Raw genomic sequence first — 70,568 nt, 5'->3', positions numbered from 1 at the left:
TGCAGACATTTTGGGTTGTCACATCTCGGGGTGTGTGTGTGTGTGTGTGTGTGTTTGCTGCTGACATCTAGTGGGCAGGGGCCAGGGATGCTGCTGAATATTCTACAAAGTTCAGGACAGCCCCGACAGCTAGGAATGATCAGGTGCAAAGTGTCAGTAGTGCCTTGGCTGAGAAATCCTGCTCCACTGTGAATTGCTGGTAAGATGTTTTTTCAAAAAAAAAATCAATTTAGAGATGCTCTTCACCTATGATAGACATTAGCCCTTTATCTCTCATCTGCGTTGCAAATATTTCCCTTTATTCTGCCCTCTTTTAGTTTCGTTTATGGTATCTTTTACCACACATATAAAACTCAATGTAATCAAGTGCATCTTCTACTAATGTAACAGCCTCTAAGTTTCCTGTCATGATTGAGGTTTGAGGTTCCCCCCCACCCTTGTTTAATGCATGTGGGTTTCCTATTTCCACTTTTTTTTAAGATTTTATTTTTAAATAATCTCTATGCCCAAACATGGGGTTCAAACTCACAACCCGGAGATCAAGAGTTGCATGCTCTTCCGAGTGAGCCAGCCAGACACCCCCCTATTTCCACTTCATTTTTCTAAAGGTTTTATTTATTTATTTGACACAGAGAGAGACAGAGAAAAAGCGAGAGTGTGAGCGAGTACAAGCAAGGGAGGCAGCAGAGGGAGAGGGAGAAGCAGACTCCCCGCTGAGCAGGGAGCCCGAGGGGCTTGATCCCAGGATCCTGGGATCATGACCTGAGCCGGAGGCAGATGCTTAACTGACTGAGCCACCCAGGCGCCCTTCCCCGCCCCCCCCCGACTTCTTTTGAGGTTTCTATTGTTTTATTCATTAAGCCTTAATCACATCTGGAACTGATCTTTGTAAATGGTGACAGGTGAAGGTCCAGATATATTTTTTTCCCAGGTGGAGAGCCAGTTGTGGTTTTAGCATAGCTTAAATTCACAGCCCTTTCCCACTGAATTAAAACCCCACTTCTATCATGTATTAAATTTACACACACACACACACATACACTTCCGGGCTCCATCTTTTCCCCTGATACTTGTCAGTCTCAGTAATGGTGTCAGATCTCCATCACATGGCTTTGTGGTATGTAGTACCACAAAGCCCAGTTGTTACCTCTGTTCTTTTCTTCCCCCTTAAATGATTTTTCAGCCAGTTTCAGAAATTTCTTCTTCTTTATTGTTCATTCTTAAGTCCCCAAATAAAGTTAAGGGGATCCTCTCCTTCCTCCTAAGCTGGGCTGTGTTGCCCTGCTTTCTGACTTTGTAGCTCAAGGCCCTTTCCCTCTGTGTGGTGAGCAGGATTGTCATTAGATAGTCATTGGTTACCTCCCTCCTGCCAGCCTAACTCTGTCTGTGTCCCCAGCAGGGGCACAGTGCCTGGCACATGGCCCGTGATCACGGTATTGGTTGAATCGATGAACAAGTGGATGATGCACTTTTTCTTTTTTTTTTTTTGTAAACATGAAAATGAGTTTTATCTCTTGTGCTGATTTGGGACCAAGGCAGTCACAGGGTGGTTTAGTCTTTGTCACTGCCAAGGTATGGCCTTGGACAGGTATCTCCCCTGCCTCTGTTTTGCTACCTGTCACACCAGCCCCGATGAGCCCTGAGCTCCTCCCACTGTCACATGGCCAGGATCCTGATAGGGCTGAAACACTCTTGGGAGGAGAAGCACCATACAAAGCAAAGCAGCAGGCTACCATCATGGCGGGCCAGTGCTGGGGGCCCCAATAGTTTTAGGGGCCCACAAAAATGTTCTGATTTCTTTTAAAAATCAAGAGAGAAAAATGAACTTTTAGGCAGAAGAAAACATTTTAATGTATAACAATATACTTGTCTTTCTACCAATGCAGTCATAAAATAAAATTTTAAATACATTTTAGGGGAGGAAGGGGCCTAGGAAAGCAAGAGTACCAGAGCCCACAAAAGTCATAAAGTGGCCCTGTTAAACACAACCCAGATGAGGGGGGTAAATAATTGGCATTAGGAGCATAATAGGCCCAGGCAGAGTAGACATGTGAGGAAGAGGAATAAAAGAAAGCAACTTCTTGTCTGGGTATTGCCAGAGACAAGAACACACAAGCTGGAAACGGGTGTAGGAGACTTCTTTGTCCCCTGGGCTGTTCCCTGAGCAAACCCAGACCTGAGCTGGCACAACAGAGTGGAAGAGTGTGGCAGCCAGACAGACCTGGATTCTGGGCCTGGCTGTACCTCGTGCTACCTGTGTGACCCCGGGCTAGTCACTTAGCATCTGGGAGCCTCAGCTTCCTCATTGGGAAAACAGTAACAATAGCATGTCTTCTTCACAGGACACCATCACTCAACACAGGTCTTTGGAACGCCTCCGCTGGTTCAGGCGCTGTCCTCGGTGCTGAATACATACACTGATGTGTCCTAGCACAACCAGCCCAGTGCCAGGCACATAATAGTTCCTCAGTAAATATCTGTTGAATTAAGAACTGGGAAACAGACTGGGGTGAGGGGGTACCAAAAATAAAATAAGTGAACACATACATAATGCATAGATAATGATAAACATAAACATATAACTATATGAAGTGCAATGACAAGGAAAGTGAGGTGCCAGGAAGGAAAAGAACAGGACATGGTGAAAAACGGGGAGACAGGACAGGAGAGCACCTGCTCAGATGTAGCATTCTGGGTGGGCTTCTCGGAGGAGGTGACATTCCAGAGAGGGCCTGAAGTGGACGAGTGATTGTTGAGGGGAGAGCTCCTGCCCCTGCCCTGTGCTCTCTCCCAGTCCCTGTCCCTGTGGTTGCAGGCATCCAGCCGGCACTCTGGAGCAGGGAGGACGTGTTGCACTGGCTGCACTGGGCTGAGCAGGAGTACTCTCTGCAGCGCACTGGGGAGCATGGGTTTGAGATGAACGGCCGAGCCCTCTGCATTCTCACCAAGGATGACTTCCGGCTTCGTGCACCTGGTTCAGGTCAGGGGACTCACTGGATTCCCTCTAAAACGTTCTGATGGAAACCCAGGTAGGCCCAGGGAGGGAGATGGAGGGAGATGGATGCATTGGTTGGAGGAGCATGCTCACCTCTCACCAAGGCAGACGTCCCCTTTCCCATAAATGTTTGCCTGGTGGTTCCTCACAAGAGCAGGCCTGCAGCAAAGGAATCTGTTTGGCTCTTGTTTGCAGAGCCCTGAGCTCTGTCCTGCTGTCACTTGGCCCTCCCCTTCCCTGTGGCTCTTGTCTCCCCTACCCATTTCCACTCTGCCGCCTCTCATCTCATCAGCATGAAGCTTGTGATTGACCCCAGCCCTCACCCCAGAGGCAGGCAACTGACCCGCTCCCTTCCTCCACCCCTAGGTGACGTCCTGTATGAGCTGCTTCAGTACATCAAGACCCAGAGGCAAGCCCTAGTGTGTGGACCCTTTTCTGGAGGGGCCTTCAGGCAGAAGATGCCCACTCAGCACTGCCTCTGCCTCCTGGAAGGTGAGGAGGCTCTTCTCAGAGCTCTGGGACCCTCTCCCAAGTTGGCCTCTTTGGGAGGGCAGGGCTTCCTCCAGGCAACCTAAGAGAAGAGGCAGCTGTGTGGGCTGAGCTCCCAGCTCCCCTCTGCCCTGCCTCCTCAGCCCTTGTGACTCTCCTGGCAGCCCTCTGCCTTCCATCTCCTCATTTCTCTGCTCTCCTCTCCAGCAAAGAATTTCCTCTCCTCCTGGTCTCCCTGTGGAACTGTTCTTGTCAGGGACTCTAGAAGCCTGAACGTGGGCATGTCCACATCCACTGTCAGTCCTTATTCACTGTCATCTCTCATGGCCTACAACCTAGTGGATCATTCCCCCTCCCCTCAAACTCTTCCCTTGGCTTCCAGAACACTCCACGGTCACTCCTTCTCAGTTTCCTGGCTTCTCTTTTTCTCCCTTACTTTTCAGTGTTGGGATACCCCATGGCCCAGGGGGCCTCTTCTCTATCTGCACTCAGACCTAGGGTGCTAAATACCATCTAGTACTGATGATCCCTACATATGCCCAGACCTCTGTGAATTCTAGACTTTCACACCCCACACTGCCTACCCTACACCTTCCCTGGGATGTCTAATGGGCATCTCAACCCTAAAAGCTCCTAAAGCAAACACCTGATTCCTGCCCCACCTTCCTCCCCACAACCCTGCTCCTCTTCCAGGCATCCTCATCTCAGCAAACTGCAATTTCATCCTCTCAGTTGCTCTGGCCAAAATGTTGGATGTCACCTTTGATTGCTTTCTTTCTCTCCCACTCAAATCCCAACCGTCAACAAGTCCTGTTGGCTCTACCCTCAAAATCTATCCAGAACCTATCCACCTCACACACCTCCACTGCTGCCCATGGCCCAGCCCCCATCACCTCTAGAGAATCTCCTCATTGGTGTCCTTGTTTTCACTCTTGACCTCCTATGATCTATTCGCAATAGAGTAGCCAGAGAGCTTCATAAGTCAGATCATGTCACTTCTCTGCTCAGAATCTTCCAATGGCTCCCACTGCACTCAGAGTCAAAGCCACAGTCCTTGTGATGACCTCCTGCCATCTGCTGAACTCTCCCACCCCTTTCCTCCTTACTTATGCTGCTTTAGCCACACTGGCCTCCATGTTCATTGAACAAGCCAGAGACACTCCTGCCTCAGGGTTTCTGCTCGTGCTGTTCCCTCTGCCTGGCATTCCCTCCTCTAGATACCCACATAGCTCACTCCTCTACTTCTTCAGATGTCTGTTAGATGTTAACACTTCAGTGAGACCTTCTCTTACCATCACGTACCCCTGTCTTTCCCAGGATTCCCTCTCTGCCTTGTAGTGCTTTATTCCATCCCCCCTCATATTGTGTACTGTTTCTATTTCCTTTTTTATTTTTTTTAAAGATTTTTTTTAAAAGATTTTATTTATTTATTCATGAGAGACAGAGAGAGAGGCAGAGGGAGAAGCAGGCTCCCAAGGAGCAGAGAGCCCGATGCGGGACTCGATCCCAGGACCCTGAGATCATGACCTGAGCTGAAGGCAGACGCTTAACCATCTGAGCCACCCAGGCGCCCTAAAGATTTTTTAATTTACTTATTTGACAGAGAGAGAGATAGCGAGAGCAGGAGCACAAGCAGGGGGAGTGGGAGAGGGAGAAGCAGGCTTCCCGCTGAGCAGGGAGCCCGACGTGGGGCTCGAGCCCAGGACCCTGGGATCATGACCTGAGCCGAAGGCAGACGCTCAACGACTGAGCCACCCAGGCGCCCCTATTTCCTTTTTTATTTTAATCATCTCTCTCCCTTTCCAACCCCCTGACTTCTTCCACCACTACAATATAAGGTCCATGAGGGCAGGGGCTGTTTTTTAGTTAGTGATATGTCCCCAAGATTTTTAGAACAATGCTTGGCTCACGAAGGTTCTCAACAATTATTTATTGGGTGGATGGAGAGGGCATAGGACTGAAATACAAGGCACCTGGATTCTGGTCCTGGTTCTGTCACCCCTTGGCTTTGCAAACAATTTTACAGATGAAGGAATGGGTTTAGGAGATTGAGTTACTGTCTGGGAGCTGGTGTTAGCACCTGGGCTGTTTGGCCCTCACCCATGCCCTCTGTGCCTCCCTGACCTTCCAGCTGGGGACTGGATGGAGGAAGAGCATTATGAGTGCTGCCCCATGGGGCTCCCAGGCATGCCATTGAGTGGTCTGGGCTGAGGGAGGCTCTGAGTCCACAGAATCAGTGGTGCTTATCTGCTTGCAGAGGGGACTGGGCCCCCTCAGTTGGCCCCCCGAAGGGATCTCCTGCAGCAACCATCACACCTGGGGCTTGCCAGCTCCTTGAGTCCCTTGGCCAAGGGGCCCCTTGGCAGGGAGGTGTCCCTCAACGTTTCTCACTGTGCGGAGCTGGGCTGCAGGGCTGAGGGATCCTGCTCCTTCCCCACCATACCGCAGGCCCCCATTGATGGCAGGATCGCTGGTGAGTAGGAGGCTGTGTGCCCCTGGCCCAGAGGGAGGTGTGCTGAGGCCAAGTCCCAGAGGGTGGCGGGTGGCAGGGAGGAGGGTTGTTTTGAGCTGGGGAATGAGAGAGTCTGTGCTGGGCTGTCGGGGGGGATAGGGTGACTGTCCCGTGTGCCAGCCACAATCTGGCTGCAGCAGGCAGGGCTGCCCAGGGTCGCCAAGCCTGCCCTGTCTCCAAGGCAGGGACAGTGAAGCCGGTCATAGTCAGACAGTGAGATTGGCATGGCGTATTCCTCTCCTTTAAATTTTTATTTATTTATTTTTAAATGGTTGGGTACTTACTATGTGCCAGGCGTGATTCTGAGAACTTTATTTAATCCCATACCAGCTTTTGGAGGTCAGTATTAGTCCCATTCTATAAGAAGGAAAACGAGGCACAGAGACGTTAAGTGACTCCCCCAGGATCAATCACATAGCAGTAAGTGGCAGAGCTGGGGTGTGAACCCAGGCTGCCCGGCTCCAGAGCCTGAGCTCTTACCAGCCAACACACTTCCACTCCACATTCATAAACTGCCTGCCTTTCCAAGGGGTGTTTTTGTTTTTGTTTTTGTTTTTTTAGCCGTGCCAGTGCCTACATTTGTTCTGAGATACCATAGAAGGGGCAGAAGCCTGGTTTTTGGGTCGGAAATGCCTGGGAAGCACTAAAACACAAGTATCGGGTCTTTTTTAATGATAATGCTTACTATTCTTTGAGCACTTACTCTGTACCAGGCACTGTGCCAAGGGCTCTTGGGTCTATTATGTTACTTAATCCTCATATCACCATCTATAAGGAAACTGTGGCTCAGAAAAGGTTAGGTAATCTGCCTGAAATGACCCTGCTGGGTGGCCCAGGGAGGGGACCTAAAGCTCTTGCTCCCAGGCCCCCTCTGTCACTTGCCATCCATGATGGCACATTTGATTTTCTCATGCCTCTCACGAGGGGGCTTGACAGGATGGATTTAACAATCCCAATTCAACAGAGAACCGGGCAAAGGGCAGAGAGGGATCTGGAGGCAGGTTCAGCCCACTGGCCACCCTCCAGCACCCCTACCGCCTGCCCTTGCCACCTGCCCCCATGTGAAGGGCGTTGACTTTGACATCTGCCGAGATGGGTTAGACTCCTCAGTCTGCGTGTCACTTCAGAGCGTGGTGCCTGGGACCTGTCCATACCTCTCTGAGCCCATTTCTTCATCTCTTTGTGTGGATAAAGGTAACCACTTCCCAAAGTTGGGGTGAATAAATGAGACCTTGAGCTCCCACATGTGGCTGTTCCTGTTGATCTGTCGTCTTGATCATCCCACTGCATGCCTGGGCCCCAGCCTAGAGAGCCCCAGAGCTCCTTCCTAATGTCTGTCCTCACGGACCCAGGAAAGCCCCCTGTCTGGACCCCTTGTGTTCAATTGCAGACTGCCGGCTACTGTGGGATTACGTGTATCAGCTGCTCTCGGACGCCAGGTACGAGCCCTACATCAGGTGGGAAGACAAGAATGCCAAGATCTTCAGAGTTGTGGATCCAAACGGGCTTGCCAGACTCTGGGGAAACCATAAGGTAAACCGCAGCCCGCAGGCGGGATGGCCTCCACACATCCAGAAGAGGACAGAGCAGGGGTTCAGAGTGGACCCGTCAGCACTAGGGGATGGTCCTCAACTGACGGGGGGTGGGGTGGGGGTTCACCAGCAGCTCCAGAAGTGTTGGGATCATTTTATTCTGGGAGATCCTGAGGGCTCTCCGGTTACTTCTTGAGGATGGGGACTGTCCCTGAAACTCAGGAGTCTTGCCTTCTACGCGCTCAAACCCACCTTTGCTTAGCACTTGAGACTCTCAAAGTATTTTCACTTGAATTGCACCGCATATGCTGTGGGGTGGTTAGGCCAGATGAGGAGACTGGTTTCTGGGGGGACCTGGGGTAGAAACCCAGGTCTCAGGCCCTGCGGGAGCATCTCGTGTCAGCATTCCCCATGTGAGGAATGCTCATACCTAAAGGGACGTTTGCCAGAGGATTTTAGGTGGTTTACTCCAAATTCTACTAATTAAGTATTTATTTTAGTAAGAATTAGGATTAAAAGTTTTAACTACAATGTCAATCTCTTGATTTCCAGTGGTGATATTAAGCAAATGTCCTTGTCTATAAATAAATTCATTTAACTAAAAAAGGAGTCTTTTTAAAAAAAAAAAAAGGAGTCTTAAAAAAAAACAACTATTAGCAATCATGGTAATCTGTAATAGCATTTCCTAACATGGCATGGCATTTGATCAGCAGGCACCGCTCTGAGGGCTTTCCCTGTATTAACTCATTTAATCCTCAGGCTGCTTGGTGAAGTAGACACCTGGTGAAGTAGACACCAGAGGGGAAACAGAAGCCCGTAGTGGTTTCTCCAAGAGTCTGCAGCCAGTAGATGGCAGAGCACGGACTCGAACACAGAGTGTGTGGCTCAGGGCTCCCCTCTATTTCAAAGATTGATTGATTGATTTGCTGGCGGGGGGCTGGGCAGAGGGAGAAGAAGAGAGGCATACTCCCTGCTGAGCAAGGAGCCCCACGTGGGGCTCGATCTCATGACGCTGAGATCACGACCCAGGCGGAAACCAGGAGTTGGGCGCTCAACCCCACTGCGCCACCCAGATGCCCCGCGATGCTCCACTCTTGTTGCCTCTCCGTGGTGCTGGTGGCTGGAAGGATACAAATGACTCGAGGCTGGGTGTGTTTACCTGGTCCAATCCCCATATAGTACAGGGAGGGAAACCGAGGCCCAGAGAGCAGCAATTCCGTTTAATGAGCATATGCTACATGCCAAGCACTGTGCAAAGTGCTCCCATGGAATAACTAGTTTAGTCCTCCCGACATACCTGCGAGAGGGACGTTCTTATCCTCATTTGGTAGCCGGGGAAACAGCTGCAGAGGCAAACAAACTTATTTGAGTTCCCGCAGCTGCCAAATGGTGGAGCCGGGGCTTAAGGTGACACTAAAGCCCAGCCTCTTTGCCCTTACTCTTTACTGCCCACCCCTCAGAGAGAGGAAAAAATAAAACGACTTGGCTAAAGTCACGCAGCTCATGGTGAGCTCCTACCACTGTGTTCCCCTTACCATGCTGTCTCTCTGACTGTGTTTCCAACGAAATATATATGTATTTGTTACTACTTGTGACATTTGCTATTTAAAAGCAACGCATGAAGGGCGCCTGGGTGGCTCAGTCGATTAAGCGTCTGCCTTCGGCTCAGGTCATGACCTCGAGGTCCTGGGATCGAGTCCCGTGTCAGGTTCCCTGCTCAGCGTGGAGTATGCTTGTCCCTCTGCCCCTCCCTTCCGCTTGTGCTCACTCTCTCTCAAATAAATAAATAAGGTCTTTAAAAAAAATAAAAATAAATAAAAGCCACAGGTGATTTACTCTTGTCCTGTGGTTCTCAGCCCAGTAGGTAGTGCTCATTATTTCTCCTCCAACCTTCCCCTGGCTTTCTCCTTCCAAACTCAAGAGAGCTCTCATAAATGCCCACAGAACTCTGGGCTGAGGGGCTTAAGAAACAAGCCAGTTAAACCTGCTCCTTTTTTTTTTTTTTTTTTAAGGAAATGGGGAGGTGGAGGATGGGAGGCAAGGAGACAGAGACAGATACTTTTTTTTGAGAGAGAGTGAGAGAGAGCAGGGGGAGGGGCAGAGGGACAGGGGGAGAGAGAGAAGCTCAAGCAGACTCCCCACTGAGTGCAGAGCCTGACGTGGGGCTCGATCTCCCAGCCCTGAGATCATGACCTGAGCTAAAATCAGGAGTCGATGCTTAACTGACTGAGCCACCCAGGTGCCCCCAAACTGCTCCTTTCCAGGTATGGAAACTGAGGCCTGGAAGGAGCAGGGTGGGAGAGGAGGGTGCTGTGGGACCGCTTTACCTTCTAGAACCGGGTGAACATGACCTATGAGAAGATGTCTCGTGCCTTGCGTCACTACTATAAGCTGAACATCATTAAGAAGGAACCCGGGCAGAAACTCCTGTTCAGGTGAGTAGCTTAGGGGCCAAGGGGAAAAGGGGAAGCAGAGGGGTTGGGTGGGCTGGAAGCGGCTGGGGCAGGGGCTGATTTGCACCTGGGGCCTGAATTCCAGATTTCTGAAGACACCTGGGAAGGTGAGCCAGGACGAGGACAGCCGCCTGGAGCAGCCAGAGAGCCAGGAGCAGGACAGGATGGATTTCAAGGAGGAGATGCTGGAAGTCTCTCCATGAGGGGCAGGAGGATTCGGGGCACCAAGCACTGATGGGACAGAAACTGTCTCCCTTGAAGGCAGCTAGCTGCCTGGTGGTCTCCACCTTCCTCACGGAGCAGTAGGGATCCCCAGCGGGTTTTGCACTCATGGGATCATAACCATTGTCTCAGACCTCAAAGCTGCCTGGGCACCTGGGAGGCTGAGAACGGGGAAGCCTCACATTCTGGACACTGTGGGGGGCATCGTTCTTGGGTAGGGTAGCACTGGGGCTCAGTGGGGCACGGGGAGTGAACCCTCTCTCTGCCCTACCCCTTGCTACCTGCGCAGCTTGGGAGCGGTAGCGGGGGGCTGAGAGAGCAACCAGCCCAGCTCCTTCAACTTACAGAAGAAGGTAGCCGAGGCCCCTCACTGAGCCTTAGCTCTTTCCTAAAAGGGACATCCTCCTGAAAACCCCCGCTCTGGGGGCTGATGCTGGCATATGGGAGAAAGGTCGGTCTTAGTAATAATATCACAATGTTAACTGACATTTAAGTGCTCACTGTGTAGGACCCTTAGCTCACTTGTGCTAAGGGTCCTACACATATTTTATCTCATTCCATTCACACGCCAAACCCCCGAGGTTTAAAGATGGGGAAACAGAGGCAAGGCTTGCAGAGCTGGGATGTCTCTCCAGAACGCAGTGCTGTTCCTTGGCTGGTTGGTTGGTTTTAGTGACTCTGCATGGATGGGACACTCCTCAAGCCAAGGCCATGGCCCTGCCTCTCTGCCCTCGGCATCTCTGCTGAATGGTTCACCTCACTTGGCCCAAGCTTCTTTCCTGTTTTCAGTCCTTTGTTGATGTTGTGACTATGACCCAGTGGGGATCGCCACTGCCCCCTGCACGTGGCCTCCTGTACTCCAGGACCTGCACCTGCTACGTGACCTTGGGCGGGTTGTTGTCCCTTCTCAGGAGCCTCAGGCTTCTCGCCCGTAAAATGCAGATGCTATTCCTGACCTGACCTCACAGGATTGCCAGAAATCTCCGTAAGACAACATTGGTGACATGCTTAGCGTGTGCCTGCTCTGTAGGAAGCACTTAGTCCGTGTTCAGAAGAACACTCTGCAAACCCAACTGCCCAAAAGCGTGAAAGTGCCCCTGGGCTATTGGTTCAGTTTCTCTTCTCCCTGATGCCCCAGGAGTGGCTGGGGCCTCGCGAAGGGGTCAGAACCTCTGCCCTGTGACCCTTCCAGTAAGGTTTGGGGGAGAAAGGGAAGGGGGTGTTTTCACTTCATTGAAAACAGAACTTCTTGGATTCACATCTTCTTTCTGGGCAGGAAGAAACCTCTGCCGCTCGCCCGCGGGAAGATCAGGAAATTCCCCCGTCTGGCGGAGCCTGAGCTGGCTCTGAGTCACTGTGCAGAAGCTGATAAGGATTCCTGGACTTGGGCACTCAGAGCTGTGACCACTCCTAAGCAGTGCTTCTGTCCTGGCTGAGTCCCGCCCCGGGCCCTGGACACTTCCATGCCAGAGCGGCCGGGCAGGTGACCTTGGCATAAAGGCTCAGTACGAAAATCCTTGGTCCCTTTCCTCTTCCTCGAAACTGTTCCATCTCCTTTGACTTTGGTCCAGGATGAACCCGTGCTCCCTAGCTTTTCTCAGCATCTCTAACCCAGAACTCCACAACTGGACTGGGAAAGACTGTCAAAATCCACTCATCCAGTCTCTTCTCTTATTGATAAGGCCACTGAGGCCAGAGACTGGCTCAAGACAAACAGCCCAGCTCAGCCTGGTGGACTCTTCATGCTGCCTCATAAGTCACTTCTTCCAGGTACGACATTGGCATTGGCCTGGCATTCGTTACTGGTTGTCAATAACTGTGTATCCCAGGGAATATGTCTTCACCCGGGGTGATGAATGTCACCCAGCGCTGGGGCCACTGGGACCTGGGCTTGGGCAGAGTCTACCACCCCAGAGCCCGGATGCCCGGCCTCCCCACTCAGCCCCGGGGGGAGTCCACCCTTTCTCATCTCCCCAGGCACGTTAGGCTTGGGTCTGGGATGTACACCTGGGTGCCAGGAATAAAAGGATTCATCCAGCCCTTCCCTCTACCAGTATTAATGGTCCACTTGCTGTCTACGTGGCACAAGGTGAAGCTCTGGGTTTACAACCATTTTTGACACAGATTCCTGAAAAGTGGTGGGTCACTGAAAACATGTCAAAATGGGCTTCCTCACAGATCATTTTAAAAAAGCAGGATGTATATATTCTCATGATTTGCAAAAGTAGCCAGCCATGTCTGTCTCTTATTTATTTATTTTATTTTTTGCCAGAAGTCAACAGTAAATAAATAATTTATTTAAAAAACTGAGTGTGTTAACAAGTTCATTAATGAAATAAATGACACAAGTCAGGTCTCCATCCAATCGAGCCACTTACAGCATTCACCCGGGAGCACGGGCTCCATGATCCTCTGTCCCTGCCGGGGTTGTGGATTCTTGCCAACAGTCTTTTTCCGTCGCAGGAAAGTTCCACTTCTCCCTGGCTTTACCGCGATTGATTGACATACAACACCGTGTAACTCTGAGGTGACAACATCTAACACTTCCTTCAATTCTGGTGGCCCTGCCACTTCTCCGGCTCTTACGGGAAGCCTGGGCTGATGCTGGTGACCTATTGTCTCTCTCGTGGAGGAGCCTAGTGGTGACCACCGTTCTTGGCTTCTTCCCCTGGTCCCTCCCCATGATGTCAACCCGCATTTTCTACTCAAGTGTTTGCTCCGAAGTTTTATAGAGATGCACAGAAAACACACAGTTACAGAGCAAGGGCTTGATACCTCCAGACTATCCAGCATCAGGCAGTACATGCAGAGGCACTCCTGGCTCAGAAGGAGTCTGGGGAATGGCCTGTCCCTCCTCTGCCGGCTTGGCCACTCGGTGGGACTTCTGAACTAAGCTGCCGCCGGGTCCGGCTCTAAGATGTGGGTGGGGAGTTTAAAGGATGTGGTTCTGAAATCAGAATGTGCCTATGTAAAAAAGATTTTAATCATGAACTTGCTTTTTGAAAAATTCCCAAATCCTTGTAAGTGAATTGCTGGTGTGGGGAGGGGTGGGGGTGGCATCCGAAGGAGGGTGCGGCGCTGCCTTTGGGCAGTCCTCAGGGAGGGGTGCGATGAGAGGCCTGCCCGCTGGAGACCGTGGGGGACAGGGTGGCGCTGGGGAATTCTGCTTGGGAGGTTCCAGAGAGAGTGCCCCTAGGAAGGGTCATAGAGGCTTCTGCTCTGTTTTCCCCTTTTTTGGGGGGGCCTGGAGGGGTGGCGGGGCTGTGGGCTTCCGGCTCACGGTGAGTTGAGGGTAGGTCGCGGGCTGACTGCGGAGACCCGTCCCTGGGGGAGGGCGAAGGGGTCCCTGAGTTACGTGCTTGGGTCAGCCTTGCTCCCAAGGCGGGAAAACAGAGCAGGACTGGGGCTGACACCCTCGTGAGGGTGAGGAGAGAGCTTTTGGGAACAGGGGGGGGCCGTCCTGTGTCTGACCCATGATGACCTACGGGAGGAAACTCCCAACAGCACCAACCGCACATACCCCACTTCATGGGGCAGCTGAAGCTGGGAGGGAAGCACATTATTTAGAGCCAGTCCACAGGGAGCCCTCGAGGGTTCACGCCGCACACGACCACACCGCGCCCCCTGCCGGGGTTTCCTGCTCCACTTCCCAGGGGCCTGGCTGGCCGCTGACGCCCAGGACTAGGCCTGGGGTAAACTGCTCATTAAAACCGCGCCCTTTCCGGGGCGCCTGGGTGGCTCAGTCGTTAAGCGTCTGCCTTCGGCTCAGGTCATGATCTCAGGGTCCTGGGATCGAGCCCCGCATTAGGCTCCCTGCTCGGCGGAGAGCCTGCTTCTCCCTCTCCCACTCCCTCTGCTTCTCCCTCTCCCACTCCCTCTGCTTGTGTTCCCTCTCTCGCTGTGTCCCTCTCTGCCAAATAAATAAAAATCTTAAAAAAAAAAAAAAAAAAAAAAGAATGTGAGCAGCTTTAAAAAAAAAAAAAAGATTTAGGGGCATCTGGGTGGCTCAGTCGTTAAGCGTCTGCCTTCGGCTCAGGTCATGATCTCAGGGTCCTGGGATCGAGCCCCGCATCGGGCTCCCTGCTCAGCGGGAAGCCTGCTTCTCCCTCTCCCTCTCCCCCTGCTTGTGTTCCCTCTCTCGCTGTGTCTCTCTCTGTCAAATAAATAAATAAAATCTTAAAAAACAAACACACAAAAACCGTGCCCTTTTCTCGGAACTGAAGTGAAACCGAAAGGAGGAGTGGTGAGAGGAACACCTGGCCTGGGCCAGGGCTCGGCGGGGCAGGGGGCACATTTCCGTCGGGGACAACTGAGGGGGCAACCGACCCGGGGCTTCACCACCCACAACAGAAGGAAAGCTGGGCTGGGAGCCGGAGCCCATTTCAGTGCTTTGGGGGGCTGACGTAACCCAGCACTTAGCTCAGACGGGGTGCACTGGCCCACTGAGCTCCCAAACGTCTCCGCTTTTGCTCAGTTGCATGAACGCCGTGTGGCCCTGCTGACGGGCGACGCCTTCTACGGGCAGTTGTAAAGGCCTTTGATGATAATAAACGATGCGATCGGGTAATAAACATAATGAAAACATGCACTTTGGTACACAGACTCTTTTAGGATATGATGTCCACGGCGCAAAACACTTGGAGAGAGTTGGGTTTTTTTTTATTGTTGTTGCTTTTGTGTAGGGGTGTTTCAGGGAGGTTCATGCGGAACTGAACTGGGAAGTTCAGTTTTTGTTTTTTTTTTTTTTACTTCCGGGCAAAGACAATTCAAGGTCACTCCCAAATGCAAAGACAAGCAGAAGGAAGAAATGAGGCTCCTCCTGCCAGGTGGCTTCTCAGTTTGTCGTCCCAGGAATCTGGAATGAAATTTAGGAGGGCTGCATCCCCTCCAATCCCAGGGACAGGCCTTAGCAAGCCCTGAGTCCCGTTAATAAATCCTCCCTTTGACAGTGGCCTCTCTGGAGCCTGCTGGTGCCTGGCCGGGCGCAGAGGCCGCGCCGAGCTCTCACAAACTAATGCAGGTCCTTGTGAAACTGTTAGGGCATCTATTCTGTCTTCACTGCCCAGGACTCCGGGGACACTCGGGCTGCGGGCTTCTCCCCTTGAAAGGCCTGCAGTTTAAAGATATGTCCACCAGGTGGCGCAAAGCCTCCTTTTCGCGCGGCTGTTGGGGCCCACTGTCTGCGGACAGCGTCTGTTCTGTGTGGGGGCGAGTCGGCCTTCTCTTGCTAGGATGTGAATACAAATCTCCAACCCAGGCATACCCGGTGAGTAGATATCCAGCCCCTGCTTAAACACCTCCGGGGACGGGGAGCTCACCACCTCTGGGGACAGGGTAAGTAGCCGGATGGGGGTGGGGGGGAGGGGTGAAATTGAGGGCACCAAAAAGGCCACCTGTTCAGTGATAATGTCACCCTTCCTTTCCCAACCCTCAGGCCGCTGGCTCTTTGTTACGAATAATTTATCTCCATCTCTTATCACCTTATCCCTGAGTGGTTTATCAAGTTTCTGAACAGTGGCTCAGACAAGATCTTTCAGTCTGGGACACAGGCCAGGGCCATGTCAAAAGCCTCTCTCCCTGCACCCCACCCCCATCCCGGGACCTGGATTAGGAATCCGAAGAGAGACTACCTGAGTTCCCTCGTGGCTTTAGTGAAGTCAGCCTTCTGGGCCTCAGTTTCCACAACTGTAAAGTGACTAGCAGCATCTTTTACCCTGCTTGCCACATTAAGTTGTTGAGAAATTGCTGATGAAATGATGCATTTGTTTATTTAACAGATATTTACTGAGCACCTACTATAAGGTAGGCACTGTTCTGGAAACTAGGGAAGATTTAAGTAAACAAGAAATAGTGCATCTGATGTCAGGTGGTGTGGTAAGTGCCTTGAAGGAAGATACAATGGAGTCAAGTGACATGGCTGGGGGGAGGGGGAGATTCTAAATTGAGCTGTCAGAGATGTGATAAGCATGTGAAAGCAGGAGCGAGTCATCTGCACTGACAGCCATTTCCCCCTGTAGTCTGTCTGTCTCCCTTCTCTTTGGCCTGTAGTTCCCACTGTGAAAGTGAGACAGACACCGTTTCTGAGTATTGAGATAGACAGTTGTTAGTTTCTGTTACGTGCAATCAGACGCAATCCTAGTAGATATGAATGATGCAGGCGGAAAGGCTGGGAGGAGAAGACCAAACTGACCCAGAGCTACTCCTCTCTAGTCCCCTCTTTTCCCCATGGGGGAACCACAAACTAAGGCCGATGAGATCATAAATTCTCCTGAACAGGCTTCAGCTCACCAGGTCAGGCCCATCTACACATCTCAACTCAAGAAAGCACTGTGTGTTGTTGAAAGTTCTCTGGCTGGAAAGCCCCAGAGTTCTAAATGTGGCTCTTGAAATCCCAGCAATTCTTATCAGGAGATTTCCCTTCAGTCACAGACTCCGGCTAGTGACATGCTCAGGTTCCCAACCTGTGATCTGGGATGAGTCTGCCTGTCAGATTATCAGGGAGCAGATGTCTGGGGGTGGCTGCACCTGGTGAGTAAATCTCCAGAGAGATTCTGAAGCAGCTGACAAAGCACTTTTCTCCCAACCATCCCTTATGAGGATCACGATCGGACTCTGTTTTAGGGACGGGACAACTTAAGATCAGAGATATCAAGGGCAGCCCGAGGGTCTGGGAACCTGGCTTTCGTTCAGGGCCCTTTCCAAGCTTTGGAACAGATCATCCCAACTCCAGCCTCACACAAACTCTAAAGTGATTTGCAATGAAGTTATGTTTTCCTGGCTGAAGTGTCAGTAATTCACCAAATCGGGTCTCGATCAGCCACAAAAAGAGAAAAGGACCTTAGACAAAGCAGAAGATCTGAACTAGAGCCAGCAGCAGAAGGTCCCCAAAGAAATAGCAGAAACGAAAGCTTGGCGGCTCAACCTCATCTTTACTTTCAGCCAGATGAAGTGCCTTTCTGATAATGCAAGGTCATTCATTTGACTTTGTAGTGCATTGGACATGCCCAGATCAAAATCCAGTTCATAGGTTAGATGGGGCAGGGGAGGAGACATCCATCATTTCTGCCCACATTCCATTGCCAGAACTCAGGCAGGCGGCATAGAGATGTGTTCCTTAGCTCCTTCTGAATGCCTTTCCACCCTTATTCATTCCATTCTCCAGCCTTCCTTATCCTGCTCCGTGGCCAGGAGGCTGACCCGTATGGATGGCACCAATGGCTCCTTTGTCCTCTGCTTGTAGTTGGGTTGGGTCAAGGAAGCCACTGGAAGGAAAACTGGAGAATGTGGTCTAGGTCTGTGTTTCTCCCAATCCCTCCTTGACTGGGGACTTTCCCCCAGTCCCAAGCAGGTCCATAGGTTGGCTATGTTTTTCTACTAAAGGCCACATTTCTGTCACTGCCCTCTCCATACGGTCACTCCCTTCAAGTTTTGTTCCTGTTCCTTCCACTTGTCCTTTTAGACTGAGGGATGGTAACCACTGCCCACTGGCAGCCCCAGGAAACCGCACCAACATTTGCTGTTTTCCCTACACCTTGTGTGCATCCTTGTAAATGGTCTCGTTATTTAACCTTCCACAATTGTCCAGTGCAGGTGGAAGGGACTCTTTGGTGGACAGTTGTCTCTGCGCCACCCACTCTGACCTCTATGCTTCTTGGCTTTTCTGCATGGGCTATCAGAGGGCAATGCCTCTTTCCTGCACCCCAGCTTCCTTGTCTGTAAAGTGAGTGGGCTGAGCAGGAAATCTATTCAAGTGACATTTGGTAGCCCCTCCAGCCGCAAATGGTATCTTGGTTGTCCCGAGCTCCCTGGCTCCTTGCCTATGGGCTCAAAGGCAGGTTTCTCCTTCGGGCTCCAAAATAAAAGTAATCTCATAATGTATCACCTGCCACATATCTTCTCCTAACTTCCTCTTGTAGATTCAATTGTGCCTTTCCCCAAGCCCCGTCAAATTCACCTCCTGAAGCCCTGAGCCCCAGTACCTCGGAATGTGACTATATTTGGAGATGGAGCCTTTATTTTTTTAAGATTTTATTTATTTATTTATTTGAGAGAGAGAGAATGAGAGAGAGTACATGAGAGTGGGGAGGGTCAGAGGGAGAAGCAGACTCCCTGCCGAGCAGGGAGCCCGATGCGGGACTCGATCCCGGGACTCCGGGACCGTGACCTGAGCTGAAGGCAGTCGCTTAACCAACTGAGCCACCCAGGCGCCCGAGATGGAGCCTTTAAAGAGGGAATTAAAGTAAAATGAGGCTATTAAGGTGGGCCCTAATCCAATCTGACTGGTGTCTTTCCAAGAAGAGGAGATTAGGACACACAGAGAGACACCAGGAATGCGTGCACACAGGGGAGAGATCCCGTGAGGACGCAGCGAGAAGGCAGCCATCTGTAAGTCTGTGGTACTTGGTGATGGCAGATCTTAGAAAACGAATACATGTACCTTGGGTTCTAGCCCTTGAAGGCTTCTCTGTGTTATGGCTCAATACTTTGATAACTTAACCTGCGATGATGATTCAGTGGAGGTCAGAGAGTCCCTCAAATTTCCCTCAATAACACGTCTCTACTTGAAGCATGACTCTTCATAAGACAACGCCCCAAAGAGATTGGCAATGAGATAATGCAGGTTAGCCGAGCACCCCTCTTGTCATCCTCCTACTGGTTTTGCTTCTGGGAACAGCTTCTCTCCTGCTCTATCACAGTCTCCTGCCCCTGACAATGGGGAAAGGCCTGCAACCCAAGTGGGGCCATTGAGAGAAGCTCATTCCCCTGACCACAGTGATTGTTCCAGAGAAGGCATGTGACCCAGGACAGGCCAATCAGAGTCCTTCCCTGGCATTTTTCTGACTGGACCTGGCAGGGAGGTTACCCCCAAGCTGTTGGTGATCACGCCCTCCGCCATGATGATATGACAGAGAAGCAGGAAGGTGAGGGGAAGTCCTGACTGGGCCTGCTGTCCATTTCCAATCCTTGGGAGTTCTGAGCTGTCCTGATCCCTGAAGATCTTCCTTCAATTCTTTGACAACCCCGATAGCTTCCTAACAAATCTCCTTTCACTTAAGTTGGTTTGAGTTGGGGTTTCTGTCTTATACAATTAAGAATGCTCTGACTCTATTTTGAGGAGGTACAGTCCTTGCCAAAAAATGTTTGGCATTCAAGTTTGCTCCCAGGCCTGCCACTTCTCTCTCTCCTAGAAGGTAGTTCCCTATTACCAGAGGTAATAGGAAAGGGAGAAGTAAAACTATGTCTGTTCATAGATGATATGATATTGTATACTGAAAAGGCCCAAGGAAAAAAATCGATTAGAATGAATAAGTGAGTTGAACAAGGTTGTAGGATACGAGACCAATCCATAAAAGTCAGCTGTATTTCTATACACTAACAATGAACAGTCTGAAAATGAAATTTGAAAACAATCCTATTTACAGTAGCATCAGAAAGAATGAAATACTTAGGATTATATTCACAAAACTACAAATCATTGCTGAAAGAAATTAAAGAGGCTTTAAATACATGGGCAGATATTCCATGTTCCTGGATTGGAAGACTTACTATGTTAAGATGGCAGTACTCCTCTAATTGACCTACAGATCCAGTGCAATCCCTCTGAAAATTCCAACTTTTTTTTTTTTTACAGAAACAGATAAGCTGTTAGTAATATTTATATGGAACTGCAAGAGACCCTGAATAGCCAAAATGATAGCCAAAGTAATCTTGAAAAGAAAAACAAAGTTGGGGGACCCATGTTTCCCAATTTAAAACTTACTACAAAGCTACAGTAACCAGAACAGTGTGTACTGACATAAGATAGACATGTAGATCAGTGAAATAAGATTGAGAATCCTGAAATAAATCCACACATCAATGACAATTGATTGTTGATAAGGGTGCCAAGACTATTTAGTGGGGAAAGAATAGGTTCCTCAACAAATGGCATTGAGACAACTGGGTATCCACATGCAAAAAAATGAGGTTGTAACCTTATCTCACACCAATGTACAAAATTTTTTTTTTAAAGATTTTATTTATTTATTTGACAGAGAGATAGAGAGCACAAGTAGGCAGAGAGAGAGGGAGAAGCAGACTCTCCACTGAGCAGGGAGCCTGACGCGGGGCTCGATCCCAGGACCCCGGGATCATGACCTGAGCTGAAGGCAGCCGCTTAACTGACTGAGCCACCCAGGCGCCCCTCAATGTACAAAATTTAACACCAAATTCAACTCAATACAAAAATTAACTCAAAATGAATCAAAGACATACATATAAGAGCTAAAACTGTAAAACCTTTGGAAGAAAACATAGGAGTAAATCTTCATGACTTGGATTAGGTAACAGTTTCTTTTTTTGTTTTAAGATTTTATTTATCTGTTGTCAGAGAGAGAGAGAGCGCACAAGCGGAGGGAGCTGCAGGCAAAGGGAGAAGCAGGCTCCCTGCTGAGCAAGGAGCCCAATGTGGGATTTGATCCCAGGACCTTGGGGATCATGACCTGAGCAGAAGACAGATGCTTAACCAACTGAGCCACCCAGGCATCCCTAGGTAACAGTTTCTTAAATGAGACCCCAAAAGCACAGCAAGAAAAGAAAAAGAAATAGATAAAATGGACTTCATCAAAATAAGAAGACAGCACAGAAAATGGGAGAAAATATTTCCAAATTATATATCTGACAAGGGATTTATACCCAGGAAATATGAAGAACTCTACAAACCAATAATAAAAAGACAAATAACCCAACCAAAAATGGCAAAAAGACTTGAAGAGACAATGAACAATCACCAAAAAAGATGTATGAATGGCCAATAAGCACATGAGAAGATGTTCAACATCATCCATCATTAGGGAAACACAGACCAAACCACAATGAGGTACTATCTCATGCCTACTAGGATGGTCATAATAGACAAGATGGACAGTAACAAGCGTGTGGAGAAACTGGAACCCTCATACATTGCTGGTGGGAATGTGAAATGGCGAGGCTGCGATGGAGACCAGTTTCACCATTTCTCAAAAAGATAAAATAGATTTACTATATGATCCAGCAATTCCATTCCTAAGTACATACCCAAGAGAATTGAAAAGATAGGTCCACATAAAAATTCATACACAAATGTTCATTGTAGCATGATTCATAATAGCCAGAAAGTAAAACCAACCCAAGCGTCCATCAACTGATGAATGGATAAACAATATGTGGTATATCTATACAATGGAATATTATTTGGCCATAAGAAGGAATAAAGTTCGGATTATATCATCCCACTTACCTGCAATGCCTGGCAAGGCAAATCGATAGAGATAAACAGTAGATGAGTGGTTTCCAGGGCCTAGAGGGATGAGGAAGTGGGAATGACTGCTAATGGGAATGGGATTTCTTTTCAGTGTTGAAAATGTTCTGGAATCCGGTAGTGGTAATTGATGCACAACTCTGGATATACTAGAAACTATGGCATGTGAATTAGATCTCAATAAAGGTGTGATTAAAGAAAAAAGTGCTTATGAGCAAATAGACCTCTGTGTGGAGTGGCAGCTTCCCCAAAGACAACAGCAGGTCAGAAGTACTTTCCTAGGTCCCTAAGAGTGGGACACAGCATAAGGATTAAAACCCAGGCTTTGAATCCCCATGGTTGTGGGCTTAAACACTCCTTCCACCTCTTATGAGTTGTAGAGTGTGGGAAATGGTTTCTCTGAGCCTCTCATCTGTTACGTGAGAATAACTCTTACTTTCTAGGCTTCTTAGGAGGATTATCTGCTTGGTAGCTTAGAGTGTTCAATAAATGATAGCTATTATTATTATTATTATTATTATTATTATTATTATTATTTTCTCTTGGACAGAGGGGGAAGAGATCCCTGGAAGGAAACTTTGGCCTTGGATGAAAGGTGGAAAGAAGAGGCCCGGCTGAAAGAAGTAGACAAACAGATTTTAGGTTGAGGCTAGGACTAGAGGGACACGGAGGACCCTCTCCAGGAAGGGGGGGCAGGAGGGTGATTGGAGAGGGAAAGAGTACAGATACTCAGCCTCCCAGTACTATCGCCAAGTGGGTTAATGCTAGGAGGCCGATCGGGTATTTTGTCACATTCTAGTGCTGCAACTTTCCAAACCTTTACTCTTGGGAAGGGGCAAGGAGTTGCTTGTGGATACCCAGTTGTCTCAATACAGTCTCACTATAGATACTAGGCATGAACACCAAAATCAGCCCAGGCTCCCTTGAGTCTGCAAACAAATGAACAGCAATAGCTGGCCCGTCAGGACTACATCTTTAGTGGGGCTGAATGTTTTCTTCTCATCAATATTTGATTCTTGTGCAATAACAGATGATTTTTATTTTGTTCTTTGGCCTTTTTTGTACTTTTCAAATTTTCTACAGGGATAAGGTTTTGTTGTTGTTTTGTTTTTGTTTTTGTTTTACTAAAATGCTATTAGGAAATTCATAATAAGCATGACTTATGACAGCATTGCCTTTTGTCCATGCTTTTCCTTCTTGGATCTTGCCTGGCTCCATCAAGATTAGTATTTATGAGCTGTATCAGTCAGGGTTCAGCTGGGGGAAAGAGAAACTACACCAGCTGATTGTAGCAGGAACTGAATCAGGGGCTTACCAAGTTGGTGGAAGGGTTGGAGGAATGGGTTCTGAGTTGTGGCCCCCAGGAATGATCTGGAACACCGCAATGAGACCTATGATCCAGACATCAAGGGCCATCCTTGTTCCATGAAGGGGTGTCCGCAATGCTGGAATGCTGTTGAAAAATACAGTTTCTCTTGACCTTGCTTGTCCCCATAGGAAGACACCCCATCTCACCTGCTCCTCCCAAATCTTGGGCCCCAGCCTCTAATGGTCAGATCCTCATTCACGTCCACAAATCTAGGGGCAAAGGAGGGTGAGAAGTGTACTTTTCAGTTTTTTTAGCCTCTGAGGTAAAGGACGGGACTCTGGCAGGAGGCTGGGATGGACATGAATGGGGTCAATCCATCCAGACCAGCCTCCATATATCAAGATTTTGACATTTCTTTTGGCTCGAAACTTACCTGAGTTAAACAACTGATGATACCCACCCCCCTTCTCTCTCTGTCTCTCTCTGGCTGCGTAAAATTTATCTTTGCAGTGTGAAATGACTTTTTCCTGTGTGTGGAGTCTATACATTTACCTCTGAAACCCTTGAAACCAGGAGAAGCAGTTTCCTGCGATGAGTCCTCGCATCTGACTTCAAGTGCTCTGAGTTTGGCCGCTGCTGAAATGAAATCCACTTTTTCTACAGGAAGTGCGAAACTCCTGTGCATTACAGGAAGTAAGAGCTTCCACATATTCTCTTGAGAATAATGAACACTTCCTGGAGGAAACAATATAACTTAATAAGGCTTTTTTCAATAAAGAACCAACTGCTTAAGAACACACTCAGAGGGAAAAAGCATTTGAGAAGATGCTTCACTTCATGAATAATTAAAAGCAAATCAAAAACAAGAGTGGCTCATCAGATCAATAACAAGGAACAGGCTCGAGTATCTACTCAGGTCTGGTACTTTTGCTGTGAGCGACTTTGCCGTAGACATCTTTGCTGCAAACATTTTTTGTCACATAACTAATTGGCCATAAGGCGATTTTGCCATATAAGATAAAATAACTGGTTGACGTTTGGTTTCATTTCTCCATTGACAAAGTTCCCATTTTTATGTTATATAAATCGCTAGCCCTCATAATGGTTTAGACAGTGTTGAATAGAGGTGGTGATCTTAAAATAGTAGGTGATAACAACTATGTATATCTATTTTTTTTTAAGATTTTATTTATTTATTTGACAGAGAGACACAGCGAGAGAGGGAACACAAGCAGGGGCAGTGGGAGAGGGAGAAGCAGGCTTCCCACTGAGCAGGGAGCCCGATGCAGGGCTCAGACCCAGGACCCTGGGATCATGACCTGAGCCGAAGGCAGACGCTTAATAGCTGAGCCACTCAGGCGCCCCTATGTGTATCTATTTGATAGAAAGTTCGGTGACAAAGCTTACTGGCAGTGTGACATAGCCTGTTGAGTAGACCGCCTACTATACTAGGCCAGAAAATGTTATCAGTTACAGAGATAACAAAGCTCAGTTATAAATGCTTTACAGCATTGGCATTTCTTCCACATTTCCCATAGAACTTGGAAATGTCTGTCAGCAGACAGGTGACAGTATGCCAAGAGCGAACAAGGGTGTGGAAGGCTTTCACAATGCAACATGAAGCTCAGTGACAAATACGCATCCTACTATTTGGAAATGGGTACCTCCCTTAATGAAAAGAAATTTTATTCTTTCAGGTTTGCATTTATTTTAATTTTATTTATTTATTTGAGAGACAGAGAGTGAGCGGGGAGAGGAGCAGAGCGGAAGGGAGACGGACAAGCAGACTCTGCACTGAGGGTAGGAGCCCGACCTTGAAATCACCACCTGAGCCGAAACCAAGAGTCAGATGCTTCACTGACTGAGCCACCCAAGTGCCCCTGAAAAGAAATTTTAATGTAAAAAAAAAAAAAGTGTGATGCAATCAACAGGCAAATAATTAAAAAAAAATGCATACTGTAGTCCCCCCTCATCTGGAGTTTCGCCTTCCGGAGTTTCGGTTCCCCCTGGTTGGTTTCATTTACCCTAGTCAGTCAACATTAGCAAAGGCAGATGATTCTCCTCCTACATCATCATGTCATCACAAGAGGAAAGGTGAGCACAGCCCGGTAAGATGTTTTGAAAGAAAGGGAGAGAGAGACTGCATTTTTATTTTTATTTGTAAAATGTAACTTTTATTTGTATGTATTGTAAATGTAAATGTAAAATTGTAACTTTTATTACAATGTATTGTTATGTTTTATTATTAGCCTTTGTTGTTAATCTCTTACTGTGCCTAATTTATAAATTAAACTTCATCATAGGCATGTCCATACAGGAAAAAAACATAGCATATATAGGGGTCGGTGTGGTTTCAGGCAGCCACTGGGGGTCTTGGAATATACACCTTATGGATAAGGGGGAACTACTGTATTACTATGAATGAAAGACTTTGAAGACATGTGCTTAGGTACAATCCACAAAATAAAATCAATTATTTGTGCAATGTTGCCATGATTCCACACTCGACATCTTGAATGAATTCAAATGTTTTGTATTTCCCAATATTTTTAATTCCATTATTCATTTTTCATGTTTCCTTACGTGCTTTTTAATGAATGTTCCTCTTTCGTTTTTCGTGATTTCGGTTTTTACGACAAATTGCCTTATGGCGATTCTATTAATTTTTTCCTATCTCATTATTTTTTAAAAATGTCCCTTTTTATTTTGCATTATTTTATCTTTTATGGCAAAACTGCCTTCAGTCAATAGTTATACAGTGAAAGACGCTTGCGGTAGAGATGTCTATGGCAAAGATGTTTACGGCTGAAGTTACCTGGACCCATGTCCGCTCTGAGTGTGGGTGCAGAGAACAGCCTCTCCCAGCAACCACAACTGGTGGGGTAAAAAGGCGCAAAGTTTGGGAAGGAAATTTGGCAGGGCCTACCAAAAAACTAAACATTGGGACCTCTGGGTGGCTCAGTCGGTTAAAGGTTTACCTTTGGCTCAGATCATGATTCCAGGGTCCCAGAATCGAGTCCCGCATGGAGCTCCCTTCTCAGCAGGGAGCTTGCTTCTCCCTCTGCCCCTGCCACTCCCTCTGCTTGTTCTCTCTCTCTCTCTGATAAAGAAATAAATAACATCTTAAAAAAAACAAAAACAAAAACAAAAACACACAGAAAAAAAACTGAATATTTCCCTTGGGACCTAGCCATTCTGTTTCTGAGAAAACACCTTTCAGAAATGTTTTCATATATGAACAAAAATATATTTATAGAAATCATCTTTGAAACATGGGGTTACAATTACAAAAATTTGGGAAAAGCCCAAATTTTCCATTGGATCAATAAATCCAATGGAATACTATTTTGTTCTGCAGGATACTTGATATAAATTCTATCAAGGAGTCAGACTGAAAGCACGACTTCCTCTAAGAAGTCACGAGGATTTTACTTACCTCTCAGGGTTCCCCAGTGAGGAAGGAAAGGTTGAACTTGGATGTCTTAATTGTCAAACACCTTGGGTTTAAAAGAGGGAGGGGCGGGGCGCCTGGGTGGCTCAGTCGGTTAAGCGTCTGCCTTCGGCTCAGGTCATGATCCCAGGGTCCTGGGATCGAGCCCCGCATCGGGCTCCCTGCTCGGTGGGAAGCCTGCTTCTCTCTCTCCCACTCCCCCTGCTTGTGTTCCCTCTCTCGCTGTGTCTCTCTCTGTCAAAAAAATAAATAAAATCTTAAAAAAATAAAAAAATAAAAAAAAATAAAAGAGGGAGGGGTGTTACCTTGGAGAGGGAAACAGTGACCTAGCTGCCGACAGACAGACAGACAGACAGACCGCTGATTTCGGTCCACCTCCACATCCCTGCCTGTGTAGGTTGGGGTGGGAGGGGGGCAGGTAAGTTCCATTCCAGCTTTTGAAAATTTCAAGGAGAAAGGTCATCAGCTGAAGGCTGAGAAGCTAGTGTGGGTAAAATGCAATATTCTTCTAAATATTCTAAAATGCATGGGGAATACAGGGACATTGCTGAACTCCCCTCCTTCAATATTCATATTGACTGTCTCTTGGAGTTTTGAACCCTTGTTCTCACTCGTTTAAAAAAAAAAGAAACCCTTTGGGGCTTGGAAGGAAGAAGGGAGTCTCCCCTGCTCTTTGGCCCCAACCTCCCTTAAGGTACTGTTTATTGTGGAATCCTACCACCAAAGGAACATAAATAAGAAAGGCAAGTCATGGAACAGTATATACTGAATGGTCCCATCCATGAACATAAGAATAACAATATGTAATGCTATGCTATTTTCCATATTAAAAAAAAAAAGATCTCAGAAAGGCTTATTCAAAACAATGGCTATGTCCAACTGTGGGGGTGTTATGTGGCCTCTGGTGTTTTAAGTCACACACAGACACGTATTATTCTTGAAGGAAGCTGCTCTGTTTCCAGCCAAGTTGCCCACAGGCTTGCCGGCTTGTTTTGATAAGATAAGACCTTCAAAGTCTGTCCTGGACTGCTTATTTTCCTGTTCTCTGGTGGGAGCAGAGAGATCTTACTTTTCAATGGAGGGACAGTCACCTGTTAGTGCAAGGGCCTGCCTCTTCCCCGAAACATGCCTCCTTCCAACTTGGGCCTAGTACCCAAGATCCTGATAGCTGATCACATTCCCCAGGGAATTCCAGAGTGATCAGAAAGACTTGGCCCTCAAGTATCACCTTGTGGGTGACATCTGCAGGTGAAAACCTGGGCCTCCCTTGGACTTACCAGGAAGGTCAGAGCTGCCGAGGAACCTTCTGTCACCAAGAGCAGAAAGACCTGTGAGTAATGCTTTGCATTGGCTTCAGTATCTTTGATATTGGTTTTACATTTTTTATTTCAACATCAATCATTTTATCTTGTAATTAATTTTATTTGTTTATTTTTCAGGGCCATAAAGGGACCGCTTTAGAAGTGGCGGGATGTGGCAGTGTCATCTGTCCGGGATGCACACTTCTGCTGGACCACTCAAGGTGCTTCTTGTTCTAGCAGGAAGGGGAATATTCCAGTGGGTTCCTGTTTCAGAGGGGGAGATTGTTGGGCAGCTGAACCCTGAGCCTGGATGAGAGTTAGCTGGGTGGGGGCGCCAGAACCTGGAGACCCAGACTGCTGAACAGCTGGGTGTGAAAGAGAGCATACCGCAAACTTGGGGGCTCGGCACTGCAGAAATGCATTCTTCCATAAGAGGCCAAAGATCCAGAATCCAGGTTTCATCAGGATTGGTTCTCTCTGGAGGCTCCAAGGGACATTGGTTCCATGCCTTTCTCCCAGTTTCTGGTGGTCGCCAGCAACCCTTGGCATTCCTGGGTCTGTAGATGCCTCACTCTGATCTCTGCCTCTGTCTTACATGGCTCTCTTTCTTCTGCATTCCTCCATGAGTCTCAAATCTCTCTGTCTTTCTAAGGACATCTGCCATGGGATATAGGGCCCACTCTAAATCCAGGATGATCTCATCTTGAGGTCTTTAACTTAATTACATCTGTAAAGACTTTTTTCTGAATAAGGTCACATCCCCATGTTTCAGAGGGTTAGGACTTGGTCATATCCTCTTGGGGGTCATTATTCAACCCACTACCAAGAGGGTCCAGCAAGAGCAAAGACACTGCTACTCTCATTGCCCTTTGGGCTACCACAGTTGGTCACGGCATGTTGCAAATCTCTCTCTGTCTAATAATTTGCATGATCTCATATTTGCAAAAGTTTCCAGCTCCTGGAACCTAAATTGCAGCCTTTCAGCCAGTTCAGACCTGGCTGGAAGATGGGTATAACGGGGCCCTTTTGCAGAAGACACTGGAGTGCTCAATGGAAGGGGAAATAGAGGGACACTTTGGGGCAGGTGATCAGTTCCTGAGGAGCAAGGTTCTTCTTGAAACTCCTCCTCTTCTCTGCTTGTTGTCACTCCCTGGCCTTGTGTTGGTGGGCACCCCCCTCCCCCATCCCTGCAACCCTCCCAGATAGGAAGACTTGATTTGGGTTTGTTCAGTGTTTGGAGAGCTAGAGCCACTGCGTGGCATTCTGTTTGGGAGCTGTATCATGACACAGAAGGTCTGGCCTGCGGCTTGAGTTTCTTGGTGAAACTGAGAGACCCAAAGTGACATGTCTGAGACCCCATGTGGACAGGAAGGAAGCTTCCATAGGGCGCAGGAACTTGGAAGCTATCACTGAGTAAGATACTCCAGGAATCCTCCTCTCACACCCTCTTTACCAAAGGGGGTAGCCATTTTTTAAAAAAGATTTTATTTATTTATTAGAGAGAGAGAGAGAATGAGCACGAGTGGGGACAGAGGCTGAGCGTGGAGCCTGATGCAGGGCTCCATCTCAGGACCCTGAGATCATGACCTGAGCTGAAACCAAGAGTGGGATGCCCAACTGACTAGCCACCCAGGCACCCCTGGGGGGTAGCCATTTCTATAACTAACCTGGTGGGGAACCAAGCCAGGAAAATACTGTTAACTAATTTTCAAAAATGGAGTAGATAAATAATACATATGTACTGTAGAAAACTGGGAACATTTGGCAAAAATAAATAAATAAATGAATAAATAAGTAAATATCACCTATAATTCCATTCCAAATGAAAGTCATTTAAAGTATTTAGGTGATTATATTTCCATTTTTAAAAACACATGTGTATGCTTGAATATCATTTAAATTCTTCTGCACGTGCAATTTTATATCCCGAGTTTTCTATTTTTTTTTTTTTTAAGATTTTATTTATTTATTTGAGACAGAGGAATGAGAGAGACAGAGAGCACATGAGAGGGGGGAGGGTCAAAGGGAGAAGCAGACTCCCCACCGAGCAGGGAGCCTGATGCGGGACTTGATTCCGGGACTCCAGGATCATGACCTGAGCCGAAGGCAGTCGCTTAACCAACTGAGCCACCCAGGCGCCCTCCCGAGTTTTCTATTTAATGTGCCATAACATATACAAATGAAAATAAACTCTGTATACAAAGTGTAGTTGTATATTAACAGTGACGTTAAATATGTATTTTGTGTTTACTGATTGCTTTTAAATTTGCATTTATTTTTGCATTCCTTTATAAAATAAAGAGAGTAACCCTTTGCCTGTAGTATTTGTTAAAAATAATTATTCCTAGTTTGGTTGTTCGCCTTTTAACCTTTGATAATGTTTTTGATTTGCAGAAGTTTATGATTTTGACTAAGTCAAATCTATCATTTTTTCCTTATATGACTCTTCTCATTATGTTTTTTTTTTTACTTAAAGTATACTAGGCCCAACGTGGAACTTGAAATCACCACCCTGAGATCAAGAGTCGCATACTCTACTGACTGAACCAGCCAGGTGCCCCTCATTATGGGTTTTATTCTTACAAAGCCCTTCACCCAAATTAAGTTATGTATTTATTTTTTTAGCTTTTTAAAGTAGTGTTATTTTTACATATAATGCTTTAATGCATCTGCAAATTATTTTATACTACAGTATAAAGTGTGGATCTAAACGGGTCCTCCCCACCTTCTAGCTAATGTCTTCAATACCATTTGCTGTATAACCCACCTCTTCTTGTTGGTTTGTGAGCTTTCTTTCTCATACACAAAATTCACATATTGTTTGGAATGGTTTCAGAGCTATTTTTTTCTGATTGATTGTTCATTGATTCTTGTTGACAAGCCTTCTTTTACTTCTTCAGCTTTATAATACATTTCATATCTGGCAGAGAAAATGTCCCTTCTTTATCTCAATTATTATCTTCCAAAAATATTATGTAACCTTACCTGTCAATTTTTCTAGGAAGATATAGCCAGAGAAAATTTGCCAGTTTTTATATTCAAATTCTGTCAAATTCTTTTGAATTTTAATCGAAACTGTGATGAACTATGAATTACCAGCAGAGAATTAGTTTTTTTATATATATATATAAGCTTTCCTTTCAAGAATGTGGATGTTTCTGTATTTTCTCAAATCTTTTATACTGCTTGGAGGCCTCATACATTTCTTCTTCAGGACAGAGTATTCTCTCCCTTTTTTTTTATTATTATTTTTTTTATTCTCTCTTTTTTAAGATTTTATTTATTTATTTGAGAAAGAGAGAGAAAGCATGAGCAGGGAGGAGGGACAGAGGGAGAGGGAGACGCAGACTCCCCACTGAGCAAGGAGCCTGATGTGGGGCTTGATCCCAGGATCCTGGGATCATGACCTGAGCCAAAGGCAGATGCTTCACTGACTGAGCCACCCAGGTGCCTCTGGACAGAGTATTCTCAAATTGCTTTATGGATGCCAAATTTCCTGCCATCACACCTTCTACCTGGTTATATAGAAATAAAGTAAATAGTAAATAGAAAATATTGTAAATAACAGTAAATAGAAAAACTGGACCTTTTTGTGGTATTTATTTTTCACGCAGGCTCTTTCGTATTATTAATTCTAAAAATTTTCAACTGATCCCAATTTTCTGGCTTTGTAATTATATTTCTACCAGTGATAATACTATTGCCTATCTAGATTTATTTCATGAAAGAATTTCAATCTAAAATGGAATCAAAGGATACAAAGTGGAGAATCTCACACATGTATCCTCAGAAAAATAGAACCTAAGAACCAAGAGACTGATTTCCATCAAATGCCTGACTTACAGAAGACAAGACTTATCTCCTGATTAATGAATATCTGCCAACAATCTTTCCCTATCCTCAAGCCAATGAACCCATTGTTTGGACTCTGGCTGGACTTCCCCACTATGTGCTCCTTGATTGTAAAGACAGCCCACAAACCCAGCGGACTCCCCTATAGCTTGCTAAAGCTTGTGTTTCTGGCATTGCAGCCTCTGCTATTCCTAAATAAACTCAAATTTCTAATAATTTGAGCTTGCCTCAGTTTACCCCCTTATTTAGGTTGACATTCAATGGTGTCAGAAGTGAGATCGGAAAGAGACAACCTGCCTTACCCCCCGCAGGGAAGAGGAGCCTCAGAATCAAACAAGTCGCCTGAACTGAGCCCCTGGAGCTCAGTGCTTTCATGAGTGACATTCTGCTTCCAGTTTTATGAGTTTCCTGTTGAATTTCAAGCTCCCTCCTTTTGGTTGAGCTTTCTGACTTTTTCTGGGATTTGGATAAGGACAGATTGTCCTTCTGGTAAGTACTCTTTTGGTTTCTGAATTTAGAATGCACTTGGTTTCTGAATTTAGAATGTGCCTGGTTTATGAATTAGAATGTGCTTGGTTTAGATTTAAACTTGTGAATTTTCCTGAGAGCAAGACTAAAACCAAAGCCGATGGCATGGTTGAGCACCTGGATGCTGCTAGAGCACTTGCCACCTTTCTAAGAGAGACAACCATCTCTGAAGCACAAGACTACTGTGTAAAGATAAGGTGATCACAGACGAGGGAGTTTCATATTAGGTCACTCGCCACCAGCAAGAAAATTCTGTGCAACATGGGAGACCTGGTCACAGGTCAGATAAATAGGGCAGAAGCCGTCTGTCAGGAAAAAGGAGTATCCTGAGAAAGGCATGCTGTCAAACAGAACTGACATCTCAACCTCAAGCATGTCCCCTTGGCTATCTAAGAATTTTTTTTTTTTTTCTCTCAGGAACATTCCAAAAATGGGATCTTAGTCATCTAAATGCTTTAAGAATGGCCCCCTCCTTAGCAACTGTGGTTGGTTTTATGTTAAAGAAATTATGGTCTCTCCTCATATGCATGGACCAATCTTACTGAAGACAACTTAGAACAATGACCATTATGAGGAATGTTCTAATTAGATAAGATCATTTATTTAAAAAATGCACTCGGAAGCAAGGATGACCAAATCAAACAAACAGAATGGGACCCCTATTTTAATCAGTATGTAGGAGCCTCCAAAAGGCTTCAAATTTCCAAAATAGTTTCGTTGAAATGTTCATTGCAAAAGGCTAATGAAGAATTAAAGGCATAAAAGTGCGGCAAACAAAAGACCATGAGGCTGATGTCACTCCTACTGCCCCCACTACCCTCCTCTTCTACGTAAGGACTCATTCTACTAGTCCTCTGTCTGATTGGTCTTTCCACTCTGAAGAGACTACATGACTGTAAACAAAAGTCCACTGTTGGTGGTCTTATAGATGCCCCCATGTCTATCCTCGAAGGAGAGCCCCCTCCCAGGGTTGACAGGATCTGAGGAATTTTCTGGTAAATTGCTACCGGTGATTTCCTTGAACAGTCAAGGGAAATCTAAAACTAATGGAAAATCTTGCCAATTTCTGGTAGATACCAGAGGTACATTCTGTGCTTTAAACCCTACTTGCTTTGGATCCTGCAGATGGGATCCTAGGAGAGTGGGCAGCAGCCAGCAAAGGGTGAGAATTCTCACCAGGGTCAGCTCTCCTGAATCTCTGTTCGCTGTGCTCAGGTGAGAGAGGAAGGTAAAATTTCACATTGTCTCTTCCTTTCCAAATCCAAATCCACTGGTTATGGATCCTCCCCCCACCCCCGGGGTAGCGGTTACTTTCTTGTTTGTTTGTTTTGTGTCCTAAGAACTTGGCTTGGCAACCATTAGGTTGGGGGCCCCAAAATATGGCCGGACACAAATGTGTGTTGGCAGCCCATTTGCAGGCAAGGTCTATTGTCAGCCGCCCAGGGGACTTGCCTAATAAGTCTTTCTTTCATTTAGTTATCTTTGGGAGTGGCCCTGAATCTTTGGCAGGTATCATCTTTTGCAGTCTTTGCGGGGATGCCTCTTGGGTCCATGGTGTTGTTTAATACTCCCAGGAGTATTTACTATTTATCCTGGCTGAAACCTGACAAGACATTCGGGAAGATTTTTTAAGTAGCTCTATGGTCAGAAGTTGGCTCAGTTGGAAGCTGATAAAATCTGTATCTATATGTATGTGTATATCTGTCTCTGTCTCTATATCTATCTGTGTATCCATCTACCTACCTATTTACCTTTTATGTAGACCTTTTATTTCTATCTCAGGTCTTAATGTGTTGGTCAGAAATACCAGGAACAATGTTCATCAATTATGAGATAATTGGCTTTATCTTTTATTCCTGTTTTCAACTGGAAGACCTCTGATATTTCACTATTGTGCAATGATGTTTGCAGATTTAAGAGATTTATGGTCTTCTTGTTTATTTTTGTTTTGTTTGTTTGTTTTGTTTTTTTTCCCTGGACCTCAGGTACAGTTCATGGTACATCATTTGCCTGTGCAAGGCCCCCTCTCGCATGTGTTATGTATGTGTTTATCCTGGGTGGCTTTCTCTCCCCAACTGACCCTGCTGATATGTTGAATGTGTATCTTTTTTTTATTTTAATTTTTTATTGTTATGTTAATCACCATACATTACATCATTACTTTTAGATGAAGTGTTCCATGATTCATTGTTTGCATATAACACCCAGTGCTCCATGCAGAACGTGCCCTCTTTAATACCCATCACCAGGCTAACCCATCCTCCCACCCCCCTCCCCTCTAGAACCCTCAGTTTGTTTTTCAGAGTCCATCGTCTCTCAGGTTCGTCTCCCCCTCCGATTCCCCCCCCTTCTGAATGTGTATCTTTTTATATGTATTCTTACAAACCCAGCATTCTTGTTTTTCCTGTTTATATTCCTTTATTTTATTTTATTTTATTTATTTGCCTGAGGGAGAGAAAGAGCGAGAGCATAGAGAGAGAGAGGGAGAAGCAGACTCCCCACTGAGCAGGGAACCCAACGCGCAACCCGATCCCAGGACCCTGAGATCATGACCTGAGCCAAAGGTGGATGCTTAACCGACTGAGCCACCCAGGCACCCCATTTGGTTTTGTTTTGTTTTTTTTTGAGAGAGGGAGAGAGAGAAAGCATGTGTGCAAGTGTGCATACGTGCATGTGCGAGAGAGAGTGAGGTGCGGCGGGCAGAGGGAGAGGGAGAGAGAGAATCTTAAGCAGGCTCCATGCCCAGCACAGAGCCAACGAGGGGCCCAATCTCATGACCCTGAGATCATGACCCCCGCTGCAATCAAGAGTCCCATGCTTAACCGACTGAGCCACTCAGGCGCCCCTGCCTGTTTATCTTCTTAATTTACATAATGTTATTTGGTACATCTCATTCTGTTTCTCACTTTTTTCCAATAAATACTGCATGTTTAGGATCTCTCCACATTGCTATGAGTTTATCCAACCAGGCCTCTCATGTGTAAATAATTCTTCAGGGTGTCCCTCTTCTACATTTTATTTGTCCTTCTCCAGGATCCTTTAACTCTCCGTTACCACAAATGGTGCTTTGGTGGACTCCTCGTTCATGTGCCCTTAAAGAGCCGTGTGAAAACTTCTAGGAGTGGAATTGCTATGTCCCAGCAATACAGACACCAGCCCATTTGCCCTCCACCCCCAGCAGAAAATGTCCCCACAGCTTCATGACCATTCAGCACTTCCTAGTCCTCTAATACATGAAACCCGATTTAAAAAGCCCTGTTTTTTTTCAGTGTTACTCCCATTGATCTAAGTCATATTTTGGATATTACTTAAGATAAATCATTTTTATCATGAAAAAGAAATCTCCTCCTCTGCCTAGCTTAAAAAAATTCCCATCAGGATTGCATATAGAAATTGTCAAACAATTTTGTTTAAACCCGTTGACACGGCTCCCTGACAGGAGTAGTTTCTTAATCTCAAATTGCCTTTGATTTCTTAAAATACAGTCCACTGGATGTTATGGCGCAGTCATTTAATGTACTTTCAAGTTTAATTTGTTGCTTGATGTTAAGAAATACTGTGATATTACTGCTCTAAGTGATTTGGATGTATTCCTGAGAGTGACCCAGAAAACCCAAAGCATGTGACTCTTAGTATCAATCAGGTCAGTAAACTATGGATTGTCACCTGTTTTTATAGGGCCCAAGAACCTTTGGGAATGATTTTTACATTTTTAGATGGTTGAAAAAAAGATTTTTTAGAAGAGTAATATTTCATGGCATGTAAAAATTATATGAAATTCAAATTCAGCACCCATAAATAAAGTTTTATTGGAACAGAGCCATGCTCATTTGTTTATATATTATCTATGGCTGTTTTCTCACTCACTCTGTTCAGAGTTGAATAGTTGCGACAGAGCTCATGTGGCCCACAAAGCTGAAAATATTCACTCTGTCTCTACATGAAAGGTTTGCCAAACACTGATATGAATTATTTAATCAATAAAAGCTTATGGAGAACCTACTAGTGACTTTTGTGCTGTTGTTGAAGAAACTGGGAGATGTTTGCATCATCACTTGCATTATGGGCTTATTTGTAGTTAAACCATGTTTAATTTGCATGTGAATAAATAATTGCCTATGTAGGGCTTTTAGTGATGTAAGCAAAAAGGGGGGAAGTGAAAGCATTCATTGATTAGTTCACTCACTCATTCATTCAATGAGCATTGATTGAGCACCTTCTCACTGCCAAGCACCTGGCTAAGTTCTGAGGACACAGAGGAAAACCTAAGGAGGTCCCTGTCGTCAAGGTGCTGTCATCTAGTGAGGAAAGCAGATAGAAGAATAATTTCCACATGTATGGGAAGTGCCCATACCGCCAGGTCAGGGGGGACCCACACCATTTCCTACCCTCTTCTCCCTGGCCACCTAGTCACTTCCCCAGCCTCCCTTGCAGCTAGGGATAGACATACAACCAGTTTTGGTCAACAAGACTTAGAAGAGAACTACTGAGAAGTGCCTGGGAAAACTCTTGAGATTAAAGGCAAAGCCACACAGGACACCATCACTTTGTGCCTCTTGCCTACCTTTGAATTTGAATGTGATGGTGGTGCAATGGGATTTGTGGCAGCCATCTTGTGATCATGAGGTGATGATCCTTGTTAGCATCCTCAAGCTGCTGCACCAAACCTGGAACTACCTACCTTCAGGGACTCCCATTCGAATGAGATCATTACATGGCATCATTGTTTAAGTCAGTGGTTTTTACCTGGGGGTGATTTTACCCTTCAGGGGCTATTTGGTAATGTCTGGAGACATTTTTGGTTTTTGCTACTGGAAGGGGGTACTCCTGGCATCTAGTCGGTAGGGGCCAGGATTGTTGCTAAATATCCTACAATACGAAGGACAGCCCACACAACAAATAATTATCTGGCCCAAAATGTCCGTAGAGCCAAGGTGAGAGACCCTGGCTTAAGCCATTGTTGACCAAGTGTGTTCATTACTGATACAGAGAATGTGAAAGGCTGGCCAGAGCCACAGGAGGGTGAGTGGACCGATGGCCACCTTAGGACATGGGAAAGAGGAGTACAGAGAATTATTCACTGGCCTCACTCCCACAGCACTGTTAGGTTTCACACAAGTTCCGTGAGAGGGCTGTGGTCCCCAGCCCCTCAGCTGAGGCCTCATCATGGGCTCCTCTACACCCCATGCTGCCACGGCCCGAGTCCCTTACTCTGTGGCCCAGGCTAGTGCTCATGGGAATCACCTCCTTGAACTTTCCCGCCAATTCTGCCAGGTCGGTGTCATTTATTCCCATTGTACAGCTATGAAAACTGAGGTTCAGAAGAATAGTGGTGTGCCATGGTTAACGACATGTTTGGAGATTGACTGACAGGTTCTCTTCTGCCGTTTAGCCGTGTCACGTAAGCATTTTGTCTTTTTGGGTGTCACTTTCCAAATCTGTAAAAGAACAATATCTACCTTATAAACATTATTATGGGGATAAAAAGAAATAACACACGTGAAAGCTCTTAGTACAAGGCCTGACATACAGTAAACATTTCCGCAAATGGCCGTTGTTGGCATTACTAGTCTAGTATGCCCACTGCAGGCGAGGAGCTGGATTGCAGTGCAGCTCCGTCCAAAGTCAAAGCCAGGCCCTCATGAGGGTCACCTGAGTTGCTCACTTGCAGTGGGGGCCCAGAAACAACTGAGGGAGGGGAGATTCTGGGAGACCCTGGAGGGGCAGGGAAAGTCAGCGAGACAGGGGAGCGTGGAGAGGGACTGAGATTCCTTGAGCACTTAAGGCAGGAGACCCAGGGCGCCTGGGTGGCTCAGTTGGTTAAGCGACTGTCTTCGGCTCAGGTCATGATCCTGGAGTCCCGGGATCGAGTCCCACATCGGGCTCCCAGCTCGGCGGGGAGTCTGCTTCTCCCTCTGACCCTCCTCCCTCTCATGCTCTCTGTCTCTCATTCTCTCTCTCAAATAAATAAAATCTTAAAAAAAAAAAAAGGCAGGAGACCCAAATTCAGTCATTTTTGCACAGAACCCAAAAAGAAATTCTGAGACTGCCTTCTGGCCAGGGGATTTTGGTCCCTGGTCCCGACCTGGCTTGGGCAAGTGTGAGGTCACAGGGTTCAGGTACCTGTCACTGAGGAGAGCGAAGAAGACATCTCTCTAGGAAGCTGGGTAAGTGGAAGGTGCAAACGAGGTTGGGGCTGGACTTTGAATTGATGGATTCCAGGCAGAGGGTGTGGCCCCGGGAAGGAGGGCCTGTCCAGGCACTCGCTCTTTGCCCTTGGGACTCACCATTTCCACAATGCAAATTCTCTCACTGGAATGGCGGTTATATTTCTGGGAATGGGGGTTCCAACGTCAGAAAGATTCTCCAGTGTCTCCTGGGAGAATTCTTCTGTTAAGTATGTCACTCAGAACCGCCCCGCCCCTGGCTCCTGAGACTGGAGCACTCCCTTCCACCCACCCCTCTTCATTCGATACCTTCATTTTCCCTCGAGACCAAGTTTATCTTCCATGTCCCTGTGTTGCCTGCGCAGGCCACCCAAGAAGCTAAATGGTCTTTCTAAACAAACAAATATACAGACTCTCAGGGAGAAAAAAAATTCTCCATTTTGTGAATATGCCCCTGTTTTTGCAAATTTTTGAGTTTGGGGCTATTCCAAATAGTGCTGATAGAAGCCCTCTTGTAAATGTTGCTTTGGGGGAGCAGGTGCACGCATTTCTGTTGCGTTTGTATTTAGGAATGGAAGTACCGCGTCAGAGGGTGGGTGGCTGCTCAGCTTCAGCGGACAATGCCACTCAATTTTCCAAAGTGGCTGCACCCAGTTTCCGCTCCCTCCAGCAGCTTAGGAGAGTTCTGGGCCCCCCACATCCTCTCTGACACTTGGCGTCGTCTGTCAGAGAATTTACAATCGCACTACAGGCCACAGTATGGCTGAGACGTGAAAGAGAGAAAAGCCAGCCGTGAAAGAAAACATACACTCTGGTTTCCATTTACATAAAGCCCCCACATGGGCAAAATAACCTAAGCTGTTAGAAGTTCTGATTGGGATACCCATGAGAAGCACGAGGAAGGCTTCCAGGCTGCTGGGATTCTGCTTCTTGATTTAGGTGCTGGTTCCACACCTAAATTTCCTCTTTGTGAAAATTCTGTATGGTTATGATTGGTGCACTTTTCTGTATGTGATACTTAAATGAGACTTTCAAAAAATATTCTGTCTCACTTTCCCCCTCTCCGTCGCTCTGTCCTCTTTCATCACAGCACTGACCGGGAACTGTCCCCACCAGAGTCCCCTCCATGGCCGTGTGACTGGCACTCAGAAAGGCCTGTGATTGGTTTCATGCTCTGCTGTCTCTGTCTTGAAATAATTAGCACTTAAAAAAAAAAAGATTTTATTTATTTATTTTAGAGAGAGAGAGCGCGTGAGCACGAGCTGGGGGAGGAGCAGAGGGAGAGGGAGAAGCAGACTCCCCCCGGGGCTCGATCCCACAACCTCGAGATCATGAACTGAGCCAACACCAAGAGTCAGCCTTTAACAGACCGAGCCCCCCAGATCCCTGCGCGAGGCTTGGTCTTTGACGGGCAGAGGGCCAGGGCTAGGTTGCCCCTCTGGCTGACTAGAGAAGGTGCCAATGCCCATAATGGCCCCAGGATGGCTCTCCCTCCTATGGGAGCCCAGGACTGTGTGTACCCGTGCATGGACTACGGGGTCACAGGGGAGGTTTGCGGATGTTGCCCCCTTGGTTCTGCCCCTGCTCTTCCATCTGCTTTTTTTTTTTTTCAATTGTGGTAAAATACACATAACATGAAATTTACCATTTTAACCATTTTAAAGGCTACAGCCCAGTGGCATTAAGTACATTCACTTTGTTGTACAACCAGTCTACCAGCTATCTCTAGATCTCTTTCCTCTACCCAAACTGACACTTTGTACCCATGAAACAATACTCCCCGCTCCCTCCCCACCTGGTTGTATGATGCTTCTGTGTGTCTCTCTTCCCAACTACACTGGGAACGCTATGAGGGCTGGGCGGGGCTTACTCACCTCTGAATGAGAAAGAGCACGCAGGATGCATGCTGCAGGAGGACCTGGCTAAGAAAAGAAGATGTGGTCCATCTATACAATGGAATATTACTCAGCCATCAGAAAGGATATGCCCAACTTTTGCATCAACATGGATGGGACTGGAGGAGATTATGCTAAGTGAAATAAGCAGAGAAAGTCGATTATCATATGGTTTCACTTATTTGTGGAACGTAAGGAATACATGGAGGACATTAGGAGAAGGAAGGGGAAAATGAAGGAGGGGAAAATCGGAGGGGGAGACGAACCATGAGAGACTATGGACTCCGAGAAACAAACTGAGGGTTTTAGAGGGGAGGGGGGTGAGGGGATGGGTTAGCCCCGTGATGGGTATTAAGAAGGGCAGGTACTGCATGGATCACTGGGTGTTATACAAAAACAATGAATCATGGAACACTACTTCAAAAACTAATGATGTCTTGTATGGTGACTAACGTAACATAATAAAATTAAATTAAATTAAAAAAACCTCAGTTTCATTAAAGAAAATAAAAGAAAAAATTGGAGGGAGGAGGACATAATTTAACGCTTATCTGAAGCCTGGGTCAGCTCTTGGGCTAATCAATCCTCTAAATTCAATGTTGAGACAGTGCCCAGCACATAGCTGGATCCCAAACCTATTTGCTGGCAGAATGAATAAAATGTTAGTAAACGTGCTACCAATAGTAAAATATTGTCCCTTTATTGAGCACTTCCAGGTGCTAGGCATTCTTAATACACAGAAAGGATGGACGGGCGCCTGGGTGGTTCAGTTGGTTAAGTGTCTGCCTTCAGTTCAGGTCATGATCCTGGAGTCCTGGGATCAAAACCAGGCTCCCTGCTCAGGGGGAAGCTTGCTTTTCCCTCTCCCTCTGCTGCTCCCCCTGCTCATGCTCTCTCCTGCCCTCTATCTCTCTCTAATAAATAAATAAAATCTAAAAAAAAAAAAAGAAAGGGTGGAGAAAAGGGCTTGGTACTCAGTACGTTTTCTTCTTTTCCTTAGGAACATTATCCCATTTAGCCCTACAGTCACCCTCTAAGGTGACTACTTAGTTTTTGAATGAGAAACAAACTCAGAGACATTGTGTCCCCTGCCAGTGGTCACACAGCTGGCATATGGTTCCAGGTCTGGGTGCCTCCAAAGCAGGGTGCTTTCAATATTTACTTTGCGATGCCTCCCCGCGTCAGTTAAACAGAATTGGATTTCTGCCTATTTTCGCTTTTGTTTCTAAAACTGGTTCTTCTCTTTTGGATTATAAACATGTATCAACTCTCTAAAAAAATCTCAGGCATTACAGAAAGTGAAAAATGTGAATTTTTAAGACTTCTTTGAATGTTCTGTCAAGATTCATGGCGACCCTCTCCAAGGGTAGCGGGATTTGGAAAACATGTTCCTCATCATCCTCCTTCTGAGTTTTTCGTCCAACTCAAGGAATATATGTGTTGCGTTCAATGACCTTTCTTTTCAGATCTTTCCCTCTTCCGAGAGAGCTGAAGGTGAAGGTGATGAAACGCCTCCTCCTCCCCCCTCCCCCCACCTGCTTTTCCCATAAGGGCTTGTTTTCTCTTCCATGGACTGGCTTTCCTCCAGCCAGGTCCAAGGTTGTTTTCTGGTATTGGGTTCTTGTTGCTGTTTGGATGTAATAGGGAAGTCGTTAAATGAAACTGTTTTTTTTTTTTTTTTCCCCAGGTAGCTGAGGTAAGCCTCCTCTTGCTGGAAGAGCAGGAAGCAGACTTGTGATAGGACGGGGCGAGGCCAGAACCCGCAAAGGTTGACCCTAGGCTCTCTGGATTGGCCGCCCATGAGCTCAGCTCCTGGGAGTTACCATATAAACGTGATCACGACCAAAATATCTTCTGAGACACTGGAAACTGGCAGCAGCAATAGCGACATCTTCTCCCTGGGCAAGCTAGAGGGATTACCCCCTCGGTCCAACTTCCAGCCGACAGGAAGTGGTACCCAGACACTGCGGGGGCTCCTGACGCAGAGCCCTGGTCTGGAGGTCCTCGTGCGACAGCAGGGACTTCCGTGGTCTGAGGTGAGTTGAACAATACTCTCTCCTTAGGGGGCTGGCGTAGCGGGTATCTTGGGGTCCTGAAAGTAGGGGCAGACCCAGGACTCAAACTCTGAGCGGAACCCCAATTCTGCTTCTAGCTTGTTGGGCTTTTCCTAGGCCTCAGTGTCTTCAACTCTAGAAAGGCAGAGCAGACTTCAGTGAAGTAATCTCCAAAGGCGTCTTGCAAAGAGCTCTGGACTAACTTGGACTTACGAGTGCTGGGTTCAAGTCCCAGGCCTGCCACTTACTAGCACAGCAACCTTGAGTGAGAAAGTCCCCTTTCTTGGGCCTCAGTTTTCTCATCTATAGAATGGGAGCAGCATTACCCACCTCTCCTGCTCGTTTCCCTATTGAATGTTGTAGAGGTCAGGTTAGAGACTTTATGTGAAAGTACATAGTAAAGGGAAACCTGACATAAATAGGAGGTATTGTTATTACCCATGGCTCGATTCAATTTCTATCAGTTTAAAGTTCTTGAAAGTTAGTCCAAGGCCAGGGAGATCTTATGGAAGAGCTCTGGTGGCCTGCTGTTCTGACAGTGATTTGAGGGGGGATGATAGCATCGCATTGCCTGTGGTCCTGGATAGACGACACGATGGGGTGGGGACGGGATGGGGCGTCAGCCGAGCACAGTCTTGTGTTGGATCGAGGGGAGTGGTGGTTATCGTAGGAGTTTTCCAGCTTTAGGAATGATGACCCCACTACCCCTGCCCCAAGTCTGCCCCACTGCTATATCATAGTGCCTGCAGTTCCACCATTAGGTACTTCTTTCTTTTGGGTTTTGAAAGATCCTCAAGAGATGCCAATGCCCAGCCTTTTGGAAAACAGGCACTAGGCATCAGTGTGTTTGGCGGTGACGATAAGGAGCAGGCAGATGGTCAAAGTCCACCCTTTTACACAGAGCTGGCACCCCCAACGGTGCCCTGTGGCTTCTTAGATGCCCTGTGGTCGGAGGCTTCATGCAAAGATCCCATCAAGCTCTGCCGGGGTTTGGGCCCTGGCTGGAGCTCCTGTCCAGGCCTAGGTCTCACGTTTTGAAGTGGACGAGGACCAGCAGGTGAATACCCAGGGAAGGGTGCCCAGGAGGGGGACAGGTCTAGAAACCATGTGATTTGAGGTGACTGGGGTGATTGGGGTGATGGAAGGGGACAGAGAAGACTCAAAGGGTGACGTGGCCTCCCCTCAGGTGTGAAGGGCTGCCGCTGGTGACTTCAGCTCAGTCTAAGGAGGACTTCCCTCAAAATACAGGCTGGCTGACAGTGGAAGGCTCTGCCTTGGAGGGTGGTGAGTTCCCACTGCAGAAGTGTTCCATATGGGTTGCAAGTCTCCCTGCCAGGAATGTGGCCTAAAGGAGTCCTATACAAGAGGTAGGGCTAGATCCTTCTCAGGTCCCTTCTGGCTCCTGGAACCTATGAGGAACCCCAGATAGGAGAAGAAACACCTTGAATTGTTACCATCTAACACCTGAGAGGTGGGCACAGGAAGAGGATGGGTCTAGTGTTGAAAGAAAAGATGACAGCCTCGCCCTCCACTTGAGTCTGGCCAGTGCGGCTGGAGGGTCTTCCCCAAGGAGGCCCCTCACTACACTGCATGTGGGGGGTGTGTGAGCTTTGGAGGGGACCTACATCACTGTGGGAGCCCAGGTTGAAGACTTTGAACTTGGATGCACAGAGCTCCCATGCCAAGAGTTTGGAGTGTCCATGGGGCCGCCTACGCCAGTAAGAAGCAAGCGTGACCTCAGGGTGCAGCCCTTGACCCTCCAGCCTCCTGACTGGCTCTAGTTCAGGGGTCTGTGAGCCCCTCCTGGTGTTTACAGTCTTTGCCTCTGGGGCACAGGTGTCTATACCAAGCACACGTGTGTGTGTGTGTGTGTGTGTTCACATTTACGGAAGGCCACCTGGTGTAGGAGAGAGAAGGAAGGATTTAGAATTCAAGGAGGTAGATTCAAGCCCCAACCCACTATGCTTCCCGGCTGTGGGTGCCCAGGCAAGTCTCTCAACTGTTCAGAGACTCCGTTTCCCACCACCAGCCTGTCGGAGTCATGGGGCCGTGGCTTTGAATCTGGGCCCGGTTCAAAGGGCATTCTGGACACTCTGTGGCAGTATACAGGTGACTGGTTGAATTTGCGCTTATCTGTGTATTTCTTCTTTGTTCTGCAAACGCTGAGAACTGCCCAGGCAGGGTGGACCCAGCTGGGAACCAGGCAGGCTGAGGTCCATTCTCTTAACTTGGGAGGGGGGCGGTGGTGGTGGTGTTGTGGGGGCAAGTAGACTCAATTATTCCCTTGCATTTGATTTAAGAAAAATCAACACAGTGTTAGGAATCCACATAGGTTTATATGTGTCAGAGTATGTTTCTGTGACCCGTGAATGTGTGAGCCCATTCACGCTGCCGTGGCCCCCAGACTGGGCGGCTTAAACAACAGACCTTTATTTCTCACAGTTCTGGAGGCTGGAAGTTCAAGAACAAGGCGCCAGCCGATTTGGTGTCTTGTGAGGGCCGCTATGGATGGTCACCTTCCCAGTGGCCCTTACATGGTAGAAGGGGTGAGGGAGCTCCTCTCTTTCATGAGGGCTCTGCTCTCACGACCTAATCACCTCCCAAAGACCTCACCTTCTGACAGTGAGGTGAGGATTTAATAGGCGAACTTCGGGGAGTGGGGCACAAACATTCAGCCAATGGCCATGAGTGTCTGTTGGGTGTTGACCCTGAGCCCCCACGTGGGCGCCATGCACACGCTCCCTCGGAGCTGCCCCTATTTGTTAACTATCTATTGTGTGAAGCACAGGGTGGGGGAGAAGGGGAGCCCCAGAATCTCTCTGTGAACTAGTGCAGTTACATAGTAACGGAGCCTGAGCAATGAATTATCCAATAGTGCACAGATGAGGTTTCATTCAGACAATAAAACAAAAATGGCAGCACGCCAAGAAGTTGGCAAACTTGCTGCTCCCTAGTCACTCAAGGTCAGCTCCGCGGACTTTCTCTGGTGGCTTGTTGTTGTTGTTGTTGTGAACACGTCACTGGCCTGGATCACGTCTTATCAGAAGTCCTGTGATCTGCACCTCACTCGGGGGTTCTGGAGCAGGCTGGGACTTTGTTCTGAAGCCTGCTTTCTACCAGGGCCATAAACGAGTTTACAAGAGCAGCTGGGGTTCCCTGCAATAAGGGTCTGCTGCTGTCTTGGGGTTCCTGGTCTGGACGTACATCCAGGACAGGGTGGAGTTCCCCACCAGGCCGAGTGTGGGTGGACCCCCAGGCAGAGCACAGAACATGGGAAAAAGGAGGAAGGAAAGAGAAAGTCTTGCTTTGCTGAATTCTAGACTGGCAGAATTTTACAACTAGAAATTCTGGAAAGATTTAACGTCAGCACACGTAGAATTTGGGGTGTGGTGTGTGTGTGTGTGTGAGAGAGAGAGAGAGAGAGGGAGAGAGAAAACACAATCAGGGCTTAGAGACATTAAAAGTCTGAGGACACGTTGGCCAAAGGGAGGCTCTTCCAGGGTGTCTCCAGGGGGTGGCTGGGCTTGGCCTCCTGGGCCAGCCACACTCTCCCCACTCTCTGCTAGCGTTGGCAGACAGGATCTTTGGAGCGTCACAGAGGAGAAGTGGTGGTCAGAAAGGTGGGAGGAGGCCGGGCTGAGCTGGGTCATGGCCGCCCAGGGAGGAAAGAGTGGCAAGGAAGCAGGGTGACCATGTGAACACCGCATCGAATGCTGTAGCCCCTTCAGGGAGGATGGGGTCTGTGGATTTGGAATGAGGAGGCCTTGGGAGATCCTGGAGTCTCTCCTCTCTGGAGAAACACTCAGAAAGGCCTCTCCCAGCCAGCTTCTGGGGCTGTGTTCCTCGCTTCCCTCCAGACTCAGGGCATTGTTGTTCTGGGGTGGGGGGGTGGCCACATCAAGGCAGTTTCCTTGAGAAAACATCAAGAAGGACACCATTGCCTGGTGGAATTGTACCGATGCTCTGATGAGAAGTAGCAGCGTGTCCTTCGAATGCAGTAGGAGGACCCTGCGACCATCAGCGATGGTGGAAACCGTTTCCATAGCAATGACAGCTTTTAGACAGATTACTGTGCCTCTTTTCCCATTAGCTGGGAAGGATGCTCCGACCCTTCCTGTGATTTCCAGCCCCCCCCAGCTGGAGCCAAGTTAGTGCAGGAAGAAGAGGGGCTGAGCCAAACCAGGGTGTTCTGTTGTGTTCTGCTGGTTTGGTGGTTTTGTTATCGAACAGCCTCTCGGCCAACCCCATCCAATGGGCCCTGACCACAGCAATATATGGAAAAATCAGAGAACCCTGACACCACTCAGTAAATATTTCTGGCTCAGCTGACTTAGATCTTAAATTAAATAGAACTTCAACCTAATTTATCTTTTTTTTTTTTAATATATAGATTTTTATTTATTTATTTGAGAGAGAGAGAGCATGAGAGGGGGGAGGGTCAGAGGGAGAAGCAGACTCCCCGCCGAGCAGGGAGCCCGATGCGGGACTCGATCCAGGGACTCCAGGATCATGACCTGAGCCGAAGGCAGTCACTTAACCAACTGAGCCACCCAGGCGCCCCCTAATTTATCTTAAGGCCATGTGCTGCTAAAGAGAGAGCGGCTCTCGGGGAATAGGCCATTACCGTCACCACCACTTTCTGTGGGGCCCATCCGAAGGAGACCAGAACATTCTCTCCGAGGGTACAACCTGCATCTCGTTCATTGTATCCTAGCACCGAGCGTAATTCTGGTACTTGGTGGATGCTTATTGAATGTTGTTGAAAGACATAAATGAGAAGAAAGGAAATATTTTCTTCTATGATTTCTTCTGCTTGTCCCACCCCACACCGCATTTCAACCGCACAACCACAGGCTTCGAGGCTTTTGAGAGCATTCGTTAATTTCCATATAAGGTACAGGCAGAGTGCTGAAGTTTTTGTGTAACTCAGATGTTCCTTTTAAGGAACATTAGACAACAAATAAAGCCTTCCAAATGGCCTGCTTCCTCCCCAGCCCCTTTTCTCATTTCCTCCAAGATTGTCCATGTGTGGATGCCCAGCCATGCTGCTGGTACCTGGGGCCCCTGGCCACCCTTCCCAGTCCCTCCTCCCCAGACCCGTGCTTGAAGGAGGGAAGACATCCTGAATGTTATAGTCACCTTCAAATCTCTCTGTATTTCCCCATGCCTGTCCTCTCTCTCTTCATGTATTTTCTTCATATTCACATGGATCCCCGCACATCTGGAATTGCAATTATAGATTGTTATTTGCGCCTCTAAGCTGGACATGTGATAGAGCACATTTTAAAGTAATGAATTAGGGGCACCTGAGTGGCTCGGTCAGTTAAGCATCTGCCTTCATTCGGCTCAGGTCGTGATCCCAGGGTCCTGGGATCGAGCCCTGCATCAGGCTCCCTGCTCAGCGGGGAGTCTGCTTCTCCCTCTCCCTCTGCCTGCCTCTCTCTCTCTATCTTATTAAAAGATAAATAAAATCTTAAAAAAATAATGAATTAGTTGGTAAACGCAGGACATATGATGTAAATACGTAATTCATGAATATGTAATACACTAAATAATACTTAGTAAATGCATAATAAGGCTATAATTACAAAGTAGAATAGGCAGTCCCTGTATCTAAACTCCATAGGAATCTCTGGGGGCTCAGATTTGGGATTCAAGACCATATTTTATTTTTCTTTTAACTTCCACCAAAGGGCAAAGGGTTTCTGAACAACTTTGGAAGAATTGGAAGCCACAGGAGTTTCGGATTAAAGACACACAAATTAGGTGCGTTGCTCACAGCCTGGCCTGCTTAAAATGCTGCCAGGAGGAGATGATTCTTTCCGTCATCTTTTCCGTGGGCAGCTGCTTCCTTCTGGATGGATCAAGGAAGGGCCCCCACTGTTCTAAGATGGGACCGGTCCAGATGTGTTTACTTTATGTTAACTACGCACCCAAAGATACCTTATGCATTGTATAGTTTACTAAATGTTTGTGTTGTACATTTATTCATTTATTGAATGAGGGCTTATTGAGTGCTAGGTGCTCAGGATACAAGACCTCGCAAAACAGAGGGAAGGAAGAGAGACTCAGACTATAACAATGACACACACAGAGGTGTGATACTACGTAACGTGATGTAGTAAAGGGGGAGAGGATGTGCTCATGGTGGGGGGGAGGTGCACAGGGAGGGCCTCTCTGGGAAGGTGACATTAGAGCACAGCCATGAAGGAAGTGAGGGAACAGACCGTAAGAATGTTCTAGAAAGAAGGAACAGCCCGTGTGAAGGCGCTGAGGCAGCGAGCAGGGCTGTGTGAGTGGAGTGAGTGATGAGAGGTGGTGAGAGGGGTTATGGGACCAGGTTGTACAGGGCCTTGCTGGCTCCTGTAACGACTTTGACTTTGACTCTGAGTGCAAGGGGAGCTGTTGGAGGCAAGAGAGTGACGTGATCTAACTTAGGGCGAGTCCCCGTGGCTGCCGAGGGGAGAAGCTGGGAGGAGGACAAGAGCAGAGCAGGGGGACCAGATGGGAGGCGACTGCAGTAGCCCAGATGAGCAGAACTGGGGCCTAGACCAACCCAGAGGGTGGTGGAGGAGGTGGGGAGACGGGCTGGGGTCTGGACGTGCTTTATGGAACCAAGAGTCTTTGCTGATGGCTCAGATGTGGGGAGCAAGAGAAAGCAAGGAACCAGAGACAGCTTCAAACCCTTGGCCCAAGCGAAAGGACGAGCAGTGTTGCCTTTTACTGAGCCGTCTTGTGAAACAGTCTTACAGGCGGGTCGCAGGCGTATTTCAGACGAGGACAGTGGTGCCCGAGGGGCAGGACTTGGCCCTGGCTCCAGCTCTATTAGTTTCCCATCGCTGCTATAACAAAATCCACAAACTCAGAGGTTTGGGAACAACATGGATTAATCACCCTGCAGTTCTGGGGGCCAGAAGTCAGTCAGTCTCAATGGACTAAAATCTAGGTGTTGGCAAGGCTGCGCTCCTTCTGGAGAGCCTGGGGGAGTTGCCGACCAGCTGTGACATCTGGGGCATGACCTCCATGGTTTAGTTTTCTCCTTTGGAAAACGGGGACGAGGATAGCCCTCCCTCCTGGGACTGTTGAGGAATTGAAACGAGACGACAGCTTTGAGGGTTGACTGTCACTCACACGAATGGGCAGGGTGGCTCGGAGCGTGGGTCAGCGCCGGTAGCCCACTGAGGCGTCTCTGGTAGGTCTCCTGTAAGGGAACTGTTTGCTTTGTTCATAGTGCCATGGAGCATCCGCGGGAACCGAAGAAGCCTCTGTCGGGGAGAAGAGCCAGGTCTCTGGACAGGTCACATGGCCCCAAGAAGGACTCAGAGTCATGGGACTGCCAGTGCCTTTCCCTGCCCATTCTCACCACCCCCTACAGGCGGGTGCTGCACCGGACGGCGAGCGATGGGACCAGATGTCCCCAGGGCCCAGCTCAGTCTGTGGAGGCTCAGGGCACCATGGCCATAGCCCTCAGCCTGGAGGAGGCCAGGGAGTTTCTCCCCAGTGACCAGAGGCCTCCGCAGAACACTAAGAAGGACAAGGCCCAGAGGCGGGGCCAGCAGGGGTGGCTGAAGACCTTTATAAACTTCTTTCTGAGGACAGGCCCTGAGGAGCCCAAAGAAAAGGGCAGCCGGAAGGCAAAGGGGAAGGAGGGCCTCCCCAAGCCCGCAGAATCCCCTGGGGCACCGGGGGACACAGCTCCTAAGAAGAAAGCCCATGACAAGAAGGCCGGCCGCAAGAAACATGGTCACAAGAAACATGTTGCTGAGGAAACCAAGGGGGCCCAAGATCAGGAGGCCGAAGGCCAAGAGACAGGGCTGCCCAAGATGGCGGTTGCCCCACGCTCCGAGGAGTCTGACCTGGGCCCAGCACCCAGGGCTGAGCAGACCGTGCCTGGTAACCCCCCTGCCCCACCCCCAAGGGCTAGGGTACTCTAAGCCGGCTCCTCAAACCTCTCAACAGAGGGGACGTGGAAGGCGGGGCAACCATCAGGGCTCCACTGTGAAATTTCTTTGAGGCAGAGCGGCACCGCGGCTGAGAGCCTGCGGTCAAACCCCATTTCCACCACCCCTTAGCTGTGTGACCCGGGGCTGGCGACTTTCCTCTCTGAGCCTCATTTTTTTTTTCATCCATAAAATGGGGGTAACAACAGTTGCTACCTCCTGGAATAGCCGTGGCCCGGAGCTGGCACAGGGAAAGTGCTCCGTATATGGTAGCTGTAGTTAGGTACTCTCGGTTGAAGGAGCACAGCCCCTGGGGGAATGGGAAGGCAAGGAGGGAGGTGAGGAGGGAAGCCCAGCCCCTCGACATTAATCCAGAGGCGAGGACTGTGGGCGGGGGCCCCATGCTGATTCTAAGCTCAGCTGTATCAGGAATAAACTTACGAGTTGCTGCCCCTCTCCAGGACCTCTGGTTCTTCATTTGTAAAATAAGGAAGCTGGTTCCCGAGGTGCCTTTCTTTTCTGACTCTTAGGTCCGGGAGGTGAACGCCCTTGTAGGCACCTGGAGGGAGACAGAGCTTTGCCCTGGAGCACTCAAAACTTACCATGGTTTTGGTTTTTTTTTTTAAGATTTTATTTATTTATTTATTTAGAGAGCCCACATGAGGGGGTGGGAATAGTGAGAGAGAGAATCTCAAGCAGACTCCCCACTGAGCGCGGGGGCCGACAGGGAGCTCCATCCCTGGACCCAGAGATCATGACCTGAGCTGAAATCAAGAGTCGGATGCTCAACCGACTGCTCCACCCAGGCGCCCTCAAACTCACCATGTTTTTGTTTTGTTTTGTTTTTAAAGATTTTTTTTTCTTTTTTTTTTGCGACAGAGAGAATGAGAGAGACAGAGAGCACATGAGAGGGGGGAGGGTCAGAGGGAGAAGCAGGCTCCCTGCCGAGCAGGGAGCCCGATGCGGGACTCGATCCTGGGACTCCAGGATCATGACCTGAGCCGAAGGCAGTCGCTTAACCAACTGCGCCACCCAGGCGCCCCTCTGTATTCTCTTTTTAAATCATTTTTTAAAAGATTTTATTTACTTATTTGAGAGAGAGAGAATGAGAGAGAGCACATGAGAGGGGGGAGGGTCAGAGGGAGAAGCAGACTCCCCGCCGAGCAGGGAGCCCGATGCGGGACTCGATCCCGGGACTCCAGGATCACGACCTGAGCCGAAGGCAGCCGCCCAACCGACTGCGCCACCCAGGCGCCCCAAACTCACCATGTTTTTAATGAGGATAAGGATGCCTGGGTTGAAGCAGCCTGTTTTCAAAAGGAAACCTTGGCAAGTTGCCGCTTTTTGGTTAAGCCTAGAGCTACAGGGCCCGTCCTGCTGTGAGTTCTGGGTGGTTTTACTGTGCTGCCGGACAGTCAGAAGAACGTCATGGACACCCCCTCACCCCACCCCACATACACTTGCTTTCATCTTTCCTCCAGGTGGGGCAGGTTCGGATGTCCACCAGGCCTTGTTCATTGAGGATGAGGGTCCTGGAGCGCCGGAGATTTCTTCTCAAGGCACAGGTCACTTGCCGGAAGAGAAGCTCAAAACCCTTGACAGTGAGTCAGAATCTACTTAGCAGCCTCTTTCCCTGCAGCTGGATGACTGCTTAGACCTTGGATGGTCCCTCTCAAAAATGCCTGTACTAATCTTGCTCCTTCTGGTGCTTCTGGTCACATTTACTTATTTTAGAGTTTCACAGAAGGGAGTCTCAGGAATTAGAAAAGCCACTGGCAAATGGTCCTGCCTTATGTGTTAATGAGCATGGGACTTTTTTTTTTAGTCTTTTTAAATTTATAGAAGGAAGATGGAATAGAGGAATATAGAATTTATATATGTTTTTAAATATATGAAAGAGTGGAAGAGTTCTTTGTACACTCATATACTCCCAATTGTTGATGGAGGCCAATATTTGCCTCATACGTGTATGTGTGTGTGTGTGTGTGTGTGTGTATAATTTTGTTGCTGAGCCATTTTCAGTAAAATGGTCCTTCATCCTGAAATACTAAAGCACACATCTCCCAGAAACGAGTACAGTCTCCCGCACAACCGCAATACTGTCATTGTCCCGAATGGAATCTACGTGATGCTCTATTAATCTAATTCCCTATAAAGAATGGGCATATTTTAAAAGATAATAAAACATCTATGCATCTGTTGAAGAAAAACTAAAAGGCATTTAGTTGGCTAGTCTGCAGGCTGTGTATTTTACGTGCTAATTGTTTTTTCACACCAGAGGAAATCAGCTGGTAGACTGAGTCAAGGAAAAAAGGCCAAACAGGATTTATAAATGAAAGAGGAGTGAGGGAGGGAAATGGAGGGTGACAAAATCTGCAGGCAGCCCGGGACCAGGGAGTCTTGTTTGCACCTCCTTTCGTATAAACCGGTCAGTTGGCGGCTAGCAGAGGCTACTCTGGGCGCATTGTCTTTGGATCAGTCGATCGGGTATCAGAGAAAACCATTTATGTTGTTTGTGGTTTCTCCGTAAAGACTTGGTGGAGGCATGGACATGGCAGGCCATCTGTGTCATGCCTGCTGGGGTCCCTCCGTCTTCCGCCTTAGTTAGGCTGGGTCTCCACCATTTCCCCCACTGGAATTTTGCAGGTGGGAAGATCAGCATTAGGCTCCCACAGTATTTCCAAGCACAGTTCCTTGGTGGCCTGATAGCCATCTGAGGGAAGCAGGACTGGGATTATGATTCACCCTTCACAGGGAAAGAGATGAAGGCCCAGAGAAGTTAGGAGATGTACTCAAGGTCACACAGCTTGCTGAACCCAAAGCAGATATTTACAAATCTGTAAAGGTCAAAGGAAATAATGGGGTACAGGTTGAACTCTTGAAGGACTGACCTGAGATGGCCTGCATAAAAGTTCATGCTTTGGCCAACTCCCCTTTTCCTTTGGATCTCCCGAGTCTCTCTCAGAAGGACTAGCTCCTGGGACATGGTGCTTTTCCCCACTTCTGTGGCCTGAGGAGCTGTTTTAAGAGCGCCCTCACTTAATACAGAAGGACTAAGTTGATCGAAGTCCAAGACAGTCATTAGAAAGAGGGCTCTATACATGGAGAAAGACTAACTGGGTGCATTTCACTTTCTTCCAGAGGAGACCATCATCAGCGTGATAGTGGAACTTCTCCAAAGAGTGGGAGACCAGTGGGAGGAGGAGGTAAGGAGCAATTGGTCTGTGTAGACCCCCAGAGGCTTGCTGTTTCCTTTCCATCCTCCTCCTCCTCCCCCCTCCTCCCCCTCCTCCTCCTCCCCTTCCATGCTCAAACTCCATCTGCCCTTCCAGGCTTCCGTGTTCCCTGGCTCTGGACTCTGTCACCTCCCTCACCTAGGGCCACCTTGTAGCACTTGGTTGCTCTTCAGTTGCTTCTCGGGGAGCTTTTCCCTCTCCTCAAGGTCAGGGCCTGACTCAGTTTCTCTCATCTCTCCCACAGCATCTTCAAGCTCCTCGGCCAGAGGTGGTTCCACAGAACCCAGTGCCAGCCATCAGGAAGAAATCCCAAGAGAAGTCTAGCCTCAAGAGAGCCTTTTCTCATAAGAAACACAGCTCCGAGGAGCCTAAGAGAGTGGGGCCTGCAGATGTTTCCAGCCCGGCGTCCTGGCCACTCAGGAGGCCCAACTTTCTGCCCCTGTGTGGGGGGGGCCATCAGCCCTCCGCCTCCAGCAGCCCTGGTGAGCAGGCTCAGAGTTACCATAGCAACACTGCAGCTGCCTCCAGCTCTGGAACCTTCTCCAGGGTTGGAATTGGCCATTTTAAGGGCTGCCATCCCAGTTCTGACTTTCGCTCTGCCCTGAGCAGTGTGGGGAGGGCAGTGGGGAGGAGAAAGGGATGCCAGCAGGTCACCTCCACAAATGAAACCTCACTGTCTAGGCAGGCAATCGGGTAAGCCCGCAGTGGAAACTGTGTTGAGGAATCCCCTAGCCATCCTCATCTCTCCACAGCTCCAGCCTCTCTACCCTGGCAGGGGGTAGCATGTGTAGGAAGGAGCTACAACCTGGGAGGCAGGACACCTGGGCTATGAGCTGGACTTTCTACATCATTCCCCATCTCTCATCTGTAAAATAAGACACTTCCGTACTGTGTATCTATATACTCGATCAGCTTTTGTGGCCATATTGTTATCCCCATTTTACAGATGAGGAAACTGAGGCTTAGGGAGGTAAAACAATGTGTTCAAGGTCACATGGCCCCCAAGTGATGGAACCAGAGCTAGAGAGAAAGGATCACCCTGGGTGGAAGGGAGGAATGGCCTAGCCCAGCCACTTGGTCTGGCCAGGGGAATTTACATTTTAAAAAGAAGGGGCAACGCTTCACACCAAATACAGAGCCGCAGTGGTGGAATCTCAGGCCACAAGGGGAGATATCCTCATGCAGGGAGATTCTGGCACTGCTGCTTTAATTCATGCTATGGAATCAGGCCTTTACTCTCCTGCTGAGATGCTGGAGGAGGATGGGGTTACGAGGGGAGGGAGGAGAGGAGGGCAAAGCCCAGGCAACCTGTTGTAAGGAAGTGCAAAGGGATAAGGGAGCTAGGTCTGGGCCAGTATATCAGAGCCTTGACCCTGACCCACCGCTCACCTCTGCCCCAGCAAGACCTTTGCACACTCTAGCCATGGAGTGAAACTTGGAACCTCTGCTAACTTCTGTGCATTAGTTAACACCCTCACCCAAATGAAACACACCCACCATTTCTTCTCACTTCTCAGGTTCGGAGGAGCCCCAGGTCCAAGAGGCCCTGTCTGCAGACAGCGAGGCTCCAAGTTCCTTCGAGCTTGCTGCCCAAGCAGGAAGCCAGGGCCCCGAAGAGGACTTGCAGATGAACAGAGCCTTGGAATTCCGTTAGTACCCCCTCGTTTTCTTAGAGGCCCCTTGGCAATCATCTGGCCTGACCCCTCCCCGTGCAGAGAGGCAGTGACCTGGCCTTGACTTCCTCTGAGCTCAGCAGGCGGGGTCCAGAGCACTCAGCACAGCGAATAAGCCATTTAGAGCTACTAAATGTTAGCTGCCCTTTATTGTTATTATTGTGGTGGTTCAGAGTCCAGCTTGAGAACAAGGCCTCAGGAGAAGTCCAGAGGGTAGGCGGGAGGGTAGGGGCCCTCAGGGTGAAGTTCAGTGGACGGTGGTTGCTGGCGCTGTTACTATTACTTCCTTAGCATTGGCAGAGCCGAGGCGGGAACCACAGAATCACTGTCAGTTCTGTGTGGCTGGAGATCCTTCCAGATCCAGATCTGGATCCACTTCGCCCACATCCCCCATCCTGCCTTGTTGGCTTCTCACAGAAACTGTGCCTCGAAGGGGAATTGAGAAGGGCCACTGTTCTAAGTGGAAGACGAGGAAGGTGCTGGGCCAGGTGACTTGTGGGGACCAGGCCCTTCCGGATGGCCTCGAGACCCCTTCTCCTGGAGGCAGGCGCCCACGTTATTTTCCTCACACTTAACGTGGCCCATGTGGGTGCTGCCTGACCAACGAAGAGGTGGCTATATTCCCAGGGAAGCCACTCTGCCCTCAGGCCACTTCTGAGCAATACCCCTCGTCCCCATGGCCAGGCCTGGGACAACTGACAAGGGCAAGCTGGTCAGCAGCCTGGAGACCTGGCAGATTCACCCAGGGAGCCGCTTGGGCCTTAGGAAGTGAGGACTGACTGTAGAAAAGCTTTTCTCCACACTCAAGTGCAAGCCACCCTATTGTTCTCTCTTAGAAGAATTCATCCAGAAGATCATTACCCTACTCCAGGATGCGGAGGAGCAGTGGGGAGAGAAGGTGAGGCCGACATTCCCCACATAGATCCTGACCCTCGCTATGGACACCCCCACCCCTGCCTGGCCTAAGAACTTCCCTGCCCCTCCCCCAATGCTCCATCTTTCCAGAGCCAGGCTCCAGGTCCTTCCCGAAGCCTCCCCAACCCCGTGGCTGCAGGCCACACTTGTTCTGGCCAGGCCGTGCCCTCTGGTCCACAGCGGGGTCTCTGTTTGTTTCAGGGGGTGCTGGTCTCTTTCCCCAGCTTGCTTGCAATGTCCTCACTGAGGTTGGGGGCCCTGACTCAGTTTCTCTCCTCTCCCCCACAGCAGCTTCAAGTCCAGGAACCGGAGGTGGCTGTAGAAAACCTGTCCCCATCCTGCAGAAGGAAATCGCATGAGAAAAAGTCCAGCTTCAGAAAAGCCTATTCTCATAAGAAACGCAGCCCCAAGGAACCGAAGAGAGCGGGGGCTGCAGGTGCCGCCAGCCCGGAGTCCCGGCCGCACAAGAGGCCCAGCTTCCTGCCCATGTGCATGGGGGGCCATCAGCCCTCCACCTCCAGCAGCCTCGGTGAGCAGGCCCAGCGTTGCCATGGTCACCGAGGCTGCCTCTGGCCCCAGGCTTCCCCCAGGGTAGGCTTGGCCAGCTGTGTGGCCTCAGCCTCAGGCTTGACTTTGGCTCTCAGCTCTGAGAGGGGTGGGGAGGTGTGGGAGGGCTGTGGAGAGCGGTGGGTGCCGGGCGCCAGCTGGACCCACCACCCACAACGCAAGCCCTCCCCCCAATACATAAACGCACAAACACTTTAAAAATGCAGTTTGAGAGCCGTGCATGGGTTTATCAGCGAAGGGCATCAGACTCACCCGAAAGCTAATAGAAGAGCACAGAGACCCGGGTTGGATGAAGTAGGATATGGCCTGGGCCTCTGCTTTTTCACTACTCTGCCGTGTGAGGTGCACGGTGATTCCCTTGACATTGACGGAGCGCCTCCTACGTGCCCCCCTCACACGTGTTATCTCATTCAGCCCCCTGGCAACCTGTGAAGTCGGTCTTGTTATTCCCATTTGGCAGATGGAGAAAGTGAGGTTCACCCAGGCGAAGTGACTCAGCAAAGCCTCACAGAGCAAAGGGGAAGTGGGCTCATCGGGTGGGATCTCTTGGTGGGCCTGCTCTCTTTCCTCCCAGACTGTGAGGAGGCAGAGGGGGTTGCTGGCGGAAGGGAAGAATGAGGTTCCTGGAGGGGCTAAAGAAGGCACTGTGAGCTCCTTTGAGGCGGGCCCTGGAGGTCTGGGGGCTCGCTGAGGAGCCTGGGAAACCAGGACCCCTCTGGTGCCAGCGCCTTTGGATAGCTTCTTGTCAGAACCTGGACCCCCCGTAATGTGCCTGTGGATTTGAGACAGGAGCAAAACACACTCACACCACCTCCTTTCTGCCCTCAGGTCTGGACGACGCTGAGTTCCAGGAGTCCTCGCCTGCAGAAGGGACACCTGTTGGATCCTCAGAAGCGCCCCCCAAGACCAGGGGCCACAAGCCAGAGGAGGGACTGCAGCCGGATGAAGTGTTCGAATCTAGTCAGTACCACCCTGCCCTCTCCTGGGCTGCCCTCCCCTGGGGCGGCTGCCATGGGGCTTCTATTTGCGTGGATCTCGTAGGGTGAATTCGAGTAGGATCTGGGAAGGCTGGTGATCAATACCCCAGGAGACTCTAGCAGGGCGGGGAGGAGGCAGGGTTGGCCTTTCAACTGGGGCTCCTGGGGCAGAGTTGCAGGTGGAGAGTTCTCTTCCACTAGAGAACACCTGTCTATTCCGTGGGATGTCACTTCACCCCACCTCACTGCATTGGTTTGCTTGAATGTTTCATATAAAACTCCCGGCTTGCCCTGGGTCTCATAACCAGTGGTGTTCTGGCAAAGAGGCGAGGGTGGGCCTGGTGGGGGAGCCCTGATACGTAGCATTTGCAGATTTCTATGGTGTAAGTGTTCCCACCATGGCTGATTTCAGGCTGCCAACAGTTTATAAAAAAAGGACCACAAATACCCAGAATATTTGCAATTAGGTCTTGGTATGAGCAGCCATGTGTATGTGGCCGCTTACAGCCCTGGCTGTGTATTCTTGTTGCATCTGGGGCTGTGGTCTTTCCTCTCCCTGCTTTCTGATTAGCTGCTCCTGGTCCCAACTTCCATGCCTGGCCATGCTACTCTGTAACCTGGATAGGGGACATTGGGAGGTCTCAGTTTCCCCATGTGTTAAATGGAGCTGAGGTGAGGCTTGACTGGCCAACATCCTTTCAATTTCTATAAAGCAAACTCAAAATAAAGCTTTCATGCTTCAGCCCTAGTTTCGGGGAATCTTTCTTCGCCCTTCAGAGCTAATCCGTGTACTGTGTTGTAGAGACAACATATCGTCTGTAATGGGAGGATGTGTTGTTATAGAACTTGTCAACAGTCCCTGAATCTTTCTTTATTTTCCTTAGAGGAGCTGATCATTCAGGGGCTGGTGGATCTTCTCCAAGAAGTGGATGACCAGTTGGGGGAGCAGGTAAGGATTGCTCAGTCCCCCCAAGGCTGGCCCTGGGGGCCTCATCACCTCACAACTGAGGCCTGGGTTCAATCCCCATCTCTGCATCCAGGTGACCTTGGGCACGTCGTCCCTTAACTTCTCTGAGCCTCGGTTTTCTCTTTTGCAAAATGGGGGTATATATCTACTTGACAAAGCTTAATGTACATATAGAAAATGCCAGTCACATAGGAGATGAGATAAATGTTCGCTTAAAATAGTATCATGCCCATGCAGCTCACCCTGCCGGCCAGGACTTCCCCCAATCCAAATCCCGAAGTTCAGCTCATGTCTGACCTCCCTGGAAGCCTCCTACCCCAAGTCCGGTCCACCAGTACCCCCTGATCTTGTCCTGTGCTAGCTTCTTTTTCACTCTGTCTTGGCACACATTTCAGCATCAATATGGTCTCCAATTCTCTCAAGCTTTTAGATTTTCCCCTCCTGCTAGAGAGCCTATAACAGAAAGTTGCCTCTTTGAAAACCTCACAGTCTATTTGGAGAGACAAACACAGATCACATATGAGGTATCAGATATGAGCACAGGTCATAGATGGGTCATGAGCATAGCGGGCACTGTGAGTGCCTCGCTTTACCACCAAGGTGCTCGCTGGCCCAGCTCCCCACTGCCAGCACCCGCATTCTTTTGCCTGAGGACTGGCCTCTGGAACTATTTTACCACCACGTGGTAGGCCAGAATGATCACCCCCCACCTCCTGAGGAGCAGCCCTCAACCCATGGCTCCTGGGACCTGGTGTATACATACCTCAGCTCCCTTGCCCCTTGCAGGGATAACTCTGGAGAGCGTGATCTACACCGGCTCCTGGAGTGGCCAGTGAGGACCAGGCTCAGTAGCTAGTGTGTGTGGACTGCCTTCCCATCCTTGTCCCAGAGCTCCATTCCCCCATCGGTGTTTCGTAGCATCTCTTACCACCTAAACTACCTGCACCTGAGCCCTAGTCTCTGGGGGAACGCAACCTAGCACATTTAGGTATGAAGAAGAGGTGACTTAGAGTGGGAACTGAAATTCATCCAACATCTACTCCACACGGAATATTTTACATAAAGGATCTCACTTAATCCCCTCCCCGCAACAACTCTGCATGTGGGTGCGGGGCATTATTACTGCCATTTTACCCATGACTAAACTGAGGCTCGGAGAAATCACATGGCTAGTAAATGCTATTTGAGCATCCCTTATACAAAGACCTGCTTTCTGTCCACCACCCCCCACGTTGTTCTGCTGCTTGGAGTTGAACCTCGCAGAACAGATTCTGAGAGGCTGGAGGGAGTGGAGGCATTTAGCAGGGGAGCTCATCCCAGGGACAAGGAGGCGCCCAGCCTGGGTGCGTGGAGCTGGACGGGGGGCAGGGGGGGGCAGCTGGTGGGAGGGGGCTACCTGCCACCATCACTGATGATGGACTGCCTCCGTCTCTACTTCCAGATCAGGCGACACCCCAGCTTTAAGAGGTTTTTACACAAGCTCTCCGACTCCTCCCTCAGGAAGTTGGCAGCCACCCTGCAGAGCCGGAAGGCCCACCCTGCAGAGCCGGACAGGGACCTCACCAAGGGACCCTACCACTTTGCCTTTGGCCCATCTAACAAATTTGCCGGCAACAATAGCCACGCCGTCCTCAGCCTCATGGGCCTGTGCTCTGGCCATGGCCAGCACAGCTATACCCACCTCCTGTGCCAGGTGGCCCAGCAGGTGAGAACACGTGACAAGAGGCTCAAGATCCCAGCAGGATCACCCTTACTGGCCTCTCCCCTCCCCTGCTGAGTTCTTGGCTTTTGGGGGGCTAGCTCCCATGCCATCTCCTTGCTGAGGCCCCGTGAGATGATTCTACACCCACGTGACCATTCTCTTTTCCAAAGCCCTCACTGGCTTTACTTGATCCTTAGCATCTGCTTTATTTGGCTCTGGTCCCTGATTGTATGTGCATTTCCATACTTTATGATTTCGGTATGGAATACTGGACGGGGTGCTACCCTAGCTTGCCCTCTTGTTGTTTCATGGGTTGTGCTGGTTGGCTTCCCAAATTCAAGACCATCATAAAATTTAAACGACGAAGCAAAGTAAGATTACATGTCAAGTGAGGGATGGTTGAGGTAGATGAGGATCCATGGGCCGTTGGTTCTGGAAGGCTTCCAAGGGGGGCGGTCCTTCACTGACCTTGTCTTGGTTGATTGATTAAGAATAGCTTCTCGCTGCCATCGATCTCACTCTTCTGATCGGTTTCATGCTTTTCCTAATAACCGCCCCTGCCCCTAAGGCTCTGAGATGGTCCCTTTAGAAATAATACTTCTCACTGATTTTTTTTAAAAATATTTTTATTTATTTATTTGAGAGAGAGAGAATGAGAGAGGGAGCACATGAGAGGGGGGAGGGTCAGAGGGAGAAGCAGACTCCCTGCCGAGCAGGGAGCCCGATGCGGGACTCGATCCAGGGACTCCGGGATCATGACCTGAGCCGAAGGCAGTTGCTTAACCAACTGAGCCACCCAGGCGCCCCTCACTGATTTTTTTAAAGTCTGAGTTTTCATGTTGTCTGGTGGACTCTGATGAGCAGTGTTCCCTGCCTTTTTCAAAATCACTTAAGGTAACTTGCCTACAGACATTTTGACCCAGATCTTTACTGCAGAAGCTACCGAATGAAGACGTGACATTAAAGGAAGGAAGCAGTGTCGGGGCACCTGGGTGGCTCAGTCGGTTAAGCGTCTGCCTTTGGCTCAGGTCATGATCTCAGGATCCTGGGATCGAGCCCTGCATCAGGCTCTGCTCAGTGGGGAGTCTGCCTATCCCTCTGTTACTCCCCCTGCTCATACCCTCTCTCTCTCAAATAAATAAATTTTAAAAATCTTTAAAAAAAGGGGGAGGAAGCATTCTGTTTGTTGGCATTGGACAAATAGAACTTCTATATCCAGATGGTCTCTAGGCCTTTATTACAATGATGTCACCATCATGCAAACACTCTGCCTCTCCTGGAATTACCTTTCAAAGTCATGTGATGCGTCTTTCAAGAAAGCTGGTCTGATTTCATAATATTCCTATCTTGTCATTCAAATGGTCTGCTCTATGTTGGCTTGTTTTCCTGGTGGGAACTCCTTATGACCTTCGACCTCTCTTTCCTCAGCCTCATTATCTTTGCCCAGATATGGGGATATTATGGATAATTTGCCCTCTAGAATGGGTTAGGTAATAGCTTATGGAGTGATCTGAATTCTCTGTGAAAGATATTAATAGAAACAACAGCTCTGACATCCTCAGTAGCCCTAGCTTCATCTTCTGGTTTTACTAACCATTCGTTCATTCACTCCCTCACTCGTTCGACCAATAGGTGTTGAGAACCTCCACTGGGCCCTGCTGTGCAAGGTGCTGTGAGGGCCTGTGGATGGTTCTGCTATAGGAAAAGACAGAATGTTTCCTGATGATGAAATTAAGTACCAGTAAAATGCCAAATTAGTGGTAACTGAGGCCAGTGAAGCCATTGGTCCTGGAAGCCTTCCAGGGGGTGGCAGGCATAGATTTTGACCTTTGAGGATGGAGAAGCTATAGATGGGGAGAAAGGACCAGGAGAGCACTGCAGATAGGAGGTACTGAGTGAGTCCAGACCCAGAGGGGACAGCTAGTGTGCTGTGTTGATATGTTAATTAGAAGTCTGTTGTTATCAGAGTGGGACCCACAAGTAATTGGGGCTATGGCTAAAACCTATGTTCTTTTTCTCCTTCCAGAACATCGTAAGTCTTGAAATCCAAAGTCCAGATTAAAAGCTATGCTTTAAACTCAAGCTCCCTTGAACTATTCAAACAATTGGTGGCTTTAGGCAGGACCCTCTGAGGATGCTTCATGACACCCTCCCCAGATATGAACGAAGACAAGGATGGATGGCCATCTGCATACGTGTGCCATCGTGGGCTTCTTGAGACTGGGATACACGAATCCCTCTTCCACTTAGCTGGACGCAGAGGCCATGCTGGGGGAAGGAGAGCACTGCACCGGGAGTTAGGAGACCAGAGCTCCACCTGCTGAGCTGCCCCAAACTTGCTGCAAGACCCCGGACTTGTTTGTCTTCCACTCCAGACCTTGGATTCTGGGCAAGTCTATGTACACGACCCATCAGATTCCTTCTGACTCCATCATGCTGAAGTCTCTTTAAACGGGGGGAGGTTGGTGCTTCCACTCAGTGGCTAAATACACCCCACTGAGCTGGAGGCAGTCCTTAAGTCCTCATTGAAGGAATGAATGACCAGACGAATGAGTGGGAGAGCTCCTGAGATCCAGGTGATTCTGCCAGGCATTCCTTGGGAGGCCTTGGTCTTCCGCTAGAATTGTGCAACCTGTAGTTCTCTCTCTAAATTGGGGGCTAGGGCGGAAATGGGGAGCTACCTTGACAGGCACTGGTCCTGAGCATTGAACCAGGGGTCAGGGCTTTCACATTCTGGGGTTAACCCTAGTACCAACTTATGTACCCTTATTTTTTACTATCATGTATTTTCCTGATCTGTAGGGGCTAAAACTATGCCTACTATCATGTGGAAGGCCGGCTGGCATTTTCTAGATGACAATTTCAAATGAGTCTTAGTTTGTTTTTGTTTTTTAAGATTTTATTTATTTATTTGTCAGAGAGAGGGAGGGCACAAGCAGGGGGAGTGACAAGCAGAGGAAGAGCAGGCTCCCCGCTGAGCAAGGAGCACAATGTGGGACTCGATCCCAGGACCCCAGGATCATGATCTGAGCCGAAGGCAGACACCTAACCGACTGAGCCATCCAGGCGTTCCAAGTCTAGTTTATTAAAATAAATTTTTGTTAATCTCTCAGCAAAATACCCATATGTATTTAACCAGATGTGCATCCACGTGCAACAAGTAATTTATTCGTTGGCCAACAGTGCTTAATGTCCATATGGATTTACAGACACCTCTCAGGAAGTCTGCAGGCCTCAGACAGAGAAGATCTATGGATTGGGTATCACTGGTCTCAGAATCCTTCCAACCCTGTGTCCTATAATTCCATGTCCAGAGAAGTGAAGCTGATGACTTGCACCTCTCCCATCTCATGGGGGTTTGCCAAGAGTCGGTGAGAAAATGAATGTGAAGAGTGCCATGTCCATGTATGTTGCTATTCTTATTATAGCTACAATCTGGGTAGTTTTCAGGAAATAGGGAAGGGCTTTAAGCTGGATTGCCACGGATGGTTGTATGGGTGTGCACTGCTCAAGAATATCATACCCCAGGAAGTGCTATTCACTTCCTAGACATTGTAGATTTGTAGATTTATGATAGCAGTTTTCTACCTGGTGGCAGTAAAGAGTCCTGAGAAAGGGGCTCCTTTTTGTTTTTGTACCAAGGTGAGGTGTGGGCTGTTAGAGGCTCTGCCTTCTACAAAACTGAATAGTTTGAACAGCTTGGCTCAGATGGGCAGTTTGCCACATGTCCATTATCTACATGCATGCCCAACAGGGCTATAAACACAGCCATTGGACATTGCATGGAACACATGGCCAAAGGGGAGAGAGTGTTAAAATCTAGACTCACTCTTATTACCCTCACTGGACACTGTATTGCTATGTTGAACATGGTGATCACTGTGGGGTAGGACTGGAGAGGGAGTGAAACCAAGGGCAGAGAGGCCTTGGGCACTTAGCTGGGACTGGCCTCAAACCTGAGGCAAAGTTTTAGGAAGTTCGACAAAGCATATTCTACAAGTCATTTAGTTTTATTGCTGATTCTAAGAAGTGGGGGAGAAGTGATCTATTTATGGATTTATTTTAGTGTTCAGGAACACAGCCTCCAAATGCGAAGGATCAGAATCAGTTTTGAAATGAGGGTCAGGAACCTTCTGTACATAGTTTCTTAGTTGGGATGATGTTCTTTCAGTTGTATGTGTATTTGGTATGAGTCTCTGATGCTGGCGTCTGAGTCTCATTTTTGTCCTGTTATTTAAGCAAATAAAGAAATTGACTTGCACCAAGGTCTCATCTGGATGATTCACAACGGTGGCAAGATGGGAGGCCACCTGCCACATCTGGGCCGGTCTGGCATCTTCGAGACTGTGAGCGCCAGCCTCCCTGTCCCCGCCTGGGGGCCCTCTCTGGTTGCTTCCCAGGTGTCCCCCTCTTGGGATGTCAACTTATTGAGACAGTAATGGAGTGCCCTGAGCATCAGGAGACCTGGGTTTTAGTCCAGCTCCCTGCAGGCTGAGGCCCTCAGGGACATGATACTTGCCTCTGGACCTGACATTCTCCCACTCTGTGACTGTTAAGATGACAGTTAATGGTGTGTCCAGGAACATCTGGGTCAGTCTTGAGTCTACATCATCTGTTTTATTAAGTCCCTAATTTTGGTGCCCAAACTGTCACTCAGAACCAAGGTAAAAAAGGACAGAATACAGTGTCTGGGTTTTGGTCTAGAGAATGCGGTCTCTGCTGAAAGGCATTGAAGGCCTCCTCTCTTGACTCTCAGGTAACACGTGAGTCCTTCCAGCGGCTCCCTGGGGAAGGCGGCCTTCTGGTGTACATAGTACACAGGTTGTCTTCTTTCCAAGCCACCTCTCCGCTCCCAAACCTTGGAGGCTCACTGTAATGCTCTGAGGGGGGCAGGAGAGGGCAGCACCTCACTTCATAGACGTGGAGGCTGGGGCTCAGAATGAGCGGATGCCTTGTTCAAGGTCACGAGGCCACCTACAGACAGAACCAGGCCAGGATCCAGCTCCCAGAACCCCCGTTTTAGTGCCTTCCCGAACTGTCTAATCCTTTAGTTCATTCACTCAACCAATATTTACTGAGCATTTACTACGTGTCAGGTCTGATCTAGCTCAGTGCAATACACACATGCAAAAGGCACAATCCCTGCCCTCGGGGTGCTCATGGACCTCACTCGTTATAGGGATTTTGCGCCAGTAGGAATATAGGGTGGCGGAGACACCATTGTGCGAGAGCAGGCGGGGCTCCCTCAACTCACACCATGGAGGTTCTCAAGAGCAGTGAGGTGCATGGGAGACCCCGCTGCTTTGAAAGGCTTTGAAAAGGTGGGTAAGTGCCATCAGGACATAATTAACCTAATTTCTGACCCTGAGAAGTCAGGAGGCTAAGCGAGTAAGTCAGAGATAAATGGGTCAGCCAAGACCGGGTTGAGTTTGGGATGTGCACTGAGTTACAGGGAGGGCTGCTGTAGAGGTTCGGATATGCTTGTTTGGAAGACCAGAGAGTGTTCTGCCCCTGGCCTCCGCACCAGTGAGACCTCCAATTTCAGAGTACAGTGACTGGCACATCAACAACAACAACAACAACAACCCACTAGTGTTGGCTTTAGAAAAAAAAAAAAGGCATTATAAGGAGAAAGGAACTAATTAGAGTTGCCAAATTTAGCAAATAAAAATATGGGTGGCCTAGTTAAATGTGAATTTCAGACAGACAACAAATAATAGCAATACTGGGGTCTTCCTCATACTAAATATTTACTGTTTATCTGAAATTCAAATTTAACACGATGCCCTGTATTTTATCTAGCAACCCCGGAACTAATGCAAGAAGAGTTCTCTTATTTACTCTGTAATGGGAAAAAGGGAAATAAGCAAAATGAAGGAGAATATACAAGGGGATTTATCCATACCTGTAACTGTAACATTACTCTAACATAAAGGCATCTGAGCTCTAAATACAGGCTTTAACTTAGAACAACAATGATTGTTATGTTCAATACCCCTTTGCACACCAGGTAATAAGCATTCCAGAGTTGTGCAAGACTGAAACCCTCCCCCTCCTCCCGTTCACATGTCTCAAGACCTCGGGGGCTGCAGCTGCCAGCAAACCGCAAGACCACTCCTGGGGGGAAACGCCAGGAGACCGCAGCCAGGTGGGCCACTCCAGGTGGGACCTGTCTTTCCCCACCCACGTGGCCCCCAGGATGCTTCCCTTGACTGGTCCGAGCCACAGATTCAGAGTATCAGAGGAGGCAGAGGGTGAGGGAACACCCGAGGTTTGATTCTTTTCAGCCTCTCAAAGGTACAGTTAGTTAGTGATGTAGGAAATGTTGGGGTTCGGAGCTGATGGCCAAGAAAGAATTCTTGAGGCGTCTTCGGTGCCAAATGGTGGTTTTATTAAGGCACGGGGACAGGACCCATGGGCAGAAGGAGCTGCCCTGGGGTTGTGAGGGGTGACTGATTATATACTTTCAAGTTGGGAGGGGGTTGGGGACAGCGCAGGCCTCCAAAGTATTTTGGAAACAAGGTTTCCAGGATCCTGAGGGGGCTAGAGGGGGCTAGCTATTGTTAGGAAAAGGTCATTTATTACTGTTTAGTAAAAACTTGGTCATGAGCCCCTTCAGATGTAGATCAGTGGGCCATATGCCTGGAGGATGATTGCCAACATGTATCTTGGGGGGTAGAGGTAAAGGAAGTTTCCACAGGAATTCTTAGATGTTAAAGTAGACTCACAGGATCCTGCGGGGTGGGGGTAAGAAGATGGCCTTTTGCCCTTAGCAAAGTGTCAACACTGAGGCAGCTGAGCTCCCAGAGGAAGGTCACTCTGCCTGTTTCAAGGACTTGTCAATGGGCTGTGAGCAGTAAGGAAATTTAATTTTTTCTTTTGTCTTTGTTTTCCATTTAGGTTCTTCCTGGCAGAACTCTCTTAAGGGTGCCTGTGTGGACTCCTGCTCCATGACAGGGTCCCCTTAAATGTAGGCTCCAGCAGGCCCCCTTGTCACAGCCTCCCACCCTCCGTGGCTAACATTTGCATGCATCCCCCAGAGGCCCCAACCAAGGTCAGGGCTGTCTTGCACCCCGTCCTCTGGGTTTTGCATTCCAGGGTTTGCTAAGCAAATACATCTGAGGCCTGTGGGCAGCCCGGGGTTCGTTACTGGGCCTGGATGGGGCTGGAAGTTATCTGCACTCCAGCAAGCAGTGGGGCTCATTTTTTTTCTGGATGGGTTGAAAAAATTGAAGCTGAAGGTGTCTTTCTCATGGAACATTTTCACTGAGATGTGAACAGCAGATGGAGTCTGCCCTCCTGCTGGGGGATGGGGAGGGAAGGGACATTTGGCCTCCCGTTTCCTCTACAACCACACCGGGACTCAGGGGAGGCCAGGGCAGCCTGCTCAACATGCGGCACCACACAAGCCCTGGGGAGCTTTTAGAGAGCTCACGCCTGATCGGCTCCGCAAGTGATTCTGGTGAGCAGCCGAGACAGTCCAGTGGTTGCAGATCAAGCCTTTGGTCCACTGTGAGAATTAAAAACAAAACAAAACAAAAGAACTTGGTCTCCTGACACCACATCAGAGAGGAAAGTGCATCAACCCCCAAGACTTTAGCCTGAAGACTAGATCCTGGGGGGCCAAGGATGGATGCAGTCTATCTCGAAGAAGCAAACTCAGGCTGAGGCTGGGAGGAAGGCCCAGAGTCCAGCCAGCCAGGAGCAGGATGTGCTGTGGGCTTTTCAGAGCCCATCTGTGTTGGTGTCCATCTGTTTGTCCAGAGCAGAGTAGGGGAAGGGCTGGAGGAGCGCAGAGAAGCTGAGAGGATGTTTAGACAAGGAGGTGCTTGCCCAGGAGAAGCAGGACCCTCCACACCAATAGGCTTGGTAGTGGGTGACACCTGGTCCCCCAAAGGCCTAGGGTGAGGGGGATGCGTCTGAGAGCCTTGGGGAGAAGGCTCTACCTTGAGGTCATCATGTTCTCTCCCATCCCACTCAAGTTCTCTCCTTGTTCACAGCTTCCCAGAAAAAGGATAGAGATTCATCATTTCTAAGTCCCTCATCGAGGACTTTCCTCCCCTTATTTCCGCTGAGAACATCCCTCACAGCTTCCTATGTGTCGGGCAGCCCCAAGCAAGTAGCCAGGCCCCATTCTAGCCAGTCTGATGCGTGGAAATTGGAAATCTCAATTTGTATAAAAAAAATCAGTTAGCAAATCCCACTTTATTATACAAGGTATTTTTTTTGTTTGTTTTGTTTTTTGCAAATGGAGAATCCCATTTGCAGAGCAGGAGTTGATAAAAGAGTGTTTGAAATATTATTCGATTTACAAAAGTCTGATTAATATTTGTTTTTTCAGGAAGGGGAAAGAAGTAGAGTGACCTCCAGAGCGCTGAGCGCAGTTGTCTAGACTGCAGACTGCAAAAGGAGACCCTGCCAGTACACAGGGGAGGCATCTCATGGACGTATTTATGCCGCATGTTATTTGTACAGTTTTCTGTGTTATTTGTACAGTTTGGTAGCTTTGTATGACATTCATACAGATTTCTAGCAGGTGGCGGCCAACTGTTTTAACAAAATCAGTATATTATCACAATCTTCCGGCAGCTGGCAATCAAGTGCTCCAGGAAAGGGTACAGTTTTCTTAGCGCACAAGGCAATATATGGGTTAGTGCTGGCTTTGACTATGACCAGGAAGAGGTGGGTGGGGTCAGAAAGGAAACTGGGGGACGGAGCTCAGAGGTCACCGCAACATCTGGGAATAGAGCAGGCACCTGGGCAGTTCCACACCTCAGGGTCGCTGTATTCCTGGATCCAGCTGGGGTGAGGCCTGTAGGTGACCCAAACTGTCTTGGAAGTGGAGAGACAGAGAGAAGTCGGGTGGGCAGGGAGCAGACCTGGACATGAGACGCCGAGAAATCACACGTGAGGAGAAATGAGACAAAAAGGGGGGGAGAAAAGGGGGAAATGGGAAGCCCCGAGTTTCAAGGACTCTTCCATCTGCTGTGTGACCCTGGTCAGTCATTGGCCCCCTCGAGGGAATTGCAGGAAGACTCTTGCAGAGCCCACCTCAGAGAAATGCTGGCATGAGGACCTGTCCATTCTTGGATGGTTTTCAACTCTGACTGTGTCATTCTGTTTAATCCCTGTAATGACTCCCCAGCACCACAGGTGAAGTCCAGGTGCACTTTGTTAGCATGGCCCCCAAGCCAGCCTGCCCTATCCCTGCCATGTCTGCCTGTGCACCTCCAAGTGCATCCCCAGGCCTCTCCCTGCCCAATCAGACAAAGTAGACTAGACCCTGTGACGTCCGATTCACTCCAGGGCTCCTTCGACCCTGGGAGGCTATATCACTTGGTGCTCGACACCAAGACATTGGTGACAGACAACTTGGATTCAGATCCTGGCTCTACCATCTACCTACTGTGTGACTTTGGGCATGTTGCTTACCCTCTCTGTGCCATAATGCCTGGACCATAATAACTACTTGGTAAGTTTTAGCTATTATCATTACATTCCCATTTGCATAGGGGGAAATTCCATAGTAACTCAAAGGGGGGCTCTCTAGCCATAGAAATGGTAGAAATCAGAAGAGTCTGACAGACTTAGTAGCTGTTGAGAGGATTTGAGTAGCAATTAGCAAGAGGGACCTCCTCCTTTTCCTTTGGGGGCCTCTGGCAGTCCCTGAATTTCTCAATCTGTCTTGCCACTTTGAGGCCCCTTACACAACCCGAACCAGATGGCCACTGAACTCTTATGGGAGGAGAGCTGAGGCTAGCAGAGGAAAGCCAGGCTGACACATATATCTAGCCATGCTCCAGAGGCAGAGCGTATTTGGCACATCTGCTGGTCCTGGAATGAAAGGGACGGGAGCAGACTCGACCCCAGCCTGTAGCCTAAGCAGAGCTATCCCAGACAGCTCAGAGAACTCTGAAAGAGTAAAAGAAGCATCTGTTTTGGAATCCACTGAGATGGGGGGGGTTGTTATGTAGCATTATCAAACTGCAATTGCTGACTAATACAACCAGCATCAGAGTATTAATTTGAACATCTGATTTAAAAAACACAGAGGGAGGGGCACCTGGGTGGCTCCGTCAGTTAAGCGTCCGACTCTTGATTTTGGCTCAGGTCATGATCTCAGGGTCATGAGATGGAGCCCTGCATCGAGCCCAGCAACAGGCTCCGTGCTCAGCACAGAGACTACTTGAGATTCTCTCCTTCTTCCTCTGCCCCTCCCCACCCCAGTACTCTCTCTCTCTCAAATAAATAAATAAATAAATAAATAAATAAATAAATAAATAAAATTTTTAAAGAAACATGTTGAGAGAGAGAGAGAGAGATATTAATGTATGGAACATCAACCCTGTAGCTTTTATTCTAGCTTCTCCCCTCTTTATTCGGAAGAATATCGGCTGAGGGCCAGAAGTTGCACAGGATTAGCCCATGGACGTGACAGGGTCTCTTGTGATTGTACTCTGTTAGGAAATGAGCAGATTTCTTCTCTTTCTGGATCAGTCCTCCTCTCTGCCTAACCTTTTTGAGCTTCTCTTTTCTTTTCTTTTCTTTTTTTT

At 48.5% G+C, this 70,568-nt stretch overlaps 2 protein-coding genes across 4 annotated transcripts in view; both read left to right on the top strand.

Annotated features, from left to right (window-relative positions):
• Positions 1-11,621, top strand: part of ETV7 (ETS variant transcription factor 7) — a 22,019-nt gene extending 10,398 nt beyond the window's left edge. Inside the window, exons 3-8 of one of the 3 annotated variants that reach the window (XR_004676560.1) lie at positions 2,816-2,980; positions 3,362-3,487; positions 5,742-5,957; positions 7,387-7,529; positions 9,793-9,963; positions 10,067-10,157. Coding sequence is in view for 2 of the 3 variants with exons in the window: in XM_034990700.1 (XP_034846591.1) it covers positions 2,816-2,980; positions 3,362-3,487; positions 5,742-5,957; positions 7,387-7,529; positions 9,863-9,963; positions 10,067-10,184 (869 nt within the window). In the remaining variant the exon portion in view is untranslated. Of the gene's footprint in view, positions 1-2,815; positions 2,981-3,361; positions 3,488-5,741; positions 5,958-7,386; positions 7,530-9,792; positions 9,964-10,066 lie in introns of all 3 variants that reach the window. The other 2 variants (XM_034990700.1, XM_034990701.1) reach the window with 2 other exon arrangements.
• Positions 11,622-49,109: 37,488 nt separating this feature from the next.
• BNIP5 (BCL2 interacting protein 5) lies at positions 49,110-60,090 on the top strand. Its single transcript, XM_034990810.1, has 10 exons — positions 49,110-49,931; positions 51,460-51,579; positions 53,120-53,184; positions 53,459-53,696; positions 54,732-54,863; positions 55,724-55,785; positions 56,091-56,331; positions 57,198-57,329; positions 58,231-58,295; positions 59,755-60,090. The coding sequence occupies exons 1-10, from the start codon at positions 49,274-49,276 to the stop codon at positions 60,088-60,090; spliced, it is 2,049 nt and encodes a 682-aa protein (XP_034846701.1). The 5' UTR covers positions 49,110-49,273.
• Positions 60,091-70,568: the final 10,478 nt, after the last annotated feature.

Source organism: Mirounga leonina, unplaced genomic scaffold (genome assembly GCF_011800145.1).
Source record: "Mirounga leonina isolate KUSES-001 unplaced genomic scaffold, KU_Mleo_1.0 Mir_53, whole genome shotgun sequence".
In the NCBI taxonomy this organism is placed as follows: Eukaryota; Metazoa; Chordata; class Mammalia; order Carnivora; family Phocidae; genus Mirounga; species Mirounga leonina.
Note: the sequence above shows the minus strand (reverse complement) of the source record. Positions and strands in the feature narration are given on the sequence as shown.

Excerpts from the sequence above, each read along its gene's own strand:
- BNIP5 (XM_034990810.1), top strand. The coding sequence starts at position 49,274 with ATGGAGCATCCGCGGGAACCGAAGAAGCCTCTGTCGGGGAGAAGAGCC. Across the intron at positions 56,332-57,197 it reads CTCCACCTCCAGCAGCCTCG|GTCTGGACGACGCTGAGTTC; the intron begins GTGAGCAGGCCC and ends TTCTGCCCTCAG. Across the intron at positions 58,296-59,754 it reads ATGACCAGTTGGGGGAGCAG|ATCAGGCGACACCCCAGCTT; the intron begins GTAAGGATTGCT and ends CTCTACTTCCAG.